The sequence below is a fragment of the Lepus europaeus genome, chromosome 18 (genome assembly GCF_033115175.1).
Source record: "Lepus europaeus isolate LE1 chromosome 18, mLepTim1.pri, whole genome shotgun sequence".
NCBI lineage: Eukaryota > Metazoa > Chordata > Mammalia > Lagomorpha > Leporidae > Lepus > Lepus europaeus.
This window is the reverse complement of record NC_084844.1, coordinates 5,946,205-6,014,505: the sequence shown is the minus strand read 5'-3', so window position 1 is coordinate 6,014,505 and position 68,301 is coordinate 5,946,205. Positions and strand designations below refer to the sequence as shown.

At 60.5% G+C, this 68,301-nt stretch overlaps 2 protein-coding genes across 3 annotated transcripts; both read left to right on the top strand.

Moving 5' to 3' along the window:
• Positions 1-29,442: 29,442 nt before the first annotated feature.
• On the top strand, positions 29,443-39,929 carry GPRC5C (G protein-coupled receptor class C group 5 member C). 2 transcript variants are annotated; one of them, XM_062216739.1, is made up of 4 exons: positions 29,443-29,850; positions 34,425-35,504; positions 37,587-37,681; positions 39,352-39,929. In XM_062216739.1, the coding sequence occupies exons 2-4, from the start codon at positions 34,457-34,459 to the stop codon at positions 39,532-39,534; spliced, it is 1,326 nt and encodes a 441-aa protein (XP_062072723.1). In that variant the 5' UTR covers positions 29,443-29,850; positions 34,425-34,456; the 3' UTR covers positions 39,535-39,929. The 2 variants fall into 2 exon arrangements, with proteins under 2 accessions (XP_062072723.1, XP_062072724.1); XM_062216740.1 differs by lacking the exon at positions 29,443-29,850 and adding an exon at positions 30,144-30,240.
• Positions 39,930-55,798: 15,869 nt separating this feature from the next.
• CD300A (CD300a molecule) lies at positions 55,799-67,933 on the top strand. The gene is made up of 7 exons (XM_062216738.1): positions 55,799-55,877; positions 57,481-57,810; positions 58,361-58,493; positions 60,651-60,745; positions 65,201-65,238; positions 65,576-65,683; positions 67,002-67,933. Exons 1-7 carry the CDS (start codon positions 55,817-55,819, stop codon positions 67,146-67,148), a joined length of 912 nt encoding a protein of 303 aa, XP_062072722.1. The 5' UTR covers positions 55,799-55,816; the 3' UTR covers positions 67,149-67,933.
• The last annotated feature ends 368 nt before the right edge of the window (positions 67,934-68,301 follow it).

The window sequence follows — 68,301 nt, the reverse complement described above, 5'->3', positions numbered from 1 at the left end:
CACACCGGTGGCCCGCGGACAGCCCTGCCAAACCTCTTGCTGCCCCCAGCCCCGGGGATCCCAGGGGAGGGGAGAGGTGCAAGGCCAGGCAGGTGGCTTCCCCTGGGAACTGGGACTGAGTTGATTGGCTGCAGACAGAGGGAGCCTCTGGACCTCTTCCAGGGCCTGCAACTCACGGCTGATAGCAAAGGCCAGGGCTGAGGGCGAGGGGGCTGGCTCAGCTCCTGCGGGGACAAGCGGGCAGAGGCACCAGTGGCCGTGCTGCTCCGTGGTGCCGCTGGAGGGAGGCCCGGCAGGTAAGGCCGGCGCTGTGCGGCTGCAGGGGAGAGGCGGCGCTGCACTTGGCCTTGCTATAAGGAACAGGCCTGGCAAGGGGTAAGATGCCTGTTAAGGATCAGCTCCTCAGGGAAGCAAGAGGCCAGGCTGAGCGATGGGGCCGGGGGCAGGGGCCAGCAACAGGGTCTTCCTCTCTCTGCGTGCTCTCCAGTGTCCCACGTCAGGGCATCTGTGGGGACAAGGCAGGAGCCAGCCGGGTGACCAAGCGATGGCCAGGGCAAGCCCAGGGACTGCCTATCCAGAGGTCACTGGGCCCAGGTCTGCCTCCTCCCTGGGGGTGTGTCTGTGAGGAGGGGTGAGGCGGGAGAGTGGGAGGTGGGAACTCCAGAGTGCAGGGCTGGGGGTGTCAGGGAGGCAGGCCAGGGCCATTCGTGCGTGAGCTCCGTGACACGGAGCCAGCCGGTGACGCCCTTGTGCACAGCTCTGGGCCTCTGCTCAGGGTCCGGTTCCCTGGGGCTTTAAGAACAAGGAGCCTACAGAGGGTGGCTGGAGACCTCCGGAGCATACGGCAGGAGCTGAGGCCTGGTCGCCCCACCATGGCTGGGGGAACCATGCGGGGCACCGATTTGGCCAGAAGACGAGTCCCCTTAGCCACCTGGGGTCCCAGCCCCCAAAGCCCGAGATGCTGTAGGGAATAGACTTCTTTTTACCAACTTATTTTATTTATTTGAAAGGCAGAGTTACACACACACACACACACGCACGCACACATGCACACACACACGGGGAGGGGGAAGAGGCAGAAAAAGAGAGAGCTTCCATCGGCTGGTCCACTCCCAAATGGCCGCAACAGCCGGGGCTGGGCCAGACCGAAGCCAGGAGCCTCATCCCGGTCTCCCATGTGGGTGACAGGGGCTCGAGCACTTGGGCCATCCTCTGCTGCTTTCCCAGGTGCATTAGCAGGGAGCTGGATTGGAAGTGGAGCAGCCGGGACTCGAACCTGCACAGGAGCATACTTCGACGGCCCCTGGCCTCTGTGCCTGGCCAAGGGGACTCAAGGAGTGTTCCAAGTGGCCGGCGAGTGGATCTTCAAATAGCGCAGGTCCCCGGCAGAGCCTGCCGTGAGCTCACGCAGGGCGGCTTGTCGGGCAGCAGGAAGGGAGCTGGGGATAGGAGTCGCTGCACCATCGGTGGCTTAAAGATGGAGCTGCTTGAAACCCGCCTCCGGGAGCTCCCAGAGACCCCCGGTCAACAGCCAGCAAGCAAACAGGGACCTCCCTCGACAGCTGTAAGGAACAGGCATGGAGGTGGGTTCCTCCCTGGAGTCTCCAGACTGACAGTGCAGCCTCTCAACACCTTGGCCTTGGCCTTGGGATGCTCTAAGCAGAGCCGCTGTGGAGAATGGCCCAGACTCCCATGTGTCTGTGGCCTCACAGGTGCCTGCTGGGTCCGGCTGCGGAAGGGGCGGTGACTTGCTACACAGGCGCCCGCTGGATGAAGGCTCCGGGCTCTGGACGCTGGAACCCAGCAGAGGGAGGAGAAGAGGGCAGCACTGGGGGTGCGGCCTCCCCTGCTCTCTGTCAAGGCCCTCCTCCACACGGAGGCATCTTTTTCTCATCCACACACATTAACCGGAGGCTGGAGCTCCTGCCTGGGGCTGGGAGGTTTGGGCGCAGGCTATTGGTAAAGGGGCCAATTGCAGGTGGGTTTGGCTGTAATTATCCAGTTTCCTCTACATTCGCTTCTCTGCTAACCCTGCCCTGTGTTTCTGCCCGGCTCTGACGCCGTCAGGTCTTCCAGGCCATGGCTAAAGCAGAATGAAGTCCTCTCTAGCAGGTGAGCTGGGCAGGTCTCCCTAAGCTGACCCTCGAACTGCCCTTCCAGGACTTTCTCTCTCCCTCTCTTTCCCCCTCTTCCTCTCCTTCCCTCCCCTGACCTAAATACCTGGGCTTCGTCCTGTGCTAGAGACGGCCCACTGTCTCCCACAGTCCCCACCGCCCACACCCCTTTCACCCTGCAGAGCTGTCCCTAAGGGAGCAGAGACCATATTTCCCAGGTGCCCTTGCGAGGCAGCGTGGTCACGTGATGGGTTCTCACCAATAGGATGGGAGCAGAGCCCCGCTGCTGAGCCAGGGCAGCAAGGAGATGCGCTGCCTCCACGCTTTCCTCCCCTCTGCCAGCTGGAGGCAGGTGACAAGGAGGCCTTGGGGAATGGCAGGGCCCAGAGACAGAGGCGCCCCAGGCTCTGAATCACCGGGTGGAGGAGAGCCACTGGCCAACCAGCCATGTCCACCCTGGGCTGTGTGTAAGGACGAAATCCCTAAGGAGTTTGAAGCAACACAGATGTGGGGGTCTCCTCTCGGCCCCCCTTTCCTAACGCACATCGCTCTCCCGGGTCCTCGCCTAGATCAGGTCACACAGGATGCTGACTTAAGTCCTGGGATGCAGACTCCAAGCCGTCCAGTGCTTCACTCTCCCCGCCTGGCTCCAGCCCGCCTGGGCTTGCGCTGTCTGCTCGCTCCCAGGTCCTGCCGACTCAGCCCGCCCGGGCCATCATCCATCTGCTGCCATGAGCGCCTGGCTCCCGGCAGAGTGCGCGGCTCTTCCTCCAAACACAGGGCTCTTTTTCTCCATGAAGGCGGCACAGCCCTGTGTTTGGAGAAGGGAGCTGCCGGGCAGCCCGGGGCTCCTGGTTACTTTGGGACACAGCCAGCGAGCGCAGGTCTTAGCCCTCCCTCCTGGAGTAAGCACCTCGGGTGGTTGGGGAGGGCGTGGTGAGGGCGAGGATACCAGAAGGAGGTGACAATTCTCTTAGAAAGCAATTAAGCATTTCTCGGTGGCCTTGGGGACGGCCTCAGCTGTGTGTGCTGCCCCCCAGGGAGGCTGAGGAGCAGGGAAAGAGAGCGCCCAGAGCCGGTGCCGTAGGTCCCACCTGCCCACTCACCGCGCAGGGTGCTTCCTCCATGGAGAGGCCTCAAATGCACCTGCTGGGGCCCAAGATGTAGGGAGCCTCTGCCCGCTGCCCCCTTCTGATGGCTGTTGCAGAGGGGAGCAGAGACGCCGGGCTGTGGATGGTGGTTGAGCTGAGAGCATGCTCCCTGTCTCCAGTGTGGCTGGCAGGTGCGAGAGCCCAGCTCCTGCAGGGCTCCTGTGTCCCAGACACTGCAGTCCTCCAAGGGGCTCCAGGAGACCTGGGCCTCAGCAGTTTCCAGTGCAAATTCACTTTGTGTTTGAGCCAGGAAAGAGCGGGCTGCAAACTCCCCAGGGGCCAGGAATCCAGCCAGGGGCTCCACCTGGCTTCCGTCCCATCCCTCTCCTCTGAGGGAGCAAGGCACAGGGGGCAGCACAAAATCAAACTGCAACTGCCCCGGGCTGTCTCCAGGATACCCAGAGACTCCACTTAGCCAGGGTCTGTGTGGGTCCCTGGGCCTCTCCCAGTGCCTCGCTGCTCACACTAACGGCCTGAATCCTCCACGCACAGCCAAGGGCGTGAATTGACTTCAGACTCTCGAAGCTCTTCACACTGCCCCCCGGAGTGGCTGTGAGCTGGGAGCTCGAGCAGGGGCTGCAAGGTGCATCTCTCGAGGTTTCTAGGGAGGACTTTCCCAACGTCCCTGTCCTGTTGCGTGGCTCACTGCCCCCCTTACCTCCCCCAGAATCTTCTCCACTCCGTCCACACTCAGCCTGGTTCCTCTCATTTTCTCGCTCACAGCTTAGGACTTGCCTGTTCATCCCCCCCCCCCCCCCAATGGCCATGCTTTCTCAGTCTCACTGGGTCCTTTCCCTGCAAACGTGTTGCAAATGTGTCTGAGCCACTCACGTCTCCCGGGGAACTAGGAAGGCCATATTTGGCAGGTGCAATGCCCAGGCTGCTGGACACCCACAGGGAATGGCAAGGTCTTCCCAGGACTGGCTCCCGGGGCAGACAGAACCTGAGCCTGTGGCCTGTCCCTCCGTGGAGTGACTCAGCGAGAAGCCTGGAAAGAGCCAAGCAACCCTCGTCCTGGGTCTTGCAGAGAGAACAGCAGGCAGTGCACAGCGAGGGCTGGAGCCCACCCCGAGGCCCGGGAGCTGGGAAGATGCTCAGCGTCACCTAGCCCCCCCAGAGAGCCTTTAGACAGTATCTGCTAGATGCAGGACGTCAGTGACCCAGCAGCGCTGCTTCTAGAAAGTACCATCTTGCTACGCTTGCGCATTTGTGACATGGGCTGGGGGGCATTGCTCCTTTATAAAATGACACAGGCTCCCCCACAGGAGATGGGTTCCACACGTGGGGTGTGCCCCTGGGACGGGACACAAAGGCGTCTCAGGTTTGCGGAACACGGGATGGAAGGAGATTGCACACCTCTGGGAACACCTTGAAGACCTCCTGTCCAGTGGCAGAGAGCAGATCGGCACTGCTGAATTGTGAACAGGGCACAATGTGGGACCTGCTGTCTTCTTCTTACTCCAGGCTCTTACCTCGCACAAAGGTTTTTTTAAGATTTGTTTATTTGAGGGGCCAGCGCTGTGGTGCAGGGGGCTAACGCCCTGGCCTGAAGCGCCGGCATCCCATATGGGCACTGGTTCTAGTCCCGGCTGCTCCACTTCCAATCCAGTTGCTGCTCCACTTCCCAACCAGTTCTCTGCTATGGTCTGGGAAAGCAGTGGAAGATGGCCCAAGTCCTTGGGCCCCTGCACCCACGTGGGAGACCGGAAGAAGCTCTTGGCTCCTGGCTTCAGATCAGCCCAGCTCTGGCCATTGTGGCCATTTGGGAAGTGAACCAGCGGATGGAGGACCTCTCTCTCTCTCTCTCTCTCTCTCTCTCTCTCTCTCTCTCTGCCTCTGCGTAACTCTGCTTTCAAATAAAATAAATAAATATTTTTTCTTTTTTGACAGGCAGAGTGGACAGTGAGAGAGAGAGAGACAGAGAGAAAGGTCTTCCTTTGCCGTTGGTTCACCCTCCAATGGCCGCCGCGGCTGGTGCGCTGCGACCGGCGCACCGCGCTGATCCGATGGCAGGAGCCAGGTGCTTATCCTGGTCTCCCATGGGGTGCAGGGCCCAAGCACTTGGGCCATCCTCCACTGCACTCCCGGACCACAGCAGAGAGCCGGCCTGGAAGAGGGGCAACCAGGACAGAATCCAGTGCCCTGACCGGGACTAGAACCCGGTGTGCCAGCGCTGCAAGGCGGAGGATTAGCCTAGTGAGCCGCGGCGCCGGCCTAAAATAAATAAATCTTTAAAAAACTTATTCAACAGGTGATAAAGTGAGTACACACGCATGCCTGAGCCTGGGTCACCACACGGGGAGAAGCCAATGATGAATGGTCCAGAGCACGCCCCAAAGGAGGAGGCGGGGTGGGGGCGAGCGCTCCCCTGACTGCTGGCCTCTCAATGAGGTGGTGGGTGGAGCCTCTGCAGGCATGAAGCCACCTGGGAATTTTGTGCGAACTCCACAAGTTCCGCACGGAGCTCAACATCCCTATGTTCCTGACATTCCCCTCTCCCTCCCCCTCCAACTGTGGTCCCAGAAGAAGCAGGTGCATGCTGGGAAAGCAGTGTTTGGTTGGCAGGTAGAGGGGTAGCATTACATCGTGGGCTCGCAGGGGCTCCCAGCTCGCAGGCTGCCTGTTCACCCCACGTCAGAACCCTGTCCTAGATGCATCACCAAGCAGAAAAGCAAAACAAAAGGAGAGAAGGACCTGGCGTGGGGCTGGCTGGTTTCAGGTCTCAAGGAGCGAATGCAACAGCAGCTCCCGTTCGGGTAAGACCGGGTGGCAAAGAATGGGTCTGCGTGGACACCCAGGAAGCTGCTTTGGCCGATTACACGGAACACGCATTTGCACTGCACACCTCTGTGTTACTTGAGCATTTTGGAGTGTGTGCACCTGTTCCCTGCTGTGGCAGGCAGTCGGCCCAGCAGGTACTTGAGACGGCCGTGTCTCCCACTGCAGTTCGTGAGTTTGAGTCTTGGCTCTGCTCTGACGCCAGCTTCTGGCCCTGTGCACCATGGGAGACAGCAGTGACGGCTCCGGAGTTGAGTCCCTGCCCCCTTTAGGGAGACCTGGATGGAGGTGCTGGCTCCCAGCTCTTACCTGTCTGTTATGGACATTTGGGGAGTGAGTCAGCAGATGGAGGATTTGTCTCTATCTCTCTGCCTCTCCAACAGACATAGGTAGATAAAAATGCGGTTTGAAATCTGTGCGTCCCAATTCTGTAAAGGAATAAAATGACTCCAGGACTCAAAGATGAGCCATTTTACTTTCACTTCACCTGTCGTATTTTTTAAAAAGATTTATTTATTTATTTGAAAGGTAGAGTTACAGAGAGAGAGAGAGATGGAGAGAGATCTTCCGTCTGCTGGTTCTCTCCACAAATGGCTGCGATGGCTGGGGCTGGCCGGGAGCCTGGAACTTCGTCTGGGTCTCCCATGTGGGTGCTGGGGCCCAAGGGCCTGGACCATCTTCCACAGCTTTCCCAAGTGCATTAGCAGGGAGCTGGGTTGGAAGCAGAGAAACTGGGCCTGGAACCGGCGTCCCTACGGGATGCCAGCACTGCAGACGGCGGCTTTACCCGCTGTGCCACAGCGCCGGCCCCTTTCACCTGTGGCATTTGTGCTGCCACAGTCAGCCTGTGGGAGTCTGTTTCAGAAGATACAGAAGCTCAGAGAGGCCAGGTGACTTCTCAGACGTCACACAGCGAGTGGTGAGTCAAGGCTCACGTCCGGGTTTCCCAGCAGCCCCTCACGTGCCTTTTGCCACCTCCCCCTCCGGCAGGCGGGTCCTGCGGGTTCTGTGACTGCTGTCCTGGCTTCCACCTGGATGCAGCCTGCGGTGTAGACTGGATCATCCGATGCCAGAAGACAGTGTCAGGCTCTGGGTCTCTGGGTCGGCTGCATCCCACCTGGGCGACTCTGCGGGGAAGCCGCTCACCAGGCCGTGCTGTGGTCTGAACGCCTGCGTCTCCCCCACACACACTCCCCTTGTGAGGGTGCTACCAGGTGGGCCCTTTGGGAGGTGACAGTGACCTCACAGAGGAGGTTGGCCATCCCTTAGCAAGAGGCACGGTCTTTGGGTCCCAGCAGCCTGGTGGGAGGGGTCTCCCTGAGGCTCTGTGCAGAGATCGGTGCCGGGGCCACCAGCAGGGGAGGGAGGAGAAATGCCGGCGCCCAGCACTGCATCTCTCATCGCCCAGCACTTAAATACCCCAATATTTGTCTTCTCCGGAAGTCACAGTCAGCTAGAAATACACGATGGAGGGGAACGGTTAATGAATAACAGGGTTTTTTTTTCCTCTTTCTCCGCTAGGTCGATCTGGACTCTAAGCCTTTAGTTGGACACGATCCTTTTTTTTTTTTTTTTTTTTTTTTTTTTGGACAGGCAGAGTGGACAGTGAGAGAGAGAGAGAGAGAGAGAGAGAGAGAGAAAGGTCTTCCTTTGCCGTTGGTTCACCCTCTAATGGCCGCCGCGGCCGGCGTGCCACGCTGATCCGAAGGCAGGAGCCAGGAGCTTCTCCTGGTCTCCCATGGGGTGCAGGGCCCAAGCACTTGGGCCATCCTCCACTGCACTCCCGGGCCACAGCAGAGAGCTGACCTGGAAGAGGGGCAACCGGGACAGAATCTGGCGCCCCGACCGGGACTAGAACCTGGTGTGGCGGCGCCGCAAGGCGGAGGATTAGCCTAGTGAGCTGCGGCGCCAGCCTGGACATGATCCTTTACAGAAACAAAGCAAAACTAGACAAGAACTCGCTTTCTTCTTAATTCCACCAGCTCGCTTGCTCTTATTCAAATGACAGGGCCAGCGTTGTGGAGCAGCAAGTTAAGATACCACCTATGACGCCGGCGTCCGATTGCCAGTTCGAGTCCCGGCTGCTCCACTTCCGAGCCAGCTAATGCGCCGTGGAAAGCAGTGGGAGATGCTTGGGCCCCTGCACCCACGTGGGAGACCTGGACGGAGTCCGGGCTCCTGGCCCAGCTCTGGCTGTTGCAGCCATTTGGGGAGTGAATCAGTGGAAGGAGGGTCTGTCCCTTGGTCTCTGCCTCTCTCCCTATAACTCTGCCTTTCAAATAAACAAATCTTTTTTAAAAAATGAGCTATAGTAAAACTGCATATTTTTTCTTTGTTTTTGGTGTTTACTTTCACATAAACATGGCTATAATCAGGATACGGGAATGTCCCATCACCCCAAGAATCTCAAGTGTGATTTTTGGGGTGTCACGTCCTTCCCCCCTGCCAGTCCCTGCCTACCAGCCACTGTTGGTCCTGTCACTGTGGTTTCGTCTTTCTGAGAAGGTCGTAGAAACGGAATTATCTGGAATATAACCTCTTGGCCGGCTTCTTTCGCTCAGAATACTGCCTGTGAGATGTTTCTTGATGTGTGTCTCAAAAATCTGCTACTTTGGGTTCCTGAGGAGCGTTCTGTTGTGCACGTATACTGTAGGTTTTTTTTTTTTTTTTTTAAAGATTTATAGAGAGAGATTTTCCAACCGCTGGTTCACACCCCAAATGGCTGTAACAGCCAAGGCTGGGCCAGGCCAAATCCAGGAGCCAGGCATGTCTTCCGGGGCTCCCACGTGGGTGCAGGGGCCCAAGTACTCGGGCCCATCTTCCGCTGGTTTCCCAGGCACATTATCAGGGAGCTGGATCAGAAGTGGAGCAGCAGGGACTCAAACCCGTGCCCATATGGGATACCGGCGCTGCAGGGGAAGGCTTAACCGGCTACACCACGGCGCCTGCCCCACAGACCACGGTTCACCCACTCACTAGTGGAAGAATGTTCGCGTTGTTTCCAGGGTCCGGGAATTATGAAGAGAGCTGCTATGGACACTTTAGGTGAACGAAACTCAACTGGGGAACCCTTTGCAACAGCTCAAGGTATTTTTGACTGTCACAGGTAGGAGTGCGGCTGGCATCTAACGGGCAGAGCTCAGGGGCCCTGCTAAGCATCCTGCAACACAGGGGAGAGTGCCCCTCCCCCTCCATCCAACCCAAGTCTGCCCAAGTGCTCCCCAATGCTGGGGCTGCGAAAGGAGGTGCAGAGGCCGGGGCTTGTGAATGCTCAACTCTGAGCAGCACCAGACGGTCTCCCAGCAGGCAGCATGGTGGTGTGCTCCCACCACGCAAGCCTGCCTGTTCTTGGTGCTCTGCACCCTGGCCACGCGGAGGGCGCCCTCCCGGTGTTAGCCATCATAGCACGGTGAAGTGGGGCGGCTTCATGTGTTTCCTGAGTGGCCGCTGAGGCTAAGCCTCCCTCCCTGTGCTCTCCTGCTGTCTGTTTAGCCTCCTCAGGGAAGTGCCTGTTCCAGCCTTTTGCCCAGTTTTAACCTGGCTGATTTTTTTCACCGTTGAGTTTGGAGGGTTCCTTATATTCAAGGGTACTTCCAAATAGCCATGGAAGGTGGCGTTAAAAGGTGTTCGTTTTGGTACAAAAATGTTTTTGAAATCCGTGCATAGTTTTTTCATAATATGCATTTTCCATGAAGTTTTTGAAGGCCCCCTCCTAGGGAGTGCACATGGTCTGACGTTTCTCCCAGGCTATGGGTCATCTCCCCAGCCTCTTAGAGTGTCTTTGACAGAGCAAAAGTTGGTTAATTTTAATGAAATCCAATGTTTTGAATTGATTCACTTATTTATTTGAGAGGCAGAGAGAGACGGAGACAGGAGCTCCCATCGGCTGGGTCACTCCCCAGATGCCTCTGATGGCTGGGGCTGGGCCAGGCCAAAGGTGGGAGCCAAAAACTCAGCCCAGGTCTGCCATGCAGATGTCGGGGACCTAGTGACTTGAGCCGTCACGGCTGCCTCCCAGGATCTGCAAGTCGAAATCCAGGGCCGGCAGTTGAATCCATGAATGCCATCCCAAAGGGTCACAACAGCTACAAGCAGGGCTGGGCCAGGCCGAAGCCAAGAACTCCATCCGGGTCTCCCAGTGGGTGGCAGGGGCCCAAGCACTTGGCCATCGTCCACTTCCTTCCCAGGTGCTTTAGCAGGGAGCTGGGTGGGAAGTGGAGCAGCCGGGACTTGAACCTGTGCCCTATCTGGAACGTTGGCATTGCATGCAGCAGCTTAGCTTGCCTTGCTACAACACCAATCTCTCTCTCTCTCTCTCTCTCTCTCTCTCTCTCTCTCTCTCTCTCTCCCTCTCTTACAGTGGGTGTCCAATCGTTCCACTGTCAAGAATCAGCCAGGTCTGATTGTGTTTGGCCTGCTCCTGGCCTCTTTGTCCTGTCCCATTGGCTGTGGCTCCTACTCCCTTTCTCCCCCTTTTCAAACCTGCTCTGGCTCTTGCCACTCCTTTGTTCTTCCGTAGTTAGGGTCATCGCGGCTCCATCTGCAACCTCCCTTTTGAACTTGTTCATACGGGACGTAGGCTGACAATGCCCCGTCTGTGTCCTCGGTCCAGGGAGGCCTTGGACACTCAGTGCCCCAGGCAGGAGCTTTGGGTAGGTTCTAAAGCAGGGAGGAGAGATTCTGATTCTACAGAAAACTCACAAACAGCCATTCGCCTGCTTCCTTCTCACTCGCTGTGGGGTTCGTGCTTCTGGAAAGTTCCATAGGCTGCTACGTGTCCAGGCCACGGTCTGCTCACTTTTCAACAACAAACTGGAAACATTTATAACTCATCTTGCAAGACACCAGGGTCCTTCAAAAAGTTCATGAGAAAACAGAATTTAAAGACAAGGGACGGAGCCGGGGTTGTGGCACAGAGGGTCAAGCTGCTGCCTGCGCTCGTTCACGTCCCGGCTGCTCCACTTCACATCCAGCTCCCTGCTAGTGCATCTGGGAAAGCATCGGAGGATGGTCCAAGAGCCTGGGCCCTGGCTGCCCACGTGGGAGATCCGGATGGAGTTCGTGGCTCCTGGGTTTGGCCCTAGCCATTGCAGCCATTTGGGGAGTGAACCAGTAGATGGAGTATCTCTATCTGCTCTCTCTCTCTCTCTAACTCTACTTTCCAAATAAGCAAATAAATCTTTTTAAAAAAAGTTTATTTTGGTGCAAAACATTTTTTTGAATCCATGCATAGTTTTTTTATACTATGTATTTTCCACGGACTTTTTTAAGACCCGCCACTCCTTATATCCCTCATCTCTTTGAAGCAGGCTTTTGAGCCGGGAAAATAACCTACAGAAACCACACAGTAAATTTCTTCTACAGGTGGGATGGGAATTCAACCTACTCCGTGATTGGCAGATGTGAGTGTCACTCAGCCAGGAGGCTAAGAGCAGAATCGAAGTGGGAGTGGGTGCTGCCAACCATGGTCCCCGTGGTCTTCCGGGGCGTGGGCCTGCTTGTCCATCTGCTCCTCTGCTCTCTGCCCTCCACTGTGCATCTGGGGAGCTGCCCTGGCTCTGACCCCCTCTGGATGGAGGCAGGGAGGATGCCAGAGCTGAGTCCCCCGCCAGCCCCTCACTGTGTCCTGTGTGACGCCCTAAGTGGAGACCTCAGCTCCGGGAAAACTAAGCGTGGTCAGAATTAGGACAGCCAGCGCCAGGGGACAGAGCAGCGGGCGTGGCCTGGGCTGGCACAGGTGGTTCCTCCAGCGAGGCCGCTGCCCTGCCAGCGAGGCCGGGGACCGGGGGCCGTGGCTCCGACTTCCCTGGGGCCTCTTTTGCTCACCTGGTGACTCTGCCATCTGTATCTGACCCGCCAGTCCCACGGAAGAAGCAGCCAAGCCCGGAAAAGGCGCAGGCCAAGCTGTGGCTTCTACCGGGGAGTGGAAGAGGCGAGCGGGTGCAGAGAGCACCATGGGGACTTCTGGCCTCCACCAATTCTGGTCTTGTTTCAGAACAAAACAAAACAAAAATTTTTTTAACAATCTGAGTTCCTTTTGTGACCAGCGATGGCAATGTGATCATGCTGACGTCTCCAGCCCTGCAGAGCTGCCTCCTCCAAGCCGGAGGCATGGGTTGCCTCCCAGCGTGGATCACAGCAGGACGCGCTGAGGCTCCAGGTTTTGAGTCTGAAGGTGCAGGGGAAATCAGCTTAGGTGGGGGGAGGGGGAGGCGGTGGGAGGAGCAGGCAGGGCTCAGTTTTGGCTGAGAGGATGCCCCCCACCCCTGGACCTCCCAGGTACAGGACATATGTCTCTCCCTTGTGATCTGGCTGGACCAGCCAGCTGGCAGTGCCAGAGAGAGGGACAGAACAGAACGGAGTCAGCACGGAACACATTACGACGATCGATCGATCGATCTTGGGGGCAGCAGCCCCCTGGAGCCCGGGGCTTGGGCAGCGGCCATCCTCAGGGGAGCTGACTGCAGCTGCAGGTCCTGGGCAGGGGTGGGGTGGGGGTGGCTCAGCAGACACGGAGGCCAGCCTGTTCGGTGGCCAAAGGCACAGCCGGGCTGGCACAGCCTCTCCAGGCAGCGAGGGAGATTGGGGCCGTGTGCATCTGTACTTGTTTATCTGGCCGTTCACTCGCAGGTGGGGTTGGTGCCCTGGTCCCCTCCTGTGGCTGACGGCCGCCCAGAGCCCCTCCCAGATCTGGCCCGTGGCAGGAGGCACAGCCCCATACAGAAGCCAGGATACTGGGAGCAAGGGAGGGGGCCCTGGAAGGAGACCGCCGCTTTTCCCCATCCGGGCCAAAGACAGGAGGGCAGGCCCCCAGGACCTCTCCCTAGGGGAGGGAGAGAGGGTGGGGCTGGCCCAAAGCCCGGGACCCTCCAGCCAGCCAGAGAAACCAGGTCACATGAACAGCCGAGCTCAGGTTACAGCGGCTCCCAGCCCTGGGCTCCGCTGGAACCGGAATTCACCTCTGCAGTCACTTGGGGGCCTGGGGGGAGGGGAGGGGAGGGCAGGGAACTTCTGGGTATTCTGGGAACAAGTTCTGTCCTGTCCGCCCGGGCTGCCTGGACCTGGGGACGGCTTGGGGGAGGCAGCTGTCCCCTGCTGCTGGCCCGCCTGGGCCTGGGGGGCTGCAGCTCAGGGCAGGGTGGGGGGACCAGGTCCTGAGTCAGCACCACCTCCCTGCCCCCCTCATTCTGAATAAATCCTGCCCCGGGCGATGAGCCGCAGACCGCAGCAGGTCCGTCTGTGATTGAAACACAAGCGGCCTCTGTGAGCCCCCGGGCAGGAGCAGCCCCAGTCCCCTCGGCCTTCTCCAGGTCACGTTTCCTGTTAATGGCCAAACAGCCAAGATTTTCTACCTCGCGGCCACGTCACGGCGCTGCATCAGCACCGCACCGCTGGCGTCTAGTAAAGCTTTATTGTTAACAACACGACGTGGGCCGGACGTGGCCTGCCGAGTGCATCTGCTGTCCCCTGCTCCTCCTGGAGCAGGCCTGAGCACCCCTGGGTTCAGCATCCTTCCAGAAACTTCTCTGAGCTTGCAGCCGCTAGCCCAGGTTCCACCAGGGCCAAGGGCAGGAGAGCTCAGAACCCCTGTGTGTGGAGGGAGAGGAAGTGGATGTTTGCCCAAGGTGAATCATCTTACACTCACAGTTAGCTGGCTTCAGTGGATACCTCCCCAGTGGACATAACGCTTGTGGCCCCGTGCATGGCCAAGGCAGGCCACGAGGGGCTCACGGGGATGAGAGAAAGGCCGGTGCACTTGCACGGAGCCCGTGTGTCCGAGAACAGGTGCGGAGGGGCCCAGGAGCAAGAGTTTTCACCCTTGTTCGCCTCACCTTGGGTTCAGCACGGGACTGCAGCTGCCATAAAGGGGTTCCTGTCTCAGACCTGCTGTCACTCACGAGCTGGATGACCTGGACAGCTTAGAGTCCTTGTTTTATAAAGTGGAGGTACAGCTAGCACCTGGTTCCCTGGGCCCTGAGGTCATCATCCAGTGACACTCATACAGCACCTGACACACCTGGGGCGGTGACTGGTAGGCTACTCACTGGGCACCTGCCACGCGCTAGGAACCCCCGAGTTGGATCTTACCTCCTGCTCACGACAGTGCTGTGAGGCTGCACTTACGCCATTGTTCAGGTGAGCACAGTGAGGCCCAGAGAGACGACAGCTTTCTCGGGGGCACACAGGTTTAGTGAGCGAGCATCAGCTTGGGTGCAGAAGCCTGGGGACCCGCCCAGACGAGGGGCAGACTGGCCGGCGTGCAGGAGTAGGACGAGGCAGTGGCCACTAAACGCGTGCACTCAGCTGGGGGACCTGTTGCTCCTATGCCTGCCAGTCTTCCCCAGGAAAGCCGGCAGTCCTGGGTGGGACGATCCCCTGGGTGCGGTTGTGGTGGACACCCAAGGCCAAGGGTAACGGGCTGATCTATGTCCCTCACTTTTATTTTGTTCAATTTTTAACATTTATTTTGAGCAGCAAGACACAGAGACAGGCAACATACCGATGGAAAAACAGACAGAGCTCTTCCACCCGCTGGTTCACTCCCCAAATGCCTGCAACAGCCAAGGCTGGGCTGAGAACAGCCAGGAGACCAGGGCTCAATCCTGATCTCCCACGGAGGCAGCAGGAACCAAGATCGCGAGCCATCACTGCTGACTCCGGGGTCCACGTTTGCCCAAAGCTGCAGTCGGAGCGGAAACAGGAATCACATCCGGGCACTCCAGTGTGGGACACGGGCAGCCTAACCGGCACCTCAACCGCTGGGCCAAACGCCCACCCTGCGCTTCATGTCCTCCATGTCCACTTGGGTGCAGGTGGGTGTAATCAAGGTGAGGGCTGGGATTGGTCACAGCAGGTGAAGATGGACCCTACATCCAATGAGGCTGCTCCAGAGGGACCAGCAAAGGATGCTTAGAGACGTGGAGGAGAAGGCGGAGTTACCACAGAGACAGAGATGAGCGCCATGCATGCACAGGCCATGGAACGCTAAGAACCGCAGCAGCCACAGGAACAGGGAGAGAGGCCAGGGTGGATTCTTCCCTAGCACCTCCAGTAGAACCTGAGCTTGAGGCTGGGATTCTCTGGAGCTGCACCACACTCACACCTGCAGTGTGTACACCACACTCATACCTGCAGTGTGTACACACCACACTCACACCTGCAGTGTACACTCCACACTCACACCTGCAGTGTGTACACTCCACACTCACACCTGAACTGAGCACACCACACTCACACCTGCGGTGTGTACACACCACACTCACACCTGCACTGAGCACACACCACACTCACACCTGCGGTGTGCACACCACACTCACACCTGCGGTGTACACTCCACACTCACACCTGCAGTGTGTACACTCCACACTCACACCTGCAGTGTGTACACTCCACACTCACACCTGAACTGAGCACACCACACTCACACCTGCGGTGTGTACACACCACACTCACACCTGCACTGAGCACACACCACACTCACACCTGCGGTGTGTACACACCACACTCACACCTGCACTGAGCACACCACACTCACACCTGCACTGAGCACATACCACACTCACACCTGCAATGAGCACACCATACTCACACCTGCACTGCACACCACACTCACACCTGCACTGAGCACATACCACACTCACACCTGCAATGAGCACACCACACTCACACCTGCACTGCACACCACACTCACACCTGCACTGCACACCACACCCACACCTGCACTGTGTACACCACACTCACACCTGCACTGAGCACACCACACCCACACCTGCACTGCACACCACACTCACACCTGCACTGTGTACACACCACACTCACACCTGCACTGAGCACACCACACTCACACCTGCACTGCACACCACACTCACACCTGCTGTGAAATTCAGAGGGCGGTTCCAGCATCCTTGGTGCTAGTCCGCCTTGAGGTCCCCAGGGAAGCTCACACAGGAGAAAATGGATGGAGAAGGGACAGAGGACTGGCTGGTGGAGCAATGGTGGCTTGGGAAGCCAGGGTGGGGTGGGGGTATGGCGCCAGTAAGACCAGGAAATGCACAGGGAAGCCAGCTCAGAGCAGATGGGGTGGGGACAAGTCCCTCACTGGGGGGACAGGTGCTCAGTGACAGTGTTGTCTGGGTCCATAGACAATGGCAACCACCCCCCACAGAGCTGTGTGGTCAGGATGTGGGAGAGGCCGGGCTGGGCTGTGGCTCATCCTTGGCCTTGAGACCCCAGGGTCCTAATTTCCATTGCCCCAGACAAGCCCTAAGTATCTGAGTGAGAAGGGGAGGGGCTGGGCTGCCAAGTGGCTTCCCTGTGCGGGTTGGCGGGGGAGGCTTCTGCCTCTCCCTATGGCTCTCCCCAGCCAAAGTCACTACCCCAGACCCCGCAGACCCCGCACGGTCACAGCCACAGCCCCTCTATCTCAGGCAGCTCAGAAGTCTTGGGGGTGGAGCTCGTCCCTGGCTCTGGGCGGCAGTTTGTCTCCGAAGGTGCTGGCCTCATGCCGCCCTCCTTGTCACCACCCTGCTGAGAGGTGGGGTCCCTCCCTCCACCCTCTTCTCTCCGAATGTGGCAGCCTCCACCTGGGACGCTGCCAGCTAGGAATCCTGGGCCATGTGGCTGGAGCGAGGGCACGGGGAGGAGCCCCAGGCTGCCAACTTGGCCGTCCAGCCCAGTGTGGGGTCTTCAGGGGATGCCAGCCCCAGGGGCTACCTGATTGCAACTGCGCAGAGACCCTCAAGGAACACCCGGCCAATGGAGCCCACGCAGCTGTGCGAAATAAAAAACGAACTCTTTAGAGCCCCTGCGTTTCAGTGTAGTTTGCTTAAATGCTATCGATTATAGGAATACTCTGAAACATGCATCCATTCACCCCTCCCACCCTGGCTACCTGGGCCCACAGGGACCCCTAACCCCCAAAAGCCCACCCACAGCCCCCTCATGCATGACTGGCCCCAGCGATCTCCCTGGAGACCAGCTCTGGATACAGGCAGAGTTGCTGGGTGCTGTCGCCCCACGTGGGGCTGGTAGGAAACCTTTGAATTCAAATCAACAAATATTTGTAAAGCTACGGCTCTCTGTGGAAGCAAGACCCAGATAATGCCTGTTCTTTGGAAGGCATTAAGCAGCTTTGCCTGCCCTCCAACACGACTAACCTCGTTCCACCGTGACGACTGTGAAAAGCCCAGGGCAGGGAGCACCCCTTCGTTACAGAGCAGAAAACCGCACCAAGGCCACAGAGACAGGCAGGGCAGAGCCGGGGCAGGGGGCCCGGTGGTCTGACCACTGGACCACAGCCTCCTGCGTGCTGCATCCCTGTGGTGCCCAGACCAACCTGGACCTGGCCAGGCCCATTTTTCCAGGTGGGAGGGGCACAAGAGGGAAGAGCCAGCAGCCTTGGCGGTAAAGTCCCGGATTGGACCGTGGCTCTGCCCTGAGTGGCAGTGATGCAGCACTCACTCAAGCTTGCTGAGCCTCAGTTTCCCCATCTGTCAGCAGCGACGCACCGCTGCAGTCAGCCGGGGGAGACCTAAGGGGAGGGGTGGAGCTGTGTGACTGCTCCGGCTGACGGTGCACAGTGGAAGTGGCTCTCTGTGACTCTGGAAGCTGGACCACAAAATGTGTGTTATCAGGGCTGGCCTCGTGGTATGGAGGGTTAACTCACTGCCTTTGACCCCGGCATCCCAAATGAGGGCGGTTCGAATCCCGGCTGCTCCACTTCCCATCCAGCTCCCTGCTAATGAGCTGGGAAAGCAGTGGAAGAGGGTCCGAGTGCTTGGGCCCCTGCACCCGCGTGGGAGACCCGGATGGAGTTCCTTCTAGCTTCAATGTAGTCCAGTCTCAGCCACTGCAGACATCTGGGGAGTGAACCAGCAGACGGAAGCTCTCTCCCCATCTCTTCCTCTCTCTGTAACTCTACCTTTCAAATAAATAAATACATCTTTAAAAAAAATGAGTTCTCTGTACATCAGGAAGCAAAGGGACTTCCCTGAGGTCACCCAGCTCAGCGGAGGTGAGCTTGGCTGGAAACCAACCCCCAGCTCTGTGTGTGTGTGTGTGTGTGTTCTCTTGCATGGAGGCCGGTTGGGCTGGGGAATCAAATCAGTGAGCACCAGGAATGAGGGGCCGGGCCCTGCTTCTGCAGGGGCTCCAGGACTCTGTCGAGATAAGATGCTCAGAGATACGGTGGTCTCCCCAACCCAGGGGGAGACAGAGGCCCCGGCGACGGTCAGGACAGTGGGAGAGGAAGAGCTGGAGCAAAAACAGCCGCAGGTGGTGGAAGAGCCAGGAAGGAACGCAGGCAAATTCCGGACAGAGTCCACCAAGAATTCCAAGGACGCTTCAGTGAGAGAGGGCAGCGTGGCTAGGAAAATGGCCCAGGCAGCAAGAACTCCCAGAGTGACAAGCACTGCTCAGTGTGCGTCCGCCTGACGACAGCGGCAGGGCCACAGCCGGCGAGTCCACCCAGCCCTCCTTCCTCAGGCCCCGCCACTCCTGTCCCTAACAGCCCCCCGCACGGTGACAGCGACACGGACTCACACACGCACAGGCCTGGACGCGCCACATAGCAGGTGCTGTTGGCTGAATGGTGCCCCACGCCCTCCCCATATGTGGAAGTCCTAACCCCTGGGCCCTGTGACTGGGACCCCATTTGGGGATAGGGTCTTTGCACACGTCATTTATTTAGGACGTAATCGCCCTGGGTTACAGTGGGCTCTGAATCCAATGGGACTGGGTCCTTTTAAAAGAAAGTTTTATTTATGTATTTGAAAGTCAGAGTTAAAGAGAGAGGAGAGGTAGAGAGGGGGATCTTCCATCCACTGGTTCACGCCCCAAATGGCTGCAAGAGCCAAGGCTGGGCCAGGATGAAGCCAGGAGCCAGGAGCCTCATTTGACTCTCCCACAAGCACTTGGGCCACCTTCCACTGCTTCCCCAGGTGCGTTATCAGGGAGTTGGATCTGAAGTGGAGCAGCTGAGACTCGAACTGGCGCCCATATGGTATGCCAGCGCTGCAGACGGCAGCTCAACCAGATATGCCACAGCGCCGGCCCCGGGGGCTGGGGTCCTTTCAAGAAGACCACTGTGCACCTGTGCGTGCACCCCTGTTGCTACTACAGGCCCGCCTTGCTGGTGTTCACCTGCCCCGCGGGCCCCAGAGGCTCCCTGAAGGGGACAGTGCGTGGCTTCCCTGTGGTGCCGCAGCCTTTGCCTCGCCTTCTCTCGGGTCCTGGCTCTGGAGGGGTGGCCCACACTTGGCCTCAGAGAGGTCTCCATGCTGAGGAGCGGCGGCCCAGCCACCAGCAGCTTCCTGTGGGGAAGCCCCACCCGGTCAGACCCCCATCACGGCAGCCTCCGGACCCGACCCAAGCTGCGCCCTGATGCTGCATGCACCCACAGGGCCTGCCATCCTGGGGGGGGGGGGGGATTGCTTTTCTGTCGCATCCCAGGTGGAGGATGTCGTGTGTCTTAGTGCCGTTAGGTAAAGCTCTGGGCCCAGTCATCTACCGACCTTGAACCAGTGCCTTCCGTCTCTCTGAGTTTCTTATTTTTTTAAAAGACTTATTTATTTGTGTATATATATATATATTTATTTTTAAAGGCAGAGTGGATAGTGAGAGAGAGAGAGACAGAGAGAAAGGTCTTCCTTTTTGCCGTTGGTTCACCCTCCAATGGCCGCTGCGGCCGGCGCATCGTGCTGATCCGAAGCCAGGAGCCAGGTGCTTCTCTCGGTCTCCCATGGGGTGCAGGGCCCAAGCACTTGGGCCATCCTCCACTGCCTTCCCGGGCCACAGCAGAGAGCTGGCCTGGAAGAGGGGCAACCGGGACAGAATCTGGTGCCCCGACCGGTGTGCCAGCTCCACAAGGCGGAGGATTAGCTTGTTAAGCCACAGTGCCGGCCAACTGAGTTTCTTCTTTTATGACCAGGTAGATAATTGTAGCTGCTTGATATGGTTGTTGGGAGGAAGCAGGAGTTAATATGTAACTGCTGTCGGTTCCCACAGCTGTTAGATTAGATAGCTATTAGATGTGTCAAGAGAGAAGCCATGACTCCAGGCTGCATAGCCTGCAACCCCGCGGTCAGGCTGAGCCCAGAACCTGGTTCCTGGCCTCCCTGGACAGCACTCCTGGTTCAGCTGAATGGGGAGGCAGAACGGGGTGGGGGGAAGTTGGAGCACGCCGTCATCATGGCGGGGGCCCGGCTGTGCACGCTATGGCCGGTGGGGTCAGACAGCGGCTCTGGGCCTGGGAAGAGAGGCCCTCACCCGCGGCAGGAGGGGTGTTAGAAAGGTGACCAAGAGCAGGCGGACAGCAGGCTGGGCATCCTCCGAGAGGGGCTTTCCCAGATCCCATTGCTTTGCCAGAGCAGGGCCGAGGGCAGGGACGGAGCCAAACGCGCGGCTGTTTGCAGGCCTGGTTAGGAGGGGCCGGGACAACTGTTTTGAAACGCAATCCGGCATTAGGTGAAAGGGCTGCCGGGACTGGCCGCTTTAGATTAAGCCGATCCAAATGACCTTGGAGAAGCAGAGGCCCGGGCTCCCCTCGAACGCCCCCTCCCTGCTCCTTCTAGGCCTGGGGCTCGTCACCAGGAAACAGTCTGCGGGGCAAAATGCGGGAACACAGAAGGCAGTGGCAGGCGAAGCTCCCCCCGGAAAGCCCAACGTCACCTAGGAAAATTTAATGCAAAGAGGCCCAGGTGTGCGGTGGCCTCATCACCGGCCAGGTGTGGCGCTTTGAAACGCATCACGGAAAGCCACTGGGTGTGGTTTTTCCTAAACAGTCACTTTACCTAAAATGCCTCATGGCAGCACCCAAGGCCCTGAGGCTGCCAAAGCTGACTTGCAGAGGGGAGCTTGTGTGGGACGGGGCAGGACCAGACACCGAGGGAAAATATTTAGTGGGGAACCGGTGTTGTGGCATAGCGGGTTAAGCCACCGTCTGTGACGCCAGCACCCCATACGAGTGCTGGTTTGGGTCCCAGCTGTTCCACTTCTCATCTAGCTCCTTGCTAACCTTGCTAACATGCCTGGGAAAGCAGCAGAGGATGGCCCAAGTGCTTGGGCTCCTGCATCCACGTGGGGGACCCGGAGGAGGCTCCTGGCTCCTGGCTTTGTCCCAGCCATTTGGGGAATAGCTGAGCTAAAGAAAAAATCTCTGTTTCATCGAAATAAATTTTAAAAAACAAAAACAAAGATCCCACCCTTGTTCCCAGGAGTGCCTGTCTCATCACACTCCCCTCCTACCATGCCCCACCCATCACTGAGCTCTGCTAACCCTCCCGCTAACATTTGTATGTCAGCAGCTCTCAAACCTTATTACACCTATCAATCACTTGCTGCATTTGTTGAACTATAGATAGATTCTGATCTACCAGTTTGGGTGGGTTCAGAAACCTGTGGTCGGACTAAGCTCCCCCGAGCTGAGCTTTGAACCCCGAGGCTGACCGCAGACGGGGCTGGGAAATCTGGGAAGTGGGCACGAGGACAAAGGAAAGGAAGAGAGCAGTCTAATAGTGGCTTCCTGTGCTTTTCCCACCCTGCCCATGGAGGCAGGCGCAAGCAAGGGACGTGGGGAGCAAAATATATAAGGCTCGGCTTTCTGGACCACCTCGGTGCTCCCCCACCGCGCCCCCACTCTCCCCCAACCCCGTGTCCATCCTTCTCCGGCACATGGCCAGCCTGGTCCTGAAGAACCAGAACTCTGCAGAGGGGCACCTGTGGTTTGGGTTTCGCCCGAGTCTCCCGGCTTCCATCATTACTGCCCATGGACTTGGTCTCACTGGTTCTCAAGGTCCGTGTGTGTCGCCCGGCACCTGGCGGGGAGTGGGGATGTTGGACAGGGCCCCCGGCCTCCTTGTGTAGAGACTGGACTCCAGCGATGCTGAAGCTGCGGGCCGTGGTCTGAGAAAACCTAAGAACCAGCTCCCTCTCTGCCCCCACCCCGGCCCCCCACACCATGGAACCATGGGGCAGAGGGAGAGAAGCCAGGAGACACGGACGTGGGGTGGGGCTCTCAGATCTGGGGTTCCGTATAAAGCTCACATCAATCAGTCACTTGAGGCGGGGATTATGACCCCTTTTTAAATAGTTTATTTATTTCTATTTATTTGAAAGGCAGAGAGAGGGAGAGAACGAGAAATTTTCCACTCGGCGGTTCACTCCCCAAATGCCCACAACAGCTGGTTCATCAGGAGCCAGGGACTGCATCCAGGTCTCCCACGCGGGCGGCAGGGACCCAAGTCCTTCACCTGCCGCTTCCCAGGGTGCATTAGCAGGAAGCTGGATCGGGAGCGGCGTAGCTGGGCCTTAACCCGGGCACTCCAGCGTGGAACGCGGAAGTCCAAGCACGGCTTAGCCTGCCGCATCGCGCTGCCTACACGGATTCCCACCCCATTTGCAGACAGGAGAAGCCGTGCCCACCCCCACCCCCACCCCGCATTCTCCGTTGCCCCTCCCACTCCTCACCCCCCCCCCCCGCATTCTCCGCTGCCCCTCCCACTCCTCGGACACCTTGGTCCCAGGACACGCGGTCAGAATGCCAGGCGTCAGCTGTCTGTCCATCAGCCTGTGGCTCCTGCCCCACCCTGGCCTCCAGATGAGGACAAAGTCAGCCCTGGTGCTCTGTGGGGCCATCCCAGGCCAGGTTAATCACTGGGCTTAGGTTCACTGTACACGGGGTCGGGCTGCAACTCTGATCTTTTGTCTCCCAAACTCAACCTTCATACTTTGATTAAAAAGAGCGAGAAAGGGGCATCGTGGCTCACTTGGTTAATCCTCCGCCTGCGGCACCGGCATCCCATATGGGCGCCGGGTTCTAGTCCTGGTTGCTCCTCTTCCAGTCCAGCTCTCTGCTGTGGCCCGGGAAGGCAGTGGAGGATGGCCCAGGTGCTTGGGCCCCTGCACCCACATGGGAGACCAGGAAGAAGCACCTGGCTCCTGGCTTCGGATCAGCGCAGTGCCGACCGTAGTGGCCATTTGGGGAGTGAACCAACAGAAGGAAGACCTTTCTCTCTGTCTCTCTCTCTCTCACTGTCTATAACTCTACCCACCAAATAAATTAAAAAAAAAATAAAATAAAAAATAAATAAAAAGAGAGAGAGAGATCCTCTATCCTCCATCTGCTGGTTCACTCCCCAAATAGTTACAAAGGCTGGGGCTGGGTCAGGCCGAAGTCAGGAGCCAAGAGCTCCAACTGCGTCTCCCCTGGGGGCAGCAGGGGCCCAAGCACTCAGGTCATCTGCTGCTTTCCCAGGTGCACTAGCAGGGAGTCGGGTCAGAAGTGGAGCAACTGGGACTCGAACTGGTGCCCGTATGGGATGCTGGCTTCACAGGCAGCAGCACCAAAACACCAGCCCCAACCTTCAGACTTCCACTGCTTGCGCGGCAGTCACCCAGTCTCAATTTTGAAAAGCAGAGACGGAGCAACAGGTGCGGGAGGAGACCCACGATTGCACCTCGCAGGGAGGCCCTGAGCTCGAGCTCGGGTGGGGACGAGACAAATGCAGAAGGAAGACAGCTGTGGGCTGTGAGTGACAGCAGGAACGAGGGCCGCCGTGCAGGGCCGGAGCTCCGACCACGTTCTGCCCGCGTTCCACTTTAGCGCGACCACAACTGCTATTAAGACCCTCAAACGCGCTCTCGGCGGTTCTGAGCTCTGTGAGACGACTGAACTCTGCCTTCTCATCTGTGGCGAGAACAGCGTGCAAACCAGAGTGGCTGTGGCTGCAGCTGCTGCCGGCTCCCGGAGCCCCATCACGCTCCCAGAATAGCGCGGCTCAGTTCCCGGCAGCCTCGGGCCCCACCGCAGCTGGGCTTCTGCCACCGCGGCGAAAGAGACAGTCAAGCCCCACCAGCCCTGGGAACAGCTGGGACTGGACACGCCCAGAAGCCAGCTGGCTGGGCCTGCCCTGCCCTGCCCGAGGTGCCATCTCTGGTGAGTGTGGCCGCGTCTGGCCCTCCCACACCGCCTGGGGGTCCCTGCGGAGTTGAGTCGGGGGTGGCCTCACCAGCAAAGGGGTAGGGGCAGTGACTGGTGGCTCCATGGAGGGTACCATGTCGGTGTTGGCTGGTGGAGGGGCGGAACGGCCCTGCAGGGTGCCCTTGGGACCTGGTGGTCGACAGCAGACCAGGGACAGGGGAGGAAGAAGGACAAAGGGCGCTATGACAGGCTGGGCGCTGACCCACGCAGCGGTCTTGGAGGTTTGTGGGGAGCAGGGCGGGCAGCCGAGCCGGTTGCTGGGATGACAGCAGCTCTGCCCTGTGTCCCCTCCAGGCCCGCGCAGATCCTTGGTCTATCTGTCCCCTCCTGTATTGGCTGAGGTCCTACAGGGGCGGGACAGCCAGGGAAATGCAGAGGGCTCAAGCACACACCTTTCCCCCCAGTGGGGAATAAAACAGGCAGCAGAGCAGCCATGCCAGGGGTGGACAGAGTGCTTCGGTGCACTCCAGACAAGTGGTTCCAACCCACGGCTGACCACTCAGCCTCTGTGAACCTCAGTTTTTCAATCTGTAAAATGGAGACGACCCTCTGTGGAGGCTTCCGGGGTTGTAAGCATCAAACACGTGTAAAAGACGCTCTGGGTTGGTTGGGTGCTGGCAGAGGTAAACCCATTTCACAGCCTTGGGTGCTGTAAAGTCACCTCGGCCCGCAGCTCTCTCGCCTTCTCTGTCCAAGACTCTGGGAGTCCGAGGGAGCCAGGGACCCGATGCCCTCGGCTCCTGTCGGCAGCAGGGCCGAACCCAGTCCCTGAACCTCTAGTCCACCTTAGACAGGCTGACAGCCCCTCTCTGGACCAGGCCAATCAACCCACCGATATTTAATGCCGTTCTGGGGATGTAGACAGCGTGATGCCAGGGGCTGCACGGATGGAGATGAAATGGCAGGGAATTTAGAATTCATTCCCTATGGCCGGCGCCGTGGCTTAACAGGCTAATCCTCCACCTTGTGGCGCCGGCACCCTGGGTTCTAGTCCCAGTCAGGGCGCCGGATTCTATCCCAGTTGCCCCTCTTCCAGGCCAGCTCTCTGCTATGGCCCGGGAGGGCAGTGGAGGATGGCCCAAGTGCTTGGGCCCTGCACCCACATGGGAGACCAGGAGAAGCACCTGGCTCCTGGCTTCGGATCAGCGAGATGCGCCAGCCGCAGTGGCCATTGGAGGGTGAACCAATGGCAAAAAGGAAGACCTTTCTCTCTGTCTCTCTCTCTCACTATCCACTCTGCCTGTCAAAAAAAAAAAAAAAAAAAAGAAAAAGAAAAAGAAAAAAGAATTCATTCCCTGCAGGGCATGGGAGGAGGGAGGCAAGATACAGTGTAAGGTTAGCAAATGTCGGCCCGAAGGCGTGGGGAGGAGCCCAGGGCCTCAGAGGGGCACAGCCTCGATGGCAGTACAGTGTGAGTGAAGCCACAGGAAAGGAAGTGGGGGCCAGGCTTGCCGGGGTGATGGCTTCCTGTGAGGAGGAGGAGGGAGATGGGCTGAGCCCAGGTTGGGTACAGGTCGCTGAGAGGCCTTGATTGGCAGGTGGGGGAGTCAGCTGCGGGCGCTGGTAAGGTGTTTCTGAGCCGAGGGGCGGGGCGAGGTCAGTGAACGGCCCACGTCGGGCAGGGGCCTGCAGGGTGACTACGGGCAGGACCGCAGGCAGGAGCGCCCACTCTGGGGGCCCGGGCGCTGCTGGGAGGCGGCCCACGGTACACCAGCAGCCCTGCAATGTTCCTGGACTGGTAGCGATTGCTTTATGGTGGTGGAGGGGGTGGGGGCTGAGTGGCCTGTCTCCCTGGACCTTGGCTTGGAGGCCTGGCCTTAAGCCTTGGCTCAGTCTGAGGACAGAGGGCATCCGGATCTGGGCCGCTCAGAAAATCGTTCCCAGGGAGCTGGCGAGTGAGCCACCGCGGACAGGAGAAGCCGATTCCGCAGCTGCTGCTCGAGGGTTCAGCATCAGGTGACATTCCTGCAGGCGGCGGCCAAGGCCTGCTTCCGGGTACATTTCCAGAAGGCTCAGCCGTGGGCAGCCGGTCGTGGTGAATGAGCGTTTCACTCGCCTGCTCCTTGGAGCCCGGTTTCCTGCTCCTTAAGGGGCCCCCGTGGTATCTGAGTTGTCCGCGAAGACCAGGCGGGCCCTGCTGTTCCAACAGGAGGTCCTATGAGCTTGCGAGCAGGGGAGACTGGGCAGTAACCGGTTAATCCAGGGGCCCTGGATGGGAGCAAGGAGAGGCCAAACACAGCCTTGCTCAGGCCCGGGGGGGGGGGGGGGGGCGCACCCCTATGTGTCAGGGAGCCAGAAGCCTCACCCTCACTCAGTGCAGCCTTGCTCTCACTCCGCTGAGGCCCGGCTGCAGACCACGGGTAGTGAACCCCTAAGAAAGGCAAGCAGGCGTCCCACTGCCTGGAGGAAGAGGTGGCTCCTGGGAGGAGGAAAAACTGCCATCCAGGACTTCAGCCTGGGGAGGCCCTCTGGCAGCATGAGGACTCCCTGGTGGGTGCTTCTAGGTTCCCAAGTGGTCACAGGACCCCCTCCTGGGGGCTGGCCCAGGACAGGTGGGCTCCAGCAGGCACAGGGGCTTCCTGCTGCATGGCGTGGGGTATAGGGGGTTGGAGGAGGCAAGTGTGGTGCTGTGTGCAAGGCTGCGTGTGTGTGTGTGTGTGTGTGTTCCACTGCAAACATCTACCACGTACCGCAAGCTGAGTGAGGGCCCAGTCTCACTGCCAGCCCGGCTATTTAGAAGGCTAATTATGATGCATCAGGGTAAATGTTATACAAACAAAGGCCCACGGGCTGTGGGGAAGCAGCAGGGTCCGGCAGGGGCTCCTTCAGGGAAAGGCGAGCACGGCTTCTTGGAGGAAGCGCCGCCTCTAGAGCTGAGATGTGATGTAGGGAAGATTTTTAAAAAATATCTGGTGGGGGCTGGGGGCTTGGCACAGCACTCAGCACGCCGGCAGCGTGGGCTGCTGCGTTCGCGGCCCGGCCCGGCTGTGCTTCTGAGCCCAGCCTCTGGCTAACATGCGCCCTGGGAGGCAGCAGGTGATACCTCTGCCATCCACGTGGGAGACCGGATGGAGCTCCCAGCTCCTGGCTTTGGTCTGGCCCAGCCCCCGCCATTGCACACATTTGGGGAATGAACCAGCAGATGGGAGAGCTCTCTGTCAGAATCTCTCTTTCAAACAAATAGGACTTTAAGAAATAAATACAAATAAGAAATAAAAGCGGGGTGGGATGGGGGAGACAGACTGTCCAAGGTAGAAGGAAGTGCACAGGGGATTCCTGGCGTGGCTGCCCCACCCTTTCCTAACTGGGTTGAAAGAAGTCAGAGGAAATGCCTGGAACTCAGGACTTTGGGTGGACACCTGCTGGACCTCTATCAGGGAAGAGGGGATGGACAGTCACCTGGGAAGGAGGGGCCGCCCGCTGCCGGCCTGAGTGCCAGACCTCCTAGAGCACTTCATGCCGGTGCTGTTGTACGGACAGGAAGTGGAGCTCAGAGGGATGAGGGACTTGGCAGGTCACCCAGCTGGCAGGGGGCACAGCTGTTCTCACCCTTGGCCTTGTCAGAACCTCAGCCCCAAGGAGGAAGCTCCTCAGGGCAGGCAGGTCGTTTCACCTGCGGTGGGAACCCCAGCACCACCCAGTGTGGGGGGGAGACCCAGATGTTCTCCAGAATCCAGCAAATCCAGGATCTCAGGTCGGCGGGCAGGCAGGGCTTGGTGGGACCCCTTTCCAAGTGTTAGTTTCTGGGTCCTGTGCCTACTGGTTATCAAATCAGGGCGAGGGGCTTGCAGGAGCACGGGTGGCCATGTGGTTGGAGTCTAGAAAAGCCATGGCACCCTCCTCCTCACTACTTCCCCCCAGCCCAGCCCACTGGGGGCTGACCCGCAGGGGCTGGGGGTGGAGCTATGCTTTGCGCCTCAACACCCCTCCCTCCCCCGCCCTGCGCAGCCCCAGCCTAGGAGAGGACCCAGGTCATGTGCCTGGAGGGACTAGCTGTGTCCTTTGAAGTCAGATCCGGTTCCAGGGTGAGCCTGGGGTCCCGGGAGCCAGCACTGCTTTTACTGTGCAGTGGGGCGGAGGGCGCTGCTCGGCCACCTGGTGCCCAAGGACCCTCTGCAGGGGGCTCCCCACAGGTGGCCAGGCAGGGATGCAGGGGCGGGGTGCAGAGAGGAGCTGCCTTTTGGAGGAGCTGGGGAGGAGGAGGGAGTCCCCTTGGACGCACAGTTGCCATTCTGACTCCCCCTGCACCTTCCGGCTCTTCTCCCTGGCCAAGAAGTCACCCCTCCCAGCCTGCACAGTAACCTCTCGGTCTCACTGAGGTCTGGCGGCTTCCTTTCCAGTGTGGGCACCAACTGCCTGCACCATTCAAGGTTTGGCACCCCCACAATGGGAGTCCCCCAGCCCTGGGGGGGCGTGGACACAGGGGAGGGAGCTGAGGAGTGAGGCACAGCTCCGCCGCGGTCACCAGCTTTTCTTTTGCATACTGAAGAAGGGATGTGGGGTTCTAGAAGGTCAGGGCCCCACTGCCAGCCGGGCTAAGGAAACATTCCCCCCCCCCCCCGGAGTCAGCTGGGGGAGGAACCGGCCTGAGGTTTATCGCGCAGGCCACTGTGGGTGATTCAGAGTCTACACTGCTGGTTGTCATAGACCGAGGCTGGAAAACAAACAGCCCGGGAGGTGCCCTCCCCTCTCCCGGCTCGCCCCCACCTGGCCGCCCACTAGTCCGTGACCGGCGGCCTCCCCTCCCCCTGCGGCTGCCCCAGGTTGAGCAAACACGCCCGGCCTCCTGCCCCACCACCGGCTGGCTTAGGCCGCGCACTGCTGGCGAGCCCCCAGGCAACTCGGCCGCCGGAGACCCGGCACCCGCCCTCCCCGCGTCCCCGGGGGCCACCGCCAGGCCCAACAACCTCTCCCTTCCCTGGGCACCTGGGTCCCTGCGGGCCCCGAGCGCAAGCTAACTGGGCCCCACCCCGGGCTCCGAGCTCCCGGCACAGCTCGCGGCCCCCGGGGGAAGGCGGCAGGAAAATCGGCTTGTTTACTGGGCCGGAGGGGTCCCAGCAGGTATTAGCGTGCCGGTTCCTGCGGATTCCAGGGGGCCAGAGCGGAGAGTGGGGCGGCCCCGCCGATCCGGCTCAGGCGCGGAGTGGGGGTGGGGCGCAGGGGAACAAGAACTCCTGGGCAGGTCCCTCCGAGTCGGGGCCAGCGTGTCCCGGAGCTCGGAGACCGCGGGGGCCGAGCTAGACACCGCACCTCGGGGAGCAAGACCGTGGACTAATTAGGACAAGCCAGAACAGGGAACCGGGACGCGGGGAGGGGAGCGCGCTCCGAGTTGGGGCCGGGTCTAGGGCGGCCGCAGGAAGCCCGGAGCAAGGTCTGCCCGCGGCCCGCGGTGGCGCTGGGCTCGGCCGGAAGGAGCGCGCGTGCAAAAGGTGGACTGAGTGTGCGGTGTGTCCACGTGTGCGCCTTGGGGAAGGGAGGGGGCGCGGGAGGCGTGACAAAGACGGACTTTGTGTCCAAGTGTGTGCGGAGATCCATCCCAGAGCTGCGAGCCGTGCCCGGGCCGGCCAGCCCGGAGGTGTGCGAGGCCGGGTGCCCGCCACGCAGAGACGCGCCCGGGTGGCCTGCGTGCCTGTCGGGGCGCGCGCGAGCTGGGCCGCCCCCCAGCCCGCTTCCCGCGGAGCGAGACGGGTGCAGAAAGTGAGTGCGCGCGAGTGAGCGCGCGCCCGCGTGCGGGGGCGTGGCGGTAAACAGCAACAACCCACTGGCCAGCTCGGCCAGAAACTCGGATCAGCCCTTCCCGGCCGCCAAGTGCACTCGGCCCAGCCTGGAGGTGAGTCGAGGGGGCGGGCCGGGCGGGCTTTGTTCCCGGGCGAAAGGCTCGCACGTACCTGGAGCGCTGCGAGCGCCCGATAAGCGCCGAGAATGGAGGTGATGTCACGGTGATGCAGGCGCCGGCCCACCCTCGCCGAGGGGAAAGGCGCTGTGCGCGGGGAGAGGGCGGCCGGAGAGCGAGCGGCAGTGCGAGCGCGCGCGGCCGGCGCAGCCGGGGCCCCGGGGAGAGGCAGGCTCCGCGCCCCCGCCCGGGCCCCGCCACCCCAAGCCAGGGCCGGGCCTGGCCCCGCGCCCCGCGCCGAGCCCCTCCCACCGCCGCCCGTGCCCCGCCTGGGGCTGGAGTTGGCCCCAAACGCCGCGCTGGAGCCGGGCCTGCGGCGCGTCCCAGGTAAAGACCGTCGACTCCGCTCCGCCCTCCCTGGGCGCCCGGAAGAATCGGGTCGGGCCGGCGGGGAGGGGGCTGGGGCCGGGGCCAGGGCCTGGGCCGGGGGACAGGGCACGCCGCGCCAACTCCGCTGGGTGCCCAAAGTTTCCAAACCCGAGCGGGCCGGGGACTGGGGATAGAGAAAGCCTGGAGCTGCCGCCTGGCAGAGGGCGGGGAAGGACCCCACCATCGGGGGTCCCCGGGGGCGCCCCTTCCCCCCCGGTGGCTGCGGTCCTCCCGGCTGCCCACTGCTGGGCGCCGGGAGGGCGGGCTTCTGCGGCCAGAGCGAACAGGAGAGAGTAACCGGCTCCCCTGCGCCTTCTGTTCGGACGACCCGGGAAGCGCGGGTGTAGACGGCAGTGGCCCGGGCGGGAGCCTGGAGGGAGGGCCAGGAATCTGTCTGCGGGAAGTTTGGAATTCCGGACCCTCAGAGCCCGCGCTCCTGACCGCCGGCCTCCAGACCCCACCCCACCCCCACGCCCCACCCTCTGCTTTTCCTGCCTGCCTGAGTGCCCCCCCCCCCCCAGCCTGCTTCCCCCTCGGGAAGACTCAGCCCCTCGCAAGCTCCCCCATCTCGATCCAAAAGCCCTGAACCAAAGGAGTGAAGGAGTGAAGGAGTGGGGTTTGGCCCCTGGGGCCCCCACCCCTGCCTCGTGCCTTCCGTTGGTGGGGGGGGGGGGGAGAGGTGGGTGTTGGGAGTGACATTCCAGAACTTACCCTGGGAGTCTCAGAATGGTGTGTGTGTTTGCATCCCCACTGCCCACTCCTGGTGTGGGGTCTGGGCTGAGATTCCAGAAGCCCCCTCCCACTTGGCCACGGAGGAGCTCCATCCAGGCCCAGGCATCCCCCGCCCCCTTTTATTGGATGTGTTAAGCCCCAGAGGGTGGGACAGTGGGACCTGATGAAGGGGTAGACACAGAGGAGTAGGGGAGGCTGCTGGGTGGGGGTCGTCCATCCTCCTGCCGGGGCTGCTCGATGGCACTGGGGAGGGAGGTCGCACCACAGAGGTCCCTGCCCCCACTGGCCTCTGGCTGTGGCTCCCTGGGAGCCCTGGGGTGGAGTCCAGGGAGCTCTTCCCAGGGAGGTCCCCAGTTCCCCACCAGGGGGGCGTTTTAGGGCTTGGTGAGGATGGTGGGGGTATTGCTCTGGAAAGCTCTGTGTCTCCCCTGGAGCTGGGGGGAGCCGGTCATGGCCAGCTGGGCCTCTGAGCCCACCTCTGGGCTCCCCCTGGAGAAAGAGGAAGGGGCTTCTGGAACTGGTCTGGGCTGCCTGTGACCAGAGCCCAGGGCTGAGGGGCCGAGCGGTGCGTACAGCAGAAGGGCCCTTCTGTCCGGGAAATCGCCTGAAGCTGGGCTTTGGCTTTGGGGTCTGGAGACTCACAGGCAGAAGAGGGAGGGCCCCCTCCCACCTCGCCTCCCACAAATACTTTTAATACAGGACCCTCGAGAGTGGCTGGGAGGGAGGCGGGCATTGGGTCCGTTCCAAGGACGATTGTCCAGTGTCCGCTGGGCCCGAGGCCAGATGTTACCAGGGATGCTGTGGTCACCAGTCCCCGCACCCCGTGGGAGAGATCCGGACACAGGATTCAGATGTCCGAGGCCCAGGAAGCCCCATCTAAGGGTAGGGACCCACGGGAGGCAGGAGGTGCTCCTGGGGCCTCGGAGAAGAGCCGGTGGGCAGAGCTGGGTCCGCCTTCAGCCCGCTTCTCCAAGGGCTGCATCAAGGACCCCCGTCCTAGGCAGAGGATATGGCGAGGCCAGGCCCAGTGCCCTTTTTTGAGGACCAGAGAGAGGTGAGACCTCCCAGGGTGGGAGCAGGTTATTGCGTGGGAGGTCAGTAAGCTTCGGGGCAGCCGGGCAGCAGCGTGCCACCGGATGGAGGCGAGGGCAGTCCTCGGCACTCCCCATGGGGGAGGGCGACTTGTAGGTAAGGCCAAGGAGGAAATTGTTGACCGGAAGTCAAGAGGAAGGGGGGGGGGTGCTGTGGAGCTCTCCTGTCCCTGGCCCAGGTGCCTGTGAGGTGCTGCGGCCAGAGGTGTGTGCCCAAGTCCCCAGATTTCTAGGGCAAGAGGCAACCACAAGAGGCCCCTGCACCAAACGGGACCTGGGCGGGTGTTTTGTCTAGGCGCGCCCGTTACCAGATTGGAACTTGCCTCAGCCAAATCCCCACCCACCCAGTCCTGAGATTGGGTTTTGGGAAGGGTGCCTCGGACCTGCCCCTACGGCCTCGATCTGCCAACTGGGATGAAGGTGTGCCCACCAGAACCATCACCTGCCTGGTGCTGTCCTTGCCGGACTGACCACTTAAAGTGAAACTCTGGCCACACCCTCCACCCCCAGGGCTAAGAGCAGCCTGCGGGGGCTCCGCACTGCACACCTGGACTGCACACCTGGTCTGTGCGTCTCTAAGCTGCCGCCCCCCCCCCCCCAGCTTGTGCCTGGGGGAGTAGTTGCTTTCTTTGGCCCTGACCGCGGGCTCAGCTTGGGGCTCAGCTTGGGGCTTTGACCCTCCCCTCTTCTGCTTGGCCCCGTCCCCTACCTGACGATCCTCAGGCCTTAGCGGCTTCGTGTGCCTGGCTTGTGGCGGTGCTGGGACTGGGACGAGGCACCTCTGTCTTACATCTTCAATAAGGTGCTCCTGGGAGGTCTTTGGCTTCTGTCCCTTCCTCTTCTGCCTGCCTACCGCACCTGTCTCCCTCCTAGAGGCGAACTCTCTTGTGTGGTGTTGGGCGTCTGTTTTCTCCTTTGTATAACTCTCCTCTCTCATTTGCTTCCAAATCCCACCAAGTCGCCGCTGTGTTTGGGCCTGTGTGTTCCCCAGCTCGGAGAACAGCAGCCGCTGTTTCCCCCGGGATGTGGCCGGAGTAAAACATGGGCCTGTGTGTTCCCCAGATCGGGAAACAGCAAGGAGGTGAACCAGGGCCAGTAACAAGCCTCTCCCAGCTCTCACCTCCAAAAAGGAGGCCGAGATGTGGTGGGAGGACGGGGAGCTCGTTGGTGCTGTTCCCTCGCCAGCCACCAGTGGCCGCTGTCAGCCCGGGACAGCTTGGGTGCAGTTTTCGGAGACAGGGCTGGAAGAGGCAGGATGATCGCTTGTCATTTGAACATGCGGGGTGACTTAGCTTTGGAGTACTTGCATTTCATAATGTGGCACTTTACACCTTTCTCTTCAAGGCATTGGCATTTCTGTGCTGAGTACATTTTAGATAGGAAAACTCACGCATTTGGTCTGTAACCTCCCTCCGCCTGTCCCTCCTCCGATCCCACACGGGGAAAATCGGATTGGCGCTGCGAGCCGGGGTTGGGTGCAGATTGGCAGAACTTCTGTGAGTGGCCGGAGTAAGAAGTTACCTTCCCGGTGTTAATAAAAGATGCCTCTCTTGCCTTCTGCCTACGGCGTCTTGAAGTCTTCGTTACAGATGAATTCCTTGGGGTTTTGCCTTGCCCTTGCCTGGTTCTTGGCTTTTAAAATGTTAATGTCTCATAGGAGAATTGTTGCATGAAGTCATTAGCTCCCTAGCTGAAGGATGAGTTTATTTTATCCTTGCCTTGAGCAGCTGAGCCAGACAAAGGGCTGTGGCTTCGCAAGTCAGGAGTTGGCCCTAAAGGGAAGTGAAGGGCAGAGAGGGAGCACAAGAGAGGGCTGGTAGGCACACGTCTTCCACCATCGCATCATGGAGGAGTCTGTGCTTGCCGGGGTGCTGTTGAGTCCTTGTTGAATGAGGAGTGAGTGACAGGCATTAAAGGGACAGAGTCAGGGCCCAGTATCTCCCCCACTGAGCTCTGGAAGTGCCGAACGGGCGACTAGCTTGGTTTCTACTTGCTCACATGTGCCTCCACCCCTCCCCTAGCTGCTGGAGCTTGGGGAATGTTAGAACCTGGGTTACGGTGGTGGAGGGGAGGGAACCCACATCCGACCCCCAGGAGCGTCCTTTTCCGTGATAAGGAATGGGGTTGACAGATGGGTTCCGCTTCACTGGCCTCTGTGGTCCATGGGCGTGCCTTTGGAAGCTCTGTGTTAAGAAGGATTCTGAAGCTCAGATCCACTCGCATTGTCTGCCCAGGTCAAGCAGGAAGCAGCTCTGCGCATGTTGGAGTCTGGCCTTGGAGGACTGATTTTGCTCGCCCTCTCTCTCTCTCTCTCTCCAGGGTCCCAGCGGGAGCCTGGCCCGGGAGCCAGGATGGCGGCACACAGAGCCCTGTTGACGTGCCTGGGACTGCCTCTCCTCCTACTCCCGGGAGCCCGGGCCCAGAACGCCCCTCCTGGCTGTAGCCCAGACCTCAATCCCCTCTACTACAACCTGTGCGACCGCTCTGGGGCTTGGGGCATCGTCCTGGAGGCGGTGGCCGGGGCGGGGGTCGTCACCACGTTCGTGCTCACCATCATCCTTGTGGCCAGCCTACCCTTCGTGCAGGACACCAAGAAGCGCAGCCTGCTGGGCACCCAGGTCTTCTTCCTGCTGGGCACCCTGGGCCTCTTCTGCCTCGTGTTCGCCTGCGTGGTGAAGCCCGACTTCTCCACCTGTACGTCCCGACGCTTCCTCTTCGGCGTCCTGTTTGCCATCTGCTTCTCCTGCCTGGTGGCCCACGTCTTTGCCCTCAACTTCCTGGCCCGGAAGAACCACGGGCCGCGGGGCTGGGTGATCTTCGTCGTGGCTCTGCTGCTGACCCTGGTGGAGGTCATTATCAACACGGAGTGGCTGGTCATCACCCTGGTGCGAGGGGGCGGCGAGGTTGGCGCCGCGGCCAATGGCAGTGCGAGCTGGGCCGTGGCCTCCCCCTGCGCCATCGCCAACATGGACTTCGTCATGGCGCTCATCTACGTCATGCTGCTGCTCCTGGGTGCCTTCGTGGGCACCTGGCCTGCCCTGTGCGGCCGCTTCAAGCGCTGGCGCAAGCACGGGGTCTTCGTGCTGCTCACCACGGCCACGTCCATTGCCATCTGGGTGGTGTGGATCGTCATGTACACCTACGGCAACGAACAGCACAGCAGCCCCACCTGGGACGACCCCACGCTGGCCATCGCCCTCGCCGCCAACGCCTGGGCCTTTGTTCTCTTCTACGTCATCCCCGAGGTCTCCCAGGTGACCAAGGCCAGCCCCGAGCAGAGCTACCAGGGGGACATGTACCCGACCCGGGGCGTGGGCTACGAGACCATCCTCAAGGAGCAGACCGGCCAGAGCATGTTTGTGGAGAACAAGGCCTTCTCCATGGACGAGCCAGCCTCAGGTGCGTCTCCAGACCCCGCGCGTGCGCCCCCTGCCTGCAGCCTGCGTGATTTTGCCGTAGGCCAGGGTAATTGGCCCCCGGGGCGAAAGGGAAGATTCTCTAGGTTATCTACAGTTTTTGGTCTTAAAGCCCCTCGATTCTACTTCTAAAAACAACTTTTATCTGTTTACTTGAAACACAGAGAGACAGAAAGATCTTCCACCTGCTGGTTCACTTCCTAAATGCCAGCAACAGCCAGGGCTGGGTCAGGCTGAAGCCAGGAGCTTCTTCCAGGTCTCCCACATGAGTTCAGGAACCTAAACACTTGGGCCATCGTGTGCTGCTTTTCCCAGGCCATTGGCAGGGAGCTGGATTGGAAGTGGAGCAGCTGGGACTCGAACTGATGCCCACATGGGCTGCTGGCGTCGCAGGCGGCGGCTTTAACTGCTGTGCCACAGTGCCAGCCCTGAACTTGTTCTCTATTATGTGTGTATCCCTGGTTATCTTCATGTCCTTTAAAACAAGGTCTTTTCCGCGAGTGCTGTGCCTCAGCAGCCCGTGGGTGACTGGAGGACCACGAGCATCTGCTGGGCGCCTCCTGTGTGCCCAGCCCCTGTGCTAAGCCCCTGTTGCATGCAGTCCACACCTTTCCCAGGCGCAGCCTCTTCCAAAAGCTGGCATGATCTCAAAGGCCTCCCCTCAACCCCAGACCCCTGTGCTGACTAAAATGGCTGGGGGTTGGGGGCCGGCACTGTGGCGTAGAGGGCAAACCTGTATTGTCAGCATCCCATGGGGGCACCGGTTCAAGTCCCGGCTGCTCCACTTCCGATTCAGCTCCCAGCCAATGGTCTGAGAAAAGCGGTAGAAGATGGCCCAAGTGCTTGGGCCCCTGCCACGCACATGGGAGACCTGGAGGAAGCCCCATGCCCAGCCCAGGCCATGGCGACCATGAGGGGAGAGAACCAGCAGATGGAAGATCTCTTTCCTTTTCTCTCTGCATCGCTGACTTTCGGATAAAATAAATAACTCGTTTTTTCTTTTTTTTTAAATGATGGCTCAGGGCTTAGGACTTCCTTTCCTGCCTGTTTATCAGGCAGTGGCGTCTGGTGGAGAGGCAGAGGTGTGGGAGCTCCGGAACGAGAGAAATCCCTGCCTCTCTGCAAACTGAGACCGTGTCCTTCGGGGCACTTGGTCTTGACCTGCCCACCTGGGCTGAGCACGGCCCCTCCCCGCAGGAGCCACTGAGTGCACGGGGTGGGCGGCAATGATGAAGCCACGGAGGGCCCCCCGCCCACCACCCCTGCCTCTGCTCCTCTCCTTGTGCCTGCCTGTCCCGGCCTTTCTCCACCCCCAGCAAACATTTCTGGGGCTGTGAGTTTTTACTCCCCCCACCCTTTATTTTTCTAGATGGAAAGATCAATAGCATGAGGCCAGCGTTTAGGGAGCCCTGCGGGAGACAGGCGTGCGCGGTGGCTCCCAGGCCTAGGAAGCCAGCGCCCCGCAGGCAGGCCTGGGGGGAACTATTCCTGGAGCTGCAGATGCTTCTGGAAGCTCGCCCTCCCCCGCACCCCCAGCCGCGGGGGCCCAGCCAGCGGCATTCAGTCTCGGTGGCTGGCTCTGGGGGAACCCGCACCCAGCTCAGCCCCAGCTCAGCCCTGCTAGCACACCGAGGAGTCTTGGGCTGGGGAGGGGGAGGGAGGGGCTCAGCTGTATTTACCCTGGCGCCTGGCGGCCGGCCCGGAGCGGTAGAGGCCGGAGCTGGAGGCTGGCCATCTTGGAAGGCGGGCGGAAGGCCCGTGTGCCCCTCTTGGCCTCTGTCCTCTGGTCCTGGAGGGCGGATGGGGATGTGAAGGTTGCTGACCCAGCGTTTTCTCAGGGCTGTTCCGGACGAGGGAGGCTTGGCGGGGGTCCCACGCTGCAAGGAAGCCGGGCGGTGGGGAGGGGCCCTCGCAGCCGCAGCCTCACCCCGGTCATTCATGGGGTAGATGATACACCAGGGCCCCGCTCCCCCGCCCCAGGAGAGCCTTGCTTAGGTTGGGGGTAGGGGTGGGGGTGGGGCCGAGAGCCGGGCATCCTCAGATGGCGCCTGTTTGCCCTTTGCAGCTAAGAGACCAGTGTCCCCGTACAGCGGCTACAACGGGCAACTGCTGACCAGCGTCTACCAGCCCACTGAGATGACCCTGATGCACAAGGGCCCGGTGAGTGGGTTCGTTCCCTGCATCGCCGCGACCCTGCTGGGGGCCACAGCGCCCAGCCTCAGCAGGTGGACCTGCGAGGACCAGGTGGCCAGCTCAGGGTCGGCATGGAGGTGGTCAGCCCGGGGAAGCCGGAGCCCCAGTTCTTAGCCCTTTTCGGGGGACTGATCTATCCAATGTCTTCCACTCCATGGCGCTGGCACTTGTCCCGTGTCACTGGTGTCACACCCAGACCGGGCAAGATGCTGTGAGTGCAGCGCCAGCTCTCACTGGGCTGGTGAGAGCCGCCGGCTAAGAGCTGGGGAAGTGACAGGGAAGGGTCTCAGCCAGGTGCTCCCAGAAGGGACAGGGGCCAGCGGTAGTGGGGCTGGGTAGCTTTTGTGTCTTAACCTCAGCTGTCCAGCAACGCCCCCTCCCCCTTCCCCTCCCCCAGCCCGCGACCTTGCACCTCCCCTGGGGTCTGGAAGCCAGCTGCTCTGTTAGCCAGGGAGGGGGCGGGAACAGGAAGGCGGTGGGTTAGGTTCCTCCTGGGCTGGCAGCGCTGTGGGAGAGGTCAGTGACCTGCGTTGGCAGGATTCTGGGAACAGGAAGCAGAGAAGTCGGCGGGTGGTGTTCTCACCACGGGGCCCCCCCCAGCCTGGGGCAGGACAGCTCCGGCCTGGCTCCTTCCGTCTCCCTAAGCCTGAACCTGTGGCCAGGGCGGGGCTGTGAGGGGCTGCCTGCCCAGCGCCTCAGCGGGCAGCCGGGGACTTGGGTGGGAGGGGCAGTGGCAGCCACAGGCTGTCCCTCGAGGGCCACCTGGCCAGCTAGGCTACTTTCTTCTAATTCTCAGAACGCGGTGCCCGAACCCCCCACATTAGGTCACCTGGGAACTGGCCACCAGCGTAGGCTGGGGGAGGCGGGAGGTGGGAGGGAGCCAGCTGTTGCCCGGTTGCCAGCAGCGGTGTTGAGGTGTTGCGTTGACATCACCTTGGACGGGAGTGACTGCCCCGGGCAGATCTGCAAACAGTGCAAATCAGGGCTCCCACTCCCGCCCGCTTGTTAAACAGATACCACCCCCATTTACCACACTGGGTGGGACCCAGCTCCCAGGGGTGGGGGTGCATGACAGCAGACCAGGTGACCAGGTTTGAGACCCCTTAGATGTTCCTGGGGCCCCTTTCCACGGGGACAAGGCAGGTGGGCCCGGGACTCCACTCTCCCTCCAGGGTGGGAGCTGGGCACCCTCTCCTAACAGCCCCAGCTGCAGGCTCCCGCTAGAGCAATGGGGTTTTTGGGCTTCAGATCAGACCGGCCAGTCCAGACCCACAGAGAGGCTGCGCACGCTCAGAGCCCAACAAGGGCGCGCTGGGCATTGTGGGTGAGGGTCTTAGAGGAAGGCAGCCTTGGGGCTGTGGCAGCCCAGAGCGGCTCATCCTCCTTGGGAACCTAAGATTACCCTGAGGCCGGAGGGGCTGGAGGTGACCCCAGAGGTGCCTGGGAGCCATGCCCGGGGCAGGGTGAGGTCAGGGGCTCTGGGTCAATGGCTGCGTTTCCAGCCCTGGTCTGGCTGCCGGGGTGGAGGGGGCGGAGGGTACGCGATGTGGGAGCTGGCAGCTCGCTCTGCAGGCATCCTGGCTGGCGGAACCGGCCCCCGGGCCCCTTGCTGTGACACCGCCTGTTCTTCCTTGTAGGCTGAGGGAGCTTACGACGTCATCCTCCCGCGGGCCACGGCCAACAGCCAGGTGGTGGGCAGTGCCAACTCAACCCTGCGGGCCGAGGACCTGTGCGCGGCTGCCCAGGGCCACCGGGTGGCCACACCGCCCCAAGATGGCAAGAGCTCGCAGGTCTTTAGAAACCCCTATGTGTGGGACTGAGGTGGCGCAGCCGGGAGGAGCCCGGAGGAGCCAGAGGAGCCGGACCCTCAGGACCCAGCCCGGGCGAGGGACCCTCCTGGAACCGGTGCCCTGTGGCTCCCTTCTCCCTTGCTGGCTGGCACTGGGCAGCTCTTGTCTGAGCCTGAGGCTCCCCGTCTGCCAACATCTGGGTGGGTGTCCTGGGCGGCCCCACCCACTCCTCAGTATTTGTGGAGTCGGGGAGCCAGCCCCAGCTTCATGGCAGGGTCCCCCGCGGCGGTCCCGCTCCAGCCAAGTAGTGTTTTTGGGGGGGTGTGGTGTGGCCGCCAGGCGCTCCGGGCCGGGCTTGCTCCTCTGTGAGGAACAAAGGTGCCTAATAAAGTCTGCTTTAGTAACTCGTGCTGTGCGATCGTGGTTTCTGACCTGGGCACGGAGCTTCTGTGACCCTCTATTTTTTTTTTTTTTTTAAGACTTCTTTATTTATTTGAAAGGCAGAGAGAGAGAGAGAGAATCTTCCATCCGCTGGTTCACTCCCCAGATGGCTACAACAGCCAGAGCCAGGCCAGGCTGAAGCCAAGAGTAGGAGCTTCATCCAAGACTCCCATGTGGGTGCAGGGGCCCAGACTCTTGGGCGGTCTTCCACTGCTTTCCCAGGTGCATCAGCAGGGAGCTGGATCGGAAGTGGAGCAGCCGGGACTCGAACCAGCAACCATATGGGATGCCGGCATTGCAGGCAGAGGCTTAACCCGCTGCGCCACAGCGCCGGCCTCTGGGTGACTTTTCTCTCCTCCCTCCAGACCCAGCTCGCAAAGAAAGTTGCCGTTGAGTTTTCCTTTTGTGTTCAGTAGCAGAGCCGCAGGCTGAGGAGGGGGCTGGAGCGGACCCTCTGCCTGCGTTGAGCGCGCTGAGAAGGAACTTCTGGGCTCCTGTGGTGTCTGGGATGCTGTCCTGTGTCCCGGCTCGTCTGATGCAGGCAGCTTTCCCCTGGGACCTCCTGGGATGGGGACAGAAGAGGGAGGCGGCCCCGGTGCAGGCAGCTTGGTGTGGAGGGCAGCTCCTCGTGGGGGAACGGAGTGAAGATACTTTGGGGGGGTGGGGGGGATCCTGTGGCCTCTCCAGGGCCGTGGGGACGGATGGTGCACAGAGGACCCTGGCTCGCTGCCCCAGGTGGAGAGGCCAGGCAGGTCCCGGCTTCTTCCCGGGCAGTCAGGGACGTGTCCGCACGCTCAGTACTTGACCGTCAACAAAACCCCTTGCACATCCGCTCCCTTCAGTGGCCACAGCCGCCCTGGGAAGGGGACAGGCCTGGAGTTCCCTCCCCTTTGCAGACTCAGAATCCCAGCTTCAGACCACTGCAGGGTCGGATGGGGGCCCGGTGCCATGGTCCCGCCCCCCCGTACAGGTAAACAGCGTGGCCTGACCGAGAGACTTTCTCCTTGGCCGACCCTGGGAGAACCCGCAGGCTCCAGTGTCCTAGGCTGTGTGGACGAGACAGCCGAATCCTGACCCCAGGGCGCAGCCCCAGGGAGCCTGCCCCTCCCGGGCTTGGGAACGTTTCTTCCCAGGCTGTCCGAGCTATTTTCTGACACTGGTTGCAGAGGGAAAAGAATGTTTTGGTTGAGAGGGAGAGAAAAGTTGCTGGAAGGAAGAATAAGGCTTGCGAACTTCTCCTATGTTCAGATGGCCCCAGGCCCCTGGGGACGGGCTTTTATTAGGAAGAACCTTTCCTGGGCCCCTGTAGTCCGCTCCCCTTTGACGCCTGTCTTTTTCTGGTTACTTTAGGCTCAGTCCCCGCAAAATAAAACGAGATGGTAACGCCACGGCACCTTCCTTCGTCCTCACTCTTCTCTTCCCGGGCTGGGCCCGGTTCAGCACCTTTCCTGCCCTTGGCATTGGAGCTGGGAGGGACCGGAGGCCGCCACCCGGAAGCAGTGGACTGGGCAGGGATGTGGGGAGGCCTGAACCATGACTGGGGCTCCTGTACTCGTCCCCCGGTGACTGTGGTTGCAAGAACCCGTCTGCAGCCTCCCACCTGTCTCCCAATCGCTGTGCCCCTGGCTCCATGCGTGGCTCTCCAGGTGAACCACAGGCCTCCTGCGCCCATCCTGATGCTGGGCCTTCCCGGCCTGGCCACCCTGCTGTCGGCACTGGCCTGGCCTGCTCTGTGCCTCGGTGGATCTCAGGGTCATCTTTGCCAAACCACAGCAGAAGGCGGCTCTGCCCTTGTCCCAGGGCCACCTCCTGGGCTGCAGGAGGGCAGTGAGCTGAGGCCAAGCTCCGCCTGGACAGATGCTGCTTCTTGCAGGGCCTGGGGGTCCCGGCTGTGTGCCCTTCTCACCGCAACCCTGACCTAGCCATCCCCACCTTCAGGGTCAAGTGCTGAGAGTGAATGCCCTGTCCTGAGGGGCAGGGTGTTTTCTACCTCACCCTGGGTGGCAGGTTCTCTCAGGCCACCCAGGCGAGTGCTGCTCGCGTCACCGGTGGACATTGGTGTCCTCAGCCTTAGGACATACCCCAGGGGGTCCCGACAGCCACCCTGGCAAGAGGGGGGCTTTCTCAGGACCCGCGGAATGCCGGCAGCAAGGACAGAGACACCCAGATCCTGACTCAGGTGGGACATGTGGCAGCATCCTGTGTCCTGTGCTTGGGGACCAGAGAGCTGACTTAGCCAAGGCCACTTCCTCCCCAGGTGCTCCCTGGAGCCCAGTCCTCAGCCCAGCGTCACCCGTGGGTGCCAAGGTGCAGGGTGAGCCCAAGAGCGGTTCTCTGGGGAGACACTCTGTGGACGGTCCCACAGCTCTCCAAAGCCACCCTTCCGGCCCCAGCTGCCAGTGCCTTTGTCCTGGGAGCATTTTCCAGAGTTAAATTAGGTGAACAGAGATGGGTGTTGTAGTGCAGCAGGTTAAGCCACAGCCTGGGATACCCACATCTCCCATCAGAGTGCCTGGTGCAAATCCTGGCTGCCTCGTGCTTCCAGTCCAGCTCCCTGTAACGCAACAATGACCCAAGTACTTGGGTTCCTGCCACCCACGTGGGAGACACGGGTGGAGCTCCTGGTTCCTGGCTTCTCCCTGGCCTAGCTGCAGCTGTTGCTAGCTTTGACCGTGTGAGCAGCAGATGGAAGCTCTCTCTCTTTCCCTCTCCCTGTCACTCAGCCTTTCAAATACACAAATGAGTCTTTTTTAAAAAAAGAAAATAAATTGGATGATCAGTCACCGCAGAAGAAGACTTACGCAGGTGTGACTCCCCCAGCTGTGACCCCCCCAGATGTGAGTCCTCCAGCTGTGATTCCCCCAGCTGTGAGCACCTCCAGGTGTGACTCCCCCAGCTGTGACCCCCCAGGTGTGACTCCCCCAGGTGTGACTCCTCCAGCTGTGAGCACCTCCAGGTGTGACTCCCCCAGCTGTGACCCCCCAGGTGTGACTCCTCCAGGTATGACTCCCCCAGGTGTGAGCATATCCAGGTGTGATTCCTCCAGCTGTGACCCCCCAGGTGTGACTCTTGCAGGTGTGACTCCCTCAGGTGTGACCCCCCCAGGCGTGATCACCTCTAGCTGTGACCCCCCAGGTGTGAGCACCTCTTAACACCACCATCCCCCCCCCGCCAGTTCGCCTCGCCACTTACCTGTCCGAGTACAAGTTGAGGTTGTACGTTCCTCTGACCAGTGGGAGGGTGAGCTCCGTGAATCTCTTCTCTTGATCTGGGTTCGTGGCCCTCAGATCCCTTCGGTAAATAAAGACGCGGCCTTGCTCTCAGAGGGTCCCTGGCGGTGCCAGACAGCAGTGAGTGTGGCTTGTTTACTGCCTGAGCTCCTGGGGGTCTGCGGGCGAGGGTGAGGGGGGTGCGCCTGCCTGGACTCAGGAGCGCATAGGGGCCCTGCTCTCCCAGTGCTGGGCTGGGAGGAGATGCCGGTGCTTTGCAGGGGGACGGGACGGTCTCTGCGGGTGGCTGAGCTGTGTCCCACACAGCCTTGGATGGAAGACACGAGAAGAGGCCTGAACCCACCGCAGACCCCTCATCGTCAGACTGTGCTGGGTAAACTTCACACCCACCATCACACCTCACAGCTCGGAGAAGTCGGGCTCCATCCTGCCTGCTCCGCGTGGGACCACCGATCCCGACTGTGGGAGCTCCCTGCTGCTAACTTCCTGGGTTTGTTGAATACAAACTCCTTTCTTTCTACGCCAGCGCCAGCGAAGGCTGTTTGATTCGGGTTAAGCTTTTTCTTGCTCTAAGATAAACCAAGCCTCCAGCAAACCCTGAGCTGTCAGCCAGCCGAACCCAGAGACCGGGGACCCCACACAAAATGCGGGAGAGATGGGGTGGGGGAGGGGCTGGGTGGGGGATGCAGGTCACAGAGAGCCATCCTGGGGCTTGGCATGATCGCCTACTCCGGGGCAGGGCCTGCCGAGGGCACAGCCAGCTCCGGTGCCCTAGTGCGGCTCTCAGAGCTCCCGGGCCAGGCAAGGGCCAGGCAGCGTGACGCGCTCTGCCCTGCAGTGGTGCCGCGGCGGGGAAGGGTCTGTCAGCCCCTCCAACCCATTCTCGCCAAGGCCCAGGGGGACACCCCAAGGTCAGCCACAGGTGCCGGGGGCCAGGCTTTGCCTCCTGTCTGCTGTCTGCCTCCAGGAAGCTGCAGCCCCTGCTCTCAGCAGCCGAATGAATTATTTAGCATCCGTGCCCGCCGGCCCGGGAGTGCTCCGACCTCCCTCGTCCTCCTGGGCTTGGGGTGTGGCTCTGACCTCAGCCTCCTTGAAAAGAGCTTGCTGCGAATGTCAGAGGCCAGGGTGGCAGGTGCCTCTGGGTGGGGGCGAGCGAGGGGGTCACCAGCACCCTCAGGGAAGGGCATGGGACCAGAGACCCAGCTGCCCCCTCACAGCGGGAGGCAGGGTGGGGAGAGGACTCGGGATCAGGGGCCCACAGGCCGAGATCCTGGCTCTTAGCAGCTCCCTTAACCCTCCCTCAGGTTCTTCATCTTTAAAATGGACCCCTATGCCTCCCGTCCCGCTTAAGCCCTGGGGTTGGGGTCCCCCCTGCAGTGTGCATGGGTTGTGCTGCCCGTGGGCCCCAGCGGCCTCCGCTCAGTGTCTGGGACAGGGCGGGCCCAGGGTCGCCTCCCCACCAGGAAAGAGGCGCTGAGTCCTGGACCGCGGTGGCCCCGACCTCACGCGGCTGCTCCCCCCACTCCCCGCCCCCGACCCCAGGCACCCTCTCCGGGTTGATCCGCCCAGAACGGATTCGCACAGCTAGGACTCGCACAGAGGCGACATCACAGTTTTACTACGGAGCGTTCCAGCGGTGGCCCTGCCCTGCCAGGGTGGGCACGGGGCGCGGGATCCGCCTGCGGACACCCCACGGCCCGCGGCGCACCTGGACCGGGGGAGGGGGGGAGGGGGGCGGAGCCGCGGGGAGGCGATGTCACTCCCCAGGAGGCCCCGCCCACCCGTCACTCCCCAGAGAGGCCCCTCCCGCCCCGCCCCAGCCAATCCACGGCCGCCTTCCGCCCCGCCCCAAGCCCCGCCCTCTGCAACCCGATCCGGCGCCGGCGGTCTGCGCTCGCGCCCCGGAGGGGGCCCGGCCACGTTGCTTCGCCGGCTGCGGTTGTCGGCTCCTCGCTGTCCCATCCGGACCCAGGGCCGACCGCCTTGTAAGCGCAGAGCAAAGTGGGGGGCGAGGGAAGCAGGTTCCTGTTCCCACGAAGAGGGATCCTGCGTGGGGTGGAGTCCACGGGTGGTGGACCGGGGCCAGGGTGCGCGGGGACCCCTGCCCCGACCCTGGTCTAGGGCCAAGCAGTCCCTTCGGTGCGGCCGCCCGTGCACTGTGCACCGTGCACCAAGGGTGCTGAGCAGCATCCCTGGCCTGCCCCCACCAGAGGCCAGCAGCGCCAGCTGGCCTTACCTGGAGCTGTGACTAATGTCCCCTGGGGGCATCTCCTGAGGTCCACCTGCTGCCCCATGCTGGTTGTCCCAGCCTAGGGACTGTGACCTTTTGGCCATGGCCAGAGAGCTGCCGGCTTCTCTCTCCAGCTGCCAGTGTGGGGGCTGGGCAGGTCCTGAGCAGCGCACCAGAGCGGTGTTCCACACAGACTGGCCCTCAGAGGCCACCATCTGAGCCCAGGGCCGAAGGTCAGCAAACGTCCAGCCAGCAGAGCCCAGCTGTGGGGCACAGGTCATGGGCGACGCCATAGCTGGTGGGGCTCCATCTCTGTTCTCCTCCCAGGGGAACCCAAAGTGGGGCCACACAGTCACACACGCACACGGGGTCACACACACGTGGTCACACATATACACAGGCTAACGCACACAGGGTCACACACGCACAGCCACACATGGTCACGCACACAGGGTCACACATGAACACGTTTACCTTGCACAGTCATACGAGCCGTCACAGCGGTGGGGGGCGTCTCCCCACCTGCAGGTCCGGTCCTGGGGTAGAGGAACCTCACCCTGCAGGGCGGGGGCTTGCAGGCGACACTCTGGTCTCTGTCCCACTGCTCCAGATACAGGAAGTGAGGGAGGGGACGCGGCTCCACCCCCGGCCACTGTGGCTGCTCAGGAAGTCCACCCTCCCTCACGTCCCCCGGGGTGCAAGGCGCTCAGCACAGGGATTTTTTCTCCTAAGGTTTATCTATTTATTTGAGAAGCAGAGTTACAGAGAGAGCGAGGTCTTCCGCTTGCTGGCTCACTCCCCAAATGACCACAAAAGCCGGGGCTGGGCCAATCCGAAGCCAGGAGCCAGGGGCTTCTTCCAGGTCTCCCACATGGGTGCAGGGCCCCAAGGACTTGGGCCATCTTCTACTGCTTTCCCAGGCCACAGCAGAGAGCTGGATCAGAAGAGGAGCAGCCAGGACTCGAACCGGCGCCCATACGGAATGCCTGTCTCAGGTGGAGACTTAACGTACTACATCAGAGTGCCGGCCCCAGGAGAGCACCTGCCCCAGGACAGGAACTTTTTTTTTTTTTTGACAGGCAGAGTGGGGAGAGAGAGAGAGAGAGAGAGAGAGAGAGAGAGAAAGGTCTTCCTTTTGCCATTGGTTCACCCTCCAATGGCCGCCGCGGCCGGCGCGCTGCAGCCAGCGCATTGCGCTGATCCGAAGCCAGGAGCCAGGCGCTTCTCCTGGTCTCCCATACGGGTGCAGGGCCCAAGGACTTGGGCCATCCTCCACTGCACTCCCGGGCCATAGCAGAGAGCTGGCCTGGAAGAGGGGCAACCGGGATAGAATCCGGCACCCCAACCGGGACTAGAACCCGGTGTGCCGGCGCCACAAGGCGGAGGATTAGCCTAGTGAGCCGCGGCGCCGGCCGGGACAGGAACTTTTAAAAGGGCCTTCCTGCCTCAGCTGATGAGGGGCCAGGGGAGGGTGTTCTGGCGACTTCCGGACGTCAGAGTGGGACACCAGGCTCCCCCGGGCCAGCTGGGAGGGGCAGGAGCAGGAATCTGGGAGCACTGCTCTTCCTTGGGGGGAAGGGGGTGTGGGTTTGATGTTGAACCTTGAGTTGCGTCTTAGATTTTTTTAAAAATATTTTCTTTATTTATTTGAGAAGTAGAGTTACAGACAGTGAGAGGGAGAGGCAGAGCGGTCTTCCACCGGCAACAGCCAGAACTGTGCTGATCCGAAGCCAGGAGCCTCCTCCGGGTCTCTCACGGGGTGCAGGGGCCCAAGGACCTGGACCATCTTCCACTGCTTTCCCAGGCCACAGCAGAGAGCTGGATCAGAAGTGGAGCAGCCGAGACTCGAACAGGCACCCATAAGGGATGGCGGCACTGCAGGTGGAGGATTACCCCACTGCACCGCAGCGCCGGCCCTGGGTTGGGTCTTTACCAGGATGCCCTCCAAGCTTGAAATCCTGAGGTCTTTCCCTACTTGCATCACTCTCGGCCCCATCCCTCCTCCCTCCCCACGTGCCCACCCCCCACTCTTCTCCCTCCCAGTCAGGAGGCTGTGAGGTCAGCGGATGGGGTGGGGGGTGGGGGCTCCCCTGCTCCATCCCCCGTCGGTCACACAGGTGGGAGCCACATTCAGTTATCTTCTCTTTCTGCTACACAGAAAGGAGGCTGTGCCCCCCCGCCCCGATACCCCCGTGGCACAGGGGACTCAGCGCTAATTCTCCTCTGGGCTCCAGGGCCCTCCTTGCACCTGGGACCCTCCCCCTAACGCCCCAAGCCACCAGGAACACAGAGCAATCTAGACTGCAGAAAAGCTGGGAAGTTCCCCGTCTCCGTACCCCTGCCCAGGCGCTGGGGGCTCTGATGGCCTCCTTCCTCCAATCCCTCCCTCTCGGACGACTCCATGAGCTGCCTGCCACGTGCCACACACAGCTTCATCCTGTGAGCAAGGTGCCAGGTGTTCCCGTAACTGCTGCCCGGCGCCGTCTCCTGAGCACGTCTCATTGTCGGAATCCTCTGGGGGAATTTGTTAAAGGAGCAGATTCTGACCCAGACCCAGAGAATCCTGACCCCAGACCCAGAGAATCCTGACTCAGCGAGTCCCACCCCATCCCAGCTGTGCTAAGCCAGAACCCCTGGTACAGGGGAGGCTTGGAGAGCCCAATGTTGACCTCACAGTCCCAGAAGGGCTGCCTGGGGCCGGCGTCTGGAGAGGGAGGCCCTGCACCTGCTCACCTTTTGTTGGGGGGAGGAGCCAAGTGCCCGGAGGCTGTGGCCCCCAGTATCCCCCATGGCCGGCCAGTGTCCATTTGGGGACAGGCCATGTGGGACAGGGATCCAGGGGCCTGAAGACGAAGGTGCAGGGCTGGGGTCTGGGACGCCTGCGCAGATTTCCTGGCTGTAGAAACGGCCCGGTCCCCACCTCCCCAGGCCCCTGAGGACTGCCCTTGACTTTCGTAGAAAGTCCTCCTTTTAAGGGACTCCTTTGTCTTCCTGTCTTTCCTTACACCCTTCCCTCTGAACCATGAACTCCCTGAGACCAGATATCATAGGGTTTAATCTTCATGTCCCCAGCTTCGGGCCCCAGCACCTGTTTCAACGAGGGCAGTGTTGAATGAATGGTGTCTGGGCTTTGAGCGCCACCTCGTGGACATAAAGAGTATGAGGGCATCTCCGATCCACACCCCTCCAAAGTGTGTGGTCATGTCTGGATAGGATAGGCTCCCCGGATGCCGCTGGTTGAGGGTGGGGTTTTCTTTGGAAGGTGAGCTAATGAGTGATAGGTGAGGAAGAGCTTGAGACACCCAAGTTTGGGGGAAAGTTGAGGAGGGGGAAGGGAGGTGAAGGGGAAGGTTGCACGCACAGACAGGCCAGGAGCAAGGAGGCTGCACTACGTGAGGTGCCCAGGACCACGCAGGCCAGAAGTGTTATAGTGAGGGCCGTGGAGATAGTGTCACCCCCAAACCTTTCTGGGGTAGGGACACTGTGGCAAGGGGTACCCGTCAATTCCATCTTGTAGATTGAGAAGTTGGGGCTCAGAGGTTAGGAACTGGGGCCAGGTCACACAGCCTATCCGAGGCCGGCACTCCAGGGCAGGCAGCGCGGCCCTGAGCCCACGCTCTCCAGCACTCTCACGCGTGTGTTTTCAGAAGCGGGGTTGTGGGTCTGCTGCAGGAGTCCCCGCCCCCTGTCCCCACTGCAGTGCCAGGGCCCAGGGCTCCACCCACCAACTGCATAGAAAAGGAGTTGGCATTTGGGGAGGGGCTCAGGCCCCCGGGGAGTTCTTGTCACATTTTAAAAATACATTTTTATCTATTTGTTTTTAAAGATGGATTTATTTATTTGAAAGGCAGAGTTATACAAAAAGAGAGAGACAGAGAGACAAAGAGGGAGAGACAGAGAGAGACAAAAAGAGAGAGAGGTCTTCCATCCACTGGTTCTCTCTCCAAATGGCCACAATGGGCAAGGCTAGACCAGGCTAAAGCCAGGAGCCTGGAACTCCACCCGGTCTCCCCTATGGATGTCGGGGGCCTGAGCACTTGGGCCATCTTCCGCTGCCCTCCCAGGCAGAGTAGCAGGGAGCTGGATTGGATGTGGAGCAGCGGGCACTTGGAACAGTGCTCATGTGAGAAGCTGGAATTGCAGGCTGCAGCGTAATCTGCTGTGCTACAATACGAGCTCTGATATTTATTTATTTTTTTAAAATTTTATTTGAGAGGCCTGTGCTATGGCATAGCAGATAAGGTCACTGCTGCCTGCAATGCTGGCATCCCATATGGGCGCCGGTTCAAGACCCGGCTGCTCCACTTCTGATCCCGCTCTCTGCTATGGCCTGGGAAAGCAGTGGAAGATGGCCCAAGTGCTTGGGCCCCTGCATCGCGTTGGGGACCCAGAAGAAGCTCCTGGCTCCTGGCTTCAGATCGGCTCAGCTCTGGCCCTTGTGGCCAATTGGAGAGTGAACCAGTGGATGGGAGATCTCTCTCTCTCTCTGTCTCTCCCTCTCTCTGTAACTCTTTCAAATAAAATACATAAATCTTTAAAAAGTGAGTAATATTTTATGTGACAGGAAAAGTGGATGGGGGGGGGGGGGGTCCTCCGTTCTCTGGTTCACTCCTCAAATGCCCATAACAGCTAAGGCTGGGCCAGGAACTCAACATGGGCCTCCCATGTGGGTGGCAGGAACCCAAGTGCTTGGGCCGTCACCTGCTCTGCCCCGAGGCACAGGCCAGCAGGGAGTGGATCTGAACCGGGGCAGAGACTCTGACCCGGGGTGCGGGCGTCTTAACGGCTGTGCCAAGCCAGGGCGGTGCCGCTGGGGGGCTGGGACGCGTCTGGGTATGAGCCTGGCAGCCTTTGCTGGGGAAACCTGGGCGGGACCAGGGTGGGAGGGGCCTCAGGACTCCGCCTCTTTCTGCTGCACCCCCTGGGCCCCCTCCAGGGCCCTCCCCACCCCCACAGTACACGCAGACCCCCAAACTGCTTGTGACGAAATCCGGCTCTATAGATACAGGAGCCTCAGCAGCGGGGAAAGTCACACCCTTGCTCACTTCCCCAAAACGCACAAGGAACCGTTCTTGTCGCCTCACAGAGACAAGCCACACCTTCCCGGGAGACCCCTCCCCTTCCCCTGCCACTGCCATCTCAGTACCCCCCCATACCCTCCACTCCCATCCCCACCCCTCCCCCTTCTGGAACATTCCAGGGAGGCCAGAAGCAGAGCAGGTGCACAGCTGCAGGGCAGCCTCAGGGCTCCAGGTCCTGTTGGACACTTGAGCTCCCTCTGGGCCTCATTGGAGGCCACCAAGGAGCCGGAGACCCCAGAGCTGAAGCCCCGTCCCTCCCGGCTGGCGTGGACCAGGGCTGGGCCCTGTCACCTTCCCTCGTCCTCTCTTTCTCCACCATGAGGGCCTCCTGTCTCTCTGAAGCCACAGATCCTCTTCCCAAGGGACTGGAGCCTCCTGTTCCCAGTCCACTTGGGTCTGCCAGTGTCCTGCCCAACCCAGTGACCCGCACAAGAAAACCAGCTGTTCCAGCAGCCACCAGCAGATGGCGTTAGGGGCTGCTGGTGGCTGGTCCTGGGTTCCCAGGACAGCAGCTTTGCTACTGGGTGGCAGAGACTGAGCTGGGTGCCACTGCCCGGTTTGTATTCCCTGGTTCCAGCCACCTCAGCAGGAGGGAGGACCAGGACAAAGAGAGCTCCCTGAGCACCTGCCTGCTCCAGGTCTGGCCATCTGGTCTACCCCAGCTCCACTCTGTCCAGTCCCTATGTTGTTAGGGTCCTCACATGACCCCTAGAGGCCAAGCAGGCAGTGGGCAGACGAGCAGGGGCAGGCTGGGATGGAGCTGAGTGGAGGCAGGTGCACAGTCCGGAGCTGGGACATGGGAGGTGCTGGAGTGAGGGGGCAGGGGCACCAGGTAGGAGCGGGCCGGACACACTGGGTCCAGGCCAGGCACGGGCAGCAGGTCCTGCCTTCAGCCGTGTCGCTACAGCCCCTCCCTGCTCCCACACACACAGCTCCTCAGCCCCTTGGAGACACCCATTCCCTCTGTAGGGGTTTGGCCCCCTGGGGCACCTGGCTCCTTTGCAGTGTCCGCTCTGAGTCATGCCACTCTCCCCAGCTGCAGGTCCAGCCAAGCAGGGGCTGAAAGTGTTTGAAACAAGACTGCTGGGCCCAGTGTGGACAGACTGCTTCCTTGTCACCCTTCCCTGAACAACGCAGTGTGAACAGCGCTTCTGCTGTGTCCCGTATCGAGAAGAGTCTGGGGGCCAGCGCTGTGGCGGAGCGGGTAAAGCCGCCACCTGCAGTGCCAGCATCCCATATGGGTGCTGGTTCAAGACCCGGCTGCTTCTCTTCTGATCCAGCTCTCTGCTATGGCCTGGGAAGGCAGCAGAGGATGGCCCAAGTGCTTGGGCCCTGTACCCATGTGGGAGACCTGGAGGAAGCTCTTGGCTCCTGGCTTCGGATCGGCGCAGCTCCGGCCGCTGCGGCAGGGTCTTGAGCGTCTGTGGACCCGGTTATTTCGAGGGGTCCTGAGACTTCACGAGCAGCTGCAGAGATCAGGAGGGGTCCGAGAGGGCGGGGCAGTGGGGGGCTGAAGGAGAAAGGTGAAAGGAGTCGGGCTGATGGGTGCTGTGGCAGTGGTGGGTGGGTGGGTAGGGGGTGGCTTTTGCCACAGAGGCACAGTGGTCTTCGTGTTTACTTTTTTTTTTTTTTTGAGATTTAAAAGGATTGGTTAGAGGCAAAGACCTCCAGCTGCAGAGGCACGGAGAAGGGGCTTCCGAGAGAGGAAAGAACCCAAAGGCACCATGGCACTGGGGTTTTAAGTACAATTTCAAAGGAAAAAAAAAACTGGACAATCAGATTGGAGGCAGGCGGAAACAAAACCCATCCAAAGACCGATCCTTTATCCTATCGGGCTCAGATAAAACAAACAGAAACCCAGAAGGGTGGGACACTTGTTTTCACAATAAACTGTGAGCTCAGATACAATCACCACTCCCCTGCTGAATTTGGAAATTCCCAAGGAAGGGGGACCTTTTGTTCTTGCTCCTGTTTACTTTTTAAAAAATTTAGCCAGGGGTCAGCACTGTGGTGTAGCAAGTAAAGCTGCCGCCTGCAGTGCCGGCATCCCACATGGGTGCTGGTTCCAGACCCAGCTGCTCCACTTTCCATCCAGCTCTCTGCTATGGCCCGGGAGGGCAGTGGAGGATGGCCCAAGTGCTTGGGCCCCTGCACCACGTGGGAGACCCGGATGGAGCTCCTGGCTCCTGGCTTTGGCCTGACCCAGCCCCAGCCATTGCAGCCTCCTGGGGAGTGAACCAGCAGATGGAAGTGCGCGCTCTCTCTCTCTCTCTCTCTCACTCTGCCTTTCAAATAAATGGGTAATTCTCTTTTGTTTTTTAAAGATGCTGCTTCAGGTTCCCGGGTGGGAGTCCTGGTTCCGCTCCCAGCTCTGGCTTCAGGCTAATGCACACCCTGGGAGGCGTGGTCAATGTCAGTGAAATGGTGGTCTCTGCCCAAGCCCAGCCTGGCTTCCTAGAAGTCAGGTGACCCAGGGGCCCCATCACAAGTGCCAGCTCCACCCCCACCCGAAGGGATTTGCCCTCCCACTTCCTCGCCTGTGTCAGACCTGCCCTCCAGGACAGGTGGCCGTTATCTCTGTGCGCGGGGAGGGGGAGGCAGCCTGTCGGGTCCCCCCACTCGACAGTAAACCTCTTCCCTTACCCCGGTGTTTGGTGTGTTTTGTGGTGGCCTTTCCTTTCAGTAATGGCTCAAGCAGGTGGGTCGCCGCCACCCACACGGGAGCCCTGGGCAGCTTCTCAGCTTCCTCCTTCCGGCCTTGGGCCCCGCCGTGGCCAGTGGGCGTTTGGGGAGTGAACCAGCAGATGGGAGATCGCCCTCTCTGCATTTCAAATAAGTAAATAACCTGACAATGTAAAAATAGAGCTATCCCTCAACATTTATCCGCTTTAAGTGTGTATTCCAATCATTTTTAATAAATTTACAGAGATTTGCAGCTATTACCAGAACTCAACTTTAGAATATTTTCTCAAACTTTCTTTTGATGTTATGTCCCAGTGAGTTTATCCTTAAAGTCACAGAATCAGGTGTTGTGGCGAAGCCGCTGTCTGCGGTGCCGGCATCCCATATGAGCGCTGGTTCGAGTCCCGGCTGCTCCACTTCTGATCCAGCTCCCTGCTGATGGCCTGGGAAAGCAGCGGAAGATGGCCAAGTCTCTGGGCTCCTGTCACCCACGTGGGAGACATAGATGGCGTCCCAGGCGCCTGGTCCTCCTTGGCCACTGTGGCCATTTGGGGAGTGGACCAGCAAATGGAAGATCTCCCTCTGCCTTTCAAAAACAACAAAGAACAGGCCGGCGCCGTGGCTCAACAGGCTAATCCTCCGCCTTGCGGCGCCGGCACACCGGGTTCTAGTCCCGGTCGGGGCACCGATCCTGTCCCGGTTGCCCCTCTTCCAGGCCAGCTCTCTGCTGTGGCCAGGGAGTGCAGTGGAGGATGGCCCAAGTGCTTGGGCCCTGCACCCCATGGGAGACCAGGAGAAGCACCTGGCTCCTGCCATCGGAACAGCGCGGTGCGCCGGCCGCAGCGCGCTACCGCGGCGGCCATTGGAGGGTGAACCAACGGCAAAAGGAAGACCTTTCTCTCTGTCTCTCTCTCTCTCACTGTCCACTCTGCCTGTCAAAAATTAAAAAAAAAAAAAAAAAAAAAACAACAACAAAGAACAAACCAGGATCTCACGTGAGTCCTGTTATCAGCGACGCCTGTTTATGGGTCTGGAGATGTCTGGTTTTGCTGGCAGGCGTTCGTGTGTGTGTGTGTGTGTGTGCGCACGCGCGTGCACTGGACGTCGAAAGCCCCAGGTACTGGGTGCTCTGGTTCCACACGTGCTGCTGCGGAGTCTCCTCCTTCTGGAACATAGTAAGAGGCTCAGGGGGTGGAGCCCAGGACGCGCTGGGACTCAGGAAACCAGAGGGAGGGAGAGGAGGCGGAACTGTGCCTCGGCCAGGAGATCCGCTCGCTCTGCCTGTGCTGCGCTCACTGGCTGCCTGCGAGCGGGACCCTCCCTCCACAGCTGGCCTGGGTCTCCCGCTGGCTCCGGCTTTGCCTCCCACACTGTTAGAATCACACATTCTCCAGCTTCGGGAAGTGTCTATGGGGAGGGGGTGGGTGGGGTGCAGATGGCTGGGGCAGGGGCTGGTGGGGGAGGGGGCGTCTACCTTCCCCAGTTTGTCCTTTGGTGGGGGGGGGGGGCAGACACTTGTGCACTCCAGCTCAGGGTCACCCACGCCCCTCCAGCCGACCCTGCAGCAAATTGAGGAGAGGAATCAGAGCTAGGAGGCCGCGTGGGCAGTGGCAGGGTGTCGGGGAGGTGGGAGTGGGCTCCCTTGCCACAGCGGAGCCCCCGAGGGTCCCCCGTGGATGCTCTGATCCCAGGGACTGTGACAGGGGGAGTGGCGAGGCTTTTGGTCCTGGTAGAGCCCGAGCAAGCTGACAGGTGGGTGGTCTCCCCCTTCCAGCCCCCCACCCCCTCCCACCCCGCTGAGTTTCTCTTGTCTCTGCCCAGCAGGCCAGGTCTCCTGGCTCCAGACCCAGGCTCCTGTGAATGCAACAGGGCCTACATGGCGCAGGGGCCCTGTGATGCGGAAGCTGGGGATGGTCAGGCCGGGACTCCAGCGTCTGTAGCTTCCTCTCCCTGTCTGTCTTGACCACGGCATACTTGGGACCAAGCAGGCCAGCGTGCCGTAGCCATCGTGACCAACTGGGGTGCACTGGGACCTGGATTCTCCAAGCTGCCTCGGTCCTGGAGGGTGGCCTGGCTGGGGGAGCGGCCCCAGAGACTGGAGGGTGAGGCGTGGGCAGCTCCCGGGAGGCCTGCGGACCCACAGGCCAGCAGCCGGCATTCCTCGGGCCCCTGAGGAAGAAAGCAGCCCCTCCCAGTCCTCAGGGTGTGCTGCCCCCCACCCCTGCCTGCTTCTCACTCAGGCTCGGGTCTGTTGGCCTTGGGGACCTAGGCAGGTGTTCAGCGCAGCAGGAGATGCACATGGAGCAGGTGCTCACTCCTGGTGGGGGGGGCTCTCCAGGTTTGCAGCAGGAGCTCACCCAGGATCCCCTGGGGGGAGCACAGTGTTGCAGGCTGCCTCCCACATCTCAGCGCACAGCCCCTGGGCCACCCGGGAGCCGCACCCATGGGGTTTGGAATCCCCAGGGGTCTCAGTCGGCTGCCGGCCACTACGCACCCTCGGCTTCCTCCATTTTCTGCCCAGCCCTGGTTCGAGAACGAAAAGAAGTCGAACAAGGAAGCAGATGGCTCAAAGAAAAGCGGAAGTGGGGCCACAGCCTGCAGCCGTGCAGGGGCCTGGTACCACTGCGGGAGACGCCTGTGTGGGAGGAATGACCCCGCGGGGCCGGGCCATGGGGCTGCGGTCAGCTCTGCTGCTTCTCTGGGTCCCAGGTGAGGACTCTCTGCCTGGGGGGCGTCTACGGGGAGGGGGGGGGAGCGGGCTGTCACACGGGGCACCCCAGCCTGGGATCTATGCTGGACACAGAATGGGGCAGGCTGTGATGGACAGACAGAAAGACCCCAGCCCCGGGGGGAGAAGGGTGAGGGTCTCTCCGTCCTCGGCACCCATCTGCCTTTGGATGAGCCACAGAGGGGCACAGAGGAGGGGTACGTGCGAGGATTTGTGGCGGGTGAGTGTCAGAAGGAAGGGGACCAGAGGCAGGAAGTACCAGAGGGCGGAGGATGGCCGCACGGAGCACACCTGTGGGCACCAGGTGGCCTCACTGGATCGGGGGTGTGGACGGAGGGTGGGGACGGGGGTGGTGGAGCTGGCGTCGGGCTCGGAGACGGAGACTCAGCCAGGGAAACTCAAGGGCTGAGCGGAGGGGGAGGAACCTCCTGGGGGTGGCCAGTGGCAGCTCACCCCCAAGGGGGCTCCAAGGAGGGGAGCTGGGAGCTCCTAGAGGAGAGAGGGCGGGGGAGCGGGGAGGGAGGGGACTTGGTCTGCGAGGAACCGCGGGGCTTCGGCTTCCCGTGCCAGGACGAGGTTTGGCCTCCGTCTGGTGAGGCTGTCTTGGGGTAGTTTGTCTTCTGGGCTGCTTTTCTTAGAAATCGCGTGCTTCCTCTGTTGTGAAGACACTGGCTGTCCGTGGGAGAGCGCTTACTCTCTGTGGGTCCGTTAACTTGGGAGCGTCTTCCCGCGGCCAGGGTCTCCTGGCTGCCCTCACTGTAGCACTCCTGGGATTCCTTTCTGACCAGTTCTCCTCCCCCCTGGGCCCCTGCCTCTTGGCTGGGACGGCCAAGGGGACGAGGCACATCCCTGGCTGTGTGGGGAGGGAACCAGGAGGTGGAAGACCCCTCTCTGTCACTTGCCTTTCAAATGGATCTTTTGAAAAGAAAGAAGGGTTAGGTGGTGAGGGGCTGCGCACATGGGTGCGGCCCTTCCTGCCAGCCCCGGGGTGGCCGGCGCATCCTCTGCTCGGTGGCACCTCACGCCCCGGCTTTGTATCTGAGAACTGTTGGGAAAACGGCAGATTCAAACCTTGGAAATAAAATATGAGCTTCCTGGGAGAGTGAGATTGCAAGGACTGTGCCCGTGAGGGTAAGGCCGGGGCGAGGGGGGGGGGCGCACGGGAGCCCCTCGGAGACTTCTGGGAGCCACAGACTGCAAGTGTGCCTGGTGCTCTTGTCAATCACTTGGATGCCCCGTGTCTGCCCTGCTTGGGGCCCAGCGGGGTGGGGCTGGGTGCAGCTGCCCAGGATGCTCAGGGCTGGGGTGGCCGTCCCCAGAGCCGGTGGCTTGGGGGTGACATCTTCCGGTGCTGTAAGTGCGGAAGCAGGAGGCCCCTGGTGGGAAGATGGGGATGGAGGAAGGGACCGCTGTGATCAAAGTCACTGGGGTGGCCAAGCGCAGGCAAAGGTGTCGAAGCTGCGAGTTGGCTGACCTGATGGATGTGCGGGCAGGAGTGGGGGGGGGTAGGGCTGGGGGTCTGAGGAGGTGACCCCAGGGTGCCCAGCCCCAACCCACCTGGGGACTCGGGCTTGTGTCTTTCAGGCTGTTTCTGTCTGAGCGGCCCCGGCACTGTGCAAGGCACCGAGGGGGGATCCCTGAGTGTGCAGTGTTGGTACGAGGAAGAACACAGAGCTCTGGCCAAATTCTGGTGCCGTCACCTGTGTTGGCCAGGGGGGGAGATCGTGAAGACGAAACCGCCAGAGGTAGAAGCGCGGAGCGGCCGAGTGTCCATCAGGGACCATCCTGCAAACCTTACCTTCACCGTGACCTTGGAGAACCTCAGCAGCAAGGACGCGGGCACATACCAGTGTGGAGTGGATGAGCCATTGAGGCTAGACACCAACTTCCTGGTGAAGGTGTTCGTGTCCCCGGGTGCGTCCCCTCGCCCCAGCGCCAGGGCTGCCCTGCCGAAGGCACCTGGAACAGGAATCAGCTCAGAGACTCGTAGACTTGGAGCAAACTGTGGGGTGGGGGTGGCGTGGGGCCGAGGAGGGACAGGGCCAGGGAGGCCGCAGCAGCTGCCACCTCGGACAGCAGAGTTGAGTTGAAGGTGCCCGCGAATCAGCCCGGAAGCCCAGAGCTGTGTGGGGCTGGGGCAAGGTGCTGTGTGCAGGGGCGGCTGAAACAGGTGACGAGTCAGGTTAGCTGTGGAACAGACGGCTCTGGCAGCGTGTGGCTGCAGCCAGAGGGCACAAGGCTGGGCGCGGGGAGGTGACTGGGGACTTGCTGGACAGCTACTGCCCCCCCCCCCCCCCAGCAGCTCAGGACGGCTCACCAGGCACAGCAGGATCCTGGGAAGCTCTCTGCCCCGGGGTCCTCCGTCTGGCTCCCTTCCCGAGAGAGCATTGTGTGTGAAATCAAACCCTGCAGCGGGCGAGTCACAGGAGGGACCCCTGGGTCTGATTTGTGGTTTTGCCACCAGCACCGACGATGTCACCAACACCTGCAGCCAAGACCGTGACCACCACAGCGGGAGTTTCAGCTGTGTCGTCCACCACGCTGGCCCCTGTCACACCCAGCAGCCAGGAGGACTCCCACTGGGGCCCCAGCCCTGGGTAAGGCTCCCTGGCCCCTGACCCACGACCGCCTCCTTCCTCCCCTGGCTGGCTTAGGCTCCAGCTCTTCAGCCATGGGGTCCAGCTGGGGTGAGAGTCGTAGCCCTGTGCCGTGGGCCTTGAGCGCCCTTTGCCCGGGGCTCAGGTTGGGAACTGAAGTCTATCCTCTCCTGGCCTGCGGGGGCCACACTGGACACCCTCGGTGGGTGGGGGACGTCCCCCCAGCCTGTGCTTTCCCCTTTGCCCCTCACTGCCACCCGCACCGTCATTGTGCCCATTTTACGGATGCGTAGACCAAGGCACAGACAGGTTCAGGTTCAGCATAGCTCCGACTGGCAAGATCATCCAAAGTCTGGAGTTCTGCTCTCTGAATAGTGGTTCTTAGCGTCTCCTGGGGTCACCAACCCCACAGAGAATCTGGTGGCATCCGGAGACCCACTCCCCAGAAAAACACCTGCAGACATGAACTGTGCTCAGGCCGCAGAGGTTCCCCATTCTGACACCTGCTTGGCACCGCCCACTGGGAGTGCCGGAGACCCCACCGGTTAAGGGCTCCGACCTTCCCAAGTCCCCCTCAGGCAGATGCCTCCCCACTTGGGGACCCCCAGGCCACTGCACACCTGATCCACTGGCTACAAATTTTGGGGTTCCCGTGACCCCTTTGAGTTAATTAATTCCCTGGATTCAGAGGTCTGGAAAATGGAATTAAAATGTAAGTTCATTTTGACACAAAAAATTTAAATGCATGCATAGTTTTTTCACAATGCACATTTTCTTTTTTTTTTAAATTTTTTATTTAATTAATTTATTTTTTTTTTTGACAGGCAGAGTGGACAGTGACAGAGAGAGACAGAGAGAAAGGTCTTCCTTTTGCCGTTGGTTCACCCTCCAATGGCCGCCGCAGTAGCGCGCTGTGGCCGGCGCACCGCGCTGTTCCGATGGCAGGAGCCAGGTGCTTCTCCTGGTCTCCCATGGGGTGCAGAGCCCAAGCACTTGGGCCATCCTCCACTGCACTCCCGGGCCACAGCAGAGAGCTGGCCTGGAAGAGGGGCAACCGGGACAGGATCGGTGCCCCGACCGGGACTAGAACCCGGTGTGCCGGCGCCGCAAGGCGGAGGATTAGCCTGTTGAGCCACGGCGCCGGCTACAATGCACATTTTCTGTGAACTTTGAAAAAATAAACTCACTCTTTTTAATTTAGTAAATATAAATTTCCAAAGTACAGTTAATGGATTACAATGGCTTCCACCCCCCCATATAAACTCACTTTTTAATTCAATTTTTCCTTGAGCCTTTAAAAAGATTTGTTTATTTATTTATTTGAAAGGCAGAGTGACAGAGACAGAGAGAGAGGGAGAGACACAGAGGAGTCTTCCATCCACTTGTGCACTCTCCAAATGCCCATGTCAGCCAGGGCTGGGCCAGGCCGGAGCCAGGAGCCAGGAACTCCATCCAGGTCTCTCGTGTGAGTGGCAGCTAGGACTCAAACAGGTGCTCTGGTGTGGGATGTGGGGGTCCTAGGTCGTGGCTTAACCTGCCGTACCAGAATGCCTGCCCCTCCGTGTGAACTGTATGGTTTCACAGTTTTTCTGCACCAAGATAAACTTATCTTTTAATTTTATTCTCCATGAACTTTTTGTAGTGAGCCCATACATTTATATTTGCTTGTATGGCAATAAAGTGTCTCTGGTAGATTCTAAAATACACTTCCTATGGGGGTGGGGTTGAGAGATTGTAGAAAGGAGATCATACCAACTATTTTTTAATTATTTGCTATTTGAGAGAGAGAGAGAGATGGGCAGGGTGCTCCTCCTCCTGCCTGTCGGTTGACTTCCTCATTCCCTAAATGCATGTAAAAGCTAGGGCTGCGCCAGGGCCACAGCCAGGAGCCAGGAACTCAATCCAGGTGTCCCATGTAAGTGGCAGGGACCTGACTACTTGAGCCATCGCCTGCTGTCTTCCAAGGTGTGCATTGGCAGGAAACTGGAGCCAGGAGTCAGAGCTGGGAGCTGAACCCAGGGACTCCGATGTGGGGCACAGGCGCTAGGCTAAAAGACTGCCCCCCCATGTTGTTTTTGAACTTTGACCTTGTCTGTTTAAGAGGTGGAGGAAGGCGAGCTGCCTTCTCCCCCACCCCCACCCCGTCTGTCCCTCCAGGCTCCCCGTGATGCTCTCCTTGTTAGCGCTGTTGCTGCTTCTCTTGGTGGGGACCTCGCTGCTGGCCCAGAGGATGCTTCGGAGACCCGTCAAAGGCGAGTTCGCTCCCGCACCCCCAGACCAATGGGCATCAGCTGCAGACCCTCAGAGCACACGTCCCAGCTGACCCTAGAGGGCGGGTGCCCCGGAAAGGCCCTGGCCTGGGGAGGGGAGGCACCCGAGAGGGGACGCACCTGCTGCAGGCCTGGAGGCGGCCGCCCCGGAAGCGGTGCCCTCTGTGTTCCAAGCTTGCAGGACAGTCAAGGCCCTCCGCGGCCTGGCCCTGCCCGCCTCTCTCACCCCACCCTTGTGTTATGCCCCCAAGTCCGTGGTCCCCCGAAAGTCACACCACCAGAGACCGAAGTTGAAGCTAATAAGCAGGGTCGTTTTTATTACGAGTTCGAACTCGGGCCTCTCAGTGCCTCCAGGAGAGGAAGCCCCCCCCGAGAAGCCCCGAGCCTAATTCTTACAGAGTTTTTATTACCATGTACAAGCAAGTGTTAAGGGGATGCTGTAGATCAAGTTGACACTTCTGATAAGTCCCGGCATCGCAGCTGCTGACTCCGGGGTAGTGGCTGGTTGTTATCTAAAGCTTTGAACCCTATAGGTATAGATAATTACTTTACATTCCTGGACCTGGGTCAGGGCAGGGTCACATCTGGCCAGATGGAGGGAAGGGGAGTGTACAATAGCGAGTGCCAGGAATGGGCAGTGGTTCGGGTCGTACAATAATCAACTTAATATAGTTACTGGATTACTTAGCTCAACATCTAACATAATACATATTATAAAGTCAAAGACATCTAGCATTGCTTCTTTTTACTAATGGTTGCCTAACAAGCAAACGTGGTTACACTTTAGGTTACATTGAAATAATGATAGCACTAGTACAATGGATAATAAAGGCATAGTAAAAGCTGTTTGTGCAGGTGCCTTCTCACTTGCACCTGGAAGGCACCCTCCAGTAACTCCTTGGCAACAGTGGCAAACTCACTCTTTCCTTCTGGGTTTGCGCTGGGCGCCTGGTGTGCCCCCTACCCCGTGCTGGCCTCTCTCTCTGGCTTGCTGCCCTCCTGCATGTCCCTCTGCCCCTCAGCTGTGGTGGCCTGTCATTGTCACTGCCTGCCTTCCCACTGTCATGGGTGTTTGCTGATTCCTGCATTATTACGTAATAGCTCCAGCCACAGCGAGTGCACCCCCACCCCCACCCCACAAACTCCAGGCATCCTGTCACTTAGTCACCTCCCTCTGAGCTCACAAGGGCAGACAGAGCACACGCAGTGCACACAGCACCCTATCGGGAGTCAGGAAGTCGGTTCGGTGCTCAGTGAACATCCGATGGGCAAATTAAATGCGTGAAAGAAGGGAGGGGTGAGTGGGGGTGGGGCAGCAGGCGCCTACACTCACCTGCAGAGGGGCCGCTTGCTGGCCCACGTCTAGAGCGAGCCTTAGAAGTCTCCACCCTCCTCCTCCTCCTTCTCTTCTTCTTCTTCTAGATTTATTTATTTATTTGAAGGGCAGAGTTACAGAGAGGGAGAGAGAGAGAGAGAGAGAGAGAGAGGTGTTCCATCTGCTGGTTCAGTCCCCAGATGACCGCAATGGCCAGAGCTGCGCCAATCTGGAGCAAAGGAGCCAGGAGCTTCTTCTGGGTCTCCCACGCAGGTACAGGGGCCCAAGCACTGGGGCCATCTTCCCCTGCTTTCCCAGGCCACAGCAGAGAGCTGGATGGGAAGTGGAGCAGCCAGGGTTTGAACCAGTGCTCATATGGGATCCCGGTGGGCAACGCAGGCTGTGGCTTTTCCCACAGCACCATAGCACCGGCCCCTCCCCCCTGTTTGAAAAAAACAGGATTCTGTGGGTGGAGGGGCCTCCAGGGAATGCGCTCACAGGGAAGTCTTTGGGGTGGCACTGGGATGCAGGCAGGGCAGGAGGTTCTGCTGCAGGGCTGCAGGGCGCGGGGAGCCACTGCCCCCCAGTCCCTAATGCAGCCTTCCCCTGTGGGGTTCAGCCTCAGCCCCTGGGGGCCCAGGCTTGGAGGGGGAGGCAGGGGTGAAGCCCAGCCTGTCTGAGCACAGCCCTCGGAAAGAAGCCCCCTTCCTCCACCCCCTCCTCTGTGCCCTGTCATTCTCTGGTTCCCTCCTCCCATGTAACCACGCCGGCCACACGCCGGCTTCCCCAGCCAGGGCCTCTGCTCTGAGTCCCAGCAGCCCCTTCGGCTGCCCTTTCACCTAGAACTTGTTGCTCAGAAAGGGAGATGTGGTCACCGTAGAAAATGTGAAAACCACGCGGAAGTGCCAAGGAGGGGATGGATCCCCATGGTGACGGGGGCTCCCGCCGCCCCAGGTCACTAGCCACTGCCGTTCGAGCCACTTCCTTCCAGGCTTTCCCCTGCCTGTGTGTGCACAAAATATTTCTTTTTTTTTCTTTTAAAGATTTATTTATTTATTTGAAAGTCAGAGTTATAGAGACAGAGGTCTTCCATCCACTGGTTCACTCCCCAAATGGCCACAATGGCTGGAGCTGGGCAGCTCTGAAGCCAGAGCCAGGAGCTTCTTCCAGGTCTCCCACGCAGGCACGGGGACATCTTCCACTGCTTTCTCAGGCCATAGCAGGGAGCTGGATCGGAAGTGGAGCAGCCAGGACTGGCTCCCATACGGGATGCTGGCACTGCAGGCGACGGCCTCACCCACTACACCACAGCGCCGGAACCACAAAAGATTTCTTAAAACATTTGCTTCATACCCTGAGTCCGCTCTAAACCTGGTTCTTTGCACCTGTACCATTCCCCCTGCTCTTTTATTTATTTTAAAAGATTTATTTATTAACTTGAAAAGCAGAGTGACAGAAAGGGGGGGGGGGGCGGGGAGAGAGAGATCTTCCACCTGCTGGTCACTCCGCAGACGGTTTCAATGTCTGGGTCTGAGCCAGACTGAAGCAGGGGACTCCATCTGGGTCTCCTAGGTGGGGGCGGGGTCCAAGCACGTGGCCCACCTTCCGCTGCCTTCCCAGGCGCACCAGCAGGGCGCTGGAGCGGAAGCAGCACTGTTGGTCAGATATGGGGCGTTGGCGTCACTCTCTGCACCACAACCTGGGCCCCTCCCCCGCTCCTGCAGGCTCAGAAGCCGCAAGTGTGAGCGTGTGGGTGGGGTGTGGGTGGGGTGCGCTTTGTTTGACGGATCCTAAGCGATGTCTCTGTCCCCTGCTCTGCGAGTCCCTGCCCTGCCTCTTGACGCTGTCTGGGACTCTCTTCCCACTGCCTGGCTCCCCCACCCTAATCCTAACGCCGGCTCTTCCCGCCCACTCCCAGCCCACTCACTCCATCCATGCATTATCCATGCACGTGTCCACGCCTGCCACGTGAAGGCCCTGGGGACACGTGGGAGACCACCGCAGACTCGGCCCCGCCTCCAGCGAGCCTCTCACAAACCTCATGGCCACCTTCCTCCCCAGCATACGACTTCCATCTCCTCCCCACCTCCCCCTCCTCTGTCCCTCAGAACACCTGTTCCCTGTGGGGAGGGGGACGGTGGCCTGGAGCCCACACGGAGCAGTCAGGAACAGAGCACCCGGCTCTGTTTTGCATCAACTGACAGCTCAGCTCCTGGGCCGTCCATGGCCTGTGTCTCCCAGCTGCGGGCTCCCAGCTCCCTTTGAGTCTGGGGCTCCCTGAGAGGCAGACAGTCCCTCCAGCAGTGTCCAGTGTCGTGCCTGCTTGGACCGAGACCAAGGACAGCCAGCTGTGTGCAGAACCCACTGCCACCAGGGCCTGAGTCTCCAGGTTGAAAGGGTCAGGGTGGGGCCGGTGCTGTGGTACAGTGCTCAAGGGGGCCACCTGGGACGCCACTTCCCATACGGCGCTGGCTCCTCTTCTGATCCAGCTCCCTGCTAATGCACCTGGGAAAGCAGAGGGAGGTGGACCAAGTGCTTGGGCCCCTGCACCTGTGTGGGAGACCCGGATGGAGCTCCTGGCTCCTGGCGTCTGTCTGGCCCAGCCCTGGCTATTGAGGCCATTTGGGGAGTGAACCAGTGGATGGAGATTCTCTCTCTCTCTCTCTCTCTCACTGTAATTCCACCCTTCAAATAAATAAATCTTTTTAAAAAATGAAAGGGTCGGGGTACAGAGCTGTGCACACAGGCGGGACCCCCGCGGAGCAACGCTGCCGGTGCTGGAACCCAGCTGGCTGAGCCGGAGCTGTGTTTGGGCTCTGGCTCAGGGCGGCGCAGCAGACGTCCTGGTAGCATCCAGGTCCCTGTGAGGCCGGGGTCTCTCTCTCAGGGGGACAAGCTCCCTCTCCTGTTCCCCCGCTGGGGGTCTTTCTGTCACTTTCGGGCACCGGGCTTTGGTTGCCCTCCTCCAGCTGAGAGCTTCCTGTTGTCTGTGTGTTCACTCACTCACTCGTGCTCATTCACTAATTCACTCGCTCAACAAACGCCCGCTTCACACCTGGGGGACAGGTGCCCGGGGCTTGTCCTGCTCTGGGGCTCAGCCTCCTTCCTCTCCTGTCCCCTAGGTGGCCAGCACTCAGAGCCACCCCAGAGCACCGGGCAGGTAAGGAAAGGCCCCGGCAGGTGTGCTGGGTGGTGGGGGAGGGGCACAGAGGCTGCTCTGGAGTGGTCAGTCCTTTCAGCCAGGGGAGGTTCCGGGGGCCGCACAGACGTAGCAAGTGCTTTCCCAGAGCAAGGGCATGACCTGGAGATCTGCTCATGGGGTCTGTCCCCTCCCGGACTGGGGAAGCGGAAGGGGGAGGGGTCTGCCCAGAGCGGAACATTGGAGAAGGCGGGGCTGGGGCACCCACAATGCAGAGGCAGGTGTGGGCAGAGGAGTGGGGGTGGAGACTGGGGGGCTGTGGACCCCCACCAAGCCCTGCACTTTCTGCTGGCCCCAGGTGGTTGTGCAGAGTGAGCCCTACTATGTGAATCTGGAGCTGCAGCCACAGCGCCTGCGGGAGGAGCCAGCGCCTGCCAGGCAGGCGGAGGTGGAATACAGCACTGTGGTGAGTGCCCGAGAGCCAGAGCCCGACCCTGCACTGAGTGGGGCGCCCCCTGGTGGCTGGAGCAGGCACAGAGGGACGTGATCCCTGCCTCCCCAGGGCAGGGCTGTGCAGAGGAGGGGCAGGTGTGTGGTCAGAGCTTGGCGTCATTGCAGCTGGGGGCATGGGGTGGGGATGGGAGGGCTACAGGGCGGCCCCTGAGTCTGCCCCAGGTACTAAGCACCTGCCGTGCAGTGCACACCGAGGTCAAAGTCAGATTTCTCTCTGCCTCCATCCCGTCCTGCTGTTGGCCTCCGGGGTTTCGTCCTGGACCTGCTGTGTGTGGGTCCATCCTTAGGCACAGCCGCCTTAAAGTGGGGTAGCACAGCAGGCTGCCGAAGAGCCAGCCGTTGGAGGAGGTGTTCCAGCAGTCAGATACCACGCAGTAGGCTGCCCCGGAGACCCCCACACCCCTACCGTGGCCCCTGGGCCCACTGAGTCCTCAGATGCGCCGACTGGCGTGAGGGTGACAGACCACACTGTCCGAGCCCTGCTTCCGAAGAGGAGCTCAGCTCCCAGGGGTGTGTCCACCCAGCACGATCCTCCCATGCTCCCCGGGGATGCCGTTCCTGCTCCCTGCAGGGGGTGGGGGACCTGCATCCTGCACCGTTCTGGGTCCCGTGATAGCCGCGCCCCGCCCTGCCTGCCCCCGCCAGCCATCTGCACCAGTGAGCCGTGCGCCTTGGTTTCCTGCAGCCGGGCCTCTGAGGGGCTGGCATGGTCTCGCTATTTCCCGATGGCTCCGGGCCCTGTGTCTGAGGGCCCCTGTGGGCTCCAGCCCGATGCCTTCCTCACACGGCGTGTCCTCCTGGTGACACAGCGCACGGGCCTGGGAGCAGCAGCAGCCTTGCTTTTTGGACTTGGTGACGGGACTGAGCGTCCCCTTGCTGTGCGTAGCCCAGTCCTTGTGCCCGCAGCACCGAGGGGTCGTCAGGGCCGCAGAGCCAATGCAGTTGGGCACTTCTGGGTCCTTCTGAGCCCACACGGCGGCTTCACTGTGAGAGCTCCCGTCAAGAGTGGCACAGAGGGAGCCTGGCCAACTGTAGACCTCTGGGGGCCCCCGGTCCCCTCCTTGTAGAATGGATGGGGCTGGGTCCCCCCAGACCATCCCAGGGACCCCCAACACAGGCGATCTTTGTGCTGTTCCTTGAGCAGGCTGACAGTACAGTGGGGGGAGGTTGGAGCCTCCACCATGGAGCCCCCGGGGATACCCCCTTCCCTCCTGAGCTGGGCTTTGTCCTTCCCCCCACTCCCCCCTAAGCCGCGCGCCCTCTCCTTGCAGGCCGCCCCCAGGGAAGAGCCTCACTACTCCTTGGTGACGTTTGATGGACAGCTTCAGGATTCCAGCGTCAGCAGGACCCCCGCCCAGATGGGCTCCAAGCAGGAGCCCGAGTACAGCGTGGTTAGGAAGCCCAAGGGCGGCTCCTGAACAGACCCCGCCCCCTGGAGCCCCCTCCCCACCATGGCGACTGACAGGCAGCTGGACTCCCAGGTGACGGTTGTCCCCTCCTGCCCCATCAGCCGGGCTGGCTCCAGGCAGGATGAGCAGGGCTGGGGTTCTGGGGGCCAGCAGGAAGCCCCCACCCCACTGGCCTCTTCCTCCTTACCCCTGCTTCCTTCAGCTCCTCCCCACTGTGGCTCCAGGGGGTGACAGCTCCTGCAGAGCAGCACCCGCAAAGAGCATCGTCACTCGCAGCTCCGTAGACACTGCTGGGGCTGCCGCGAGTGGGGAGGCCGGGCAAGGCTGGAAGGAGAACGTGGAGGAAGAGGCTCACCCACATACTAGGGGACATGGAGACACCAAAGAGCCACTGCCTCCCCATCTCACACAAGAAAACTGAGGCCCAGAGAGAGAAGGACCTTGTGTATGGCCCCTGAAAGGATGGCCTTTTCCTCTGGACTCTTAGATAGCTTCAGCAGTTTTATTTTAGTATAAGAGACACAAACAGGGGTCGGTGCAGTGGTGTCGCAGGTAAAGCTGCCGCCTGCGATGCCAGCATCCCATGTGGGCACCTGTTCGAGTCCCGGCTGCTCCACTTCCAATCCAGCTCCCTGCTAATGCACCTGGGAAAGCAGTGGAAGACGGCCCAAGTGCTTGGGTCCCTGCACCCACATGGGAGACCTGGAAGAAGTTCCTGGCTCCCGACTTCAGCCTGGCCCAGCCCTGGCCATTGTAGCCATCTGGGGAGTGAGCCAGTGGATAGAAGACCTCTCCCTCCCTCCTTCTCTCCCTCTTTCTATATAACTCTTTCAAAATAAATTTTTTTAAAAAGAGGTACAAATGAAGTTTATCTTAATAAGGGAGAAGTTACTTGAACAATGCCTGCTGTGTGTCTGCAATCATGTATCAAAGTGAGCTGCTTCCGGGGCCCCTGCTGAGCACAGAAGCGCTGGGAGGGCGACCCCGAAGGGGACCCCAACATCAGTGGGAGATGCTGTCGCATCTGCTTCCCCACATGGAAGATGCAGCCGAGGTTTCTCGTTGGGGACGTTGGAAATGCAGTGCAATCGGTGAGCGGGCTGCCCTGCACACGTGGCCACCACCAGCGCTCTGCCACCACGTTCCCCACCCTCGCCGCTGG

Coding starts and splice junctions, on each gene's coding strand:
- GPRC5C (XM_062216739.1), top strand. CDS start 34,457: ATGGCGGCACACAGAGCCCTGTTGACGTGCCTGGGACTGCCTCTCCTC. Junction 35,505..37,586: donor CATGGACGAGCCAGCCTCAG/GTGCGTCTCCAG, acceptor TGCCCTTTGCAG/CTAAGAGACCAGTGTCCCCG. Junction 37,682..39,351: donor CCCTGATGCACAAGGGCCCG/GTGAGTGGGTTC, acceptor TCTTCCTTGTAG/GCTGAGGGAGCTTACGACGT.
- CD300A (XM_062216738.1), top strand. CDS start 55,817: ATGACCCCGCGGGGCCGGGCCATGGGGCTGCGGTCAGCTCTGCTGCTT. Junction 57,811..58,360: donor GAAGGTGTTCGTGTCCCCGG/GTGCGTCCCCTC, acceptor TTTTGCCACCAG/CACCGACGATGTCACCAACA. Junction 65,239..65,575: donor CACCCCAGAGCACCGGGCAG/GTAAGGAAAGGC, acceptor TGCTGGCCCCAG/GTGGTTGTGCAGAGTGAGCC.